We start from the raw sequence: 72,089 nt of genomic DNA, 5'->3' as shown, positions 1-72,089 counted from the left end.
CCCCCCATTCTTAGTTATCTTGGTTGACTTTACTTTCAAATAGGATAGAATTGGAAAATACAAAAGGCTTTTAGGATCTTTAGAGTGAGAAACATTTCCAAGAACAACATTAGACACAATAGTAACATTAATAGGAATAATACCTTTGGTAGGAAAATTTGAAGCTTGAGCATCATTTTGAAGTGGATATGGAGAAGTAGAGAAAGAGAGGATAATTTAATCTTGAGGCATTTCTTTGGATAAAATAGGCATAGAATTTTTCTCATAATTTTCAACAAGATCAATGAAAGTATTGGGAGTAGTGGCTTCATCATACTTTGGAGATGGGTAAGACATAGGATAGGGAAAGGTGATATCTTTAAGGATATGAAAGGGTGCTTGATCTTAAGCTTTCTTGACATTTATAACTTCATCTTTTGGAGAGCCATCTAAATATGGAGCCACTTCTAGGGACAAGCAAGAATGTAAGGTTTGCATGGTAGGATCTTAAAGGGATAGTGAAGGACTAGTTAAAGTTGGCATAGGAAGCATAGGGTCACATGAAGTTTGAGGATCTTTAATCTTAGTAGCATTGAAAATGTTTGCAACCAAATGCAGATTAGTTTGAGATTCTTTCAGAGGCAACCCTTGAGAGCACACATAGTCAATGTAGGATGCATTAGGTTCTTTGATTGATTGTAGTGTATCATCTTAAAATGGAGAAACTTCCATTTTAAGAGCATTGAACCCTTTGAGTAAGTGGTCTAGGGTTCATGTAAAGCACCTTGAATGGGTCTTTGCATGATTCTAGCTATTTTCACCCTATTCTTTATCTTCTTCTTCTTCTTCTTCTTCTGCTTCTTCTGCTCTCTCTCTCTCTCTCTCTCTCTCTCTCTCTCTCTCTCTCTCTCTCTCTCTCTCTCTCTCTCTCTCTCTCTCTCTCTCTCTCTCGCCCACCTATTTATAAAAAAATACTCTATGAAATTGAGGACTTTGGCCTCTGGGTCAAGGACAACCTTCTGGGTCAAGGACAACCTTCTGGGTCAAGGTTGACCTTGACCCTTACCTAGGTCAAGAAAGACCTCGATCCAGACTTAGGATAGGGTCAACCTCATTCCTGACACTACATCCCATTTTTTATTTTTGAAAGTTTTGGGATCGTAGGCTTTTGAAAATTTCTTTTCCCACTTCTAGGTTGGCTATTTTGGGTTTCAAAATGTTACTCTTAAATTACATTTAGCCTAGGTCTATTTCTAGGGGTTAATGTTAAATGGGATTTAATTCTCCTACATTGGCCTTCTCTAGGATTTAGTGCCCTAGATATCTATATAAGGAAGCCTTCTTCCCTCATTTTGACATCTACAATCCATCAACACATATCTACAATCTATCCACACATATCTACAAGTGATCCACTATCTATGAGCAAAGTTATTATCTACTTTTTATGAAGAGCATTTACGATCCACTATCAAGCATCCATTTTCAAGTGAGCAAGCATGTTACCATTCAAGAATTCAAGTTCTCCATTGAAGATCAAGGATTGAAGCATTCAAGCCTTTGAAGGGATTTGGGTTAAGAATTAAAGATTCATCATTCAAACCCTAGATCTAGACATCATGGTGGTGTGATATTCCTTTAAGATCCTTTGCTCATCTTTAAGATCTATTCATTCTTCTATCAAGTTGGATTCTAAGCATATAATCGTGGATGTTTTGATTTATATTTGTTAATGCTATGTTAAAGATTTCATATTAATATACTTGTTTACATTTCAAATACAAATTGTATATCTATTGAGTATCATAGTTTCATTGTTAGATTTACTTCTACTACTTGCTAGCATTCCTTATTTCAATTTAATTATTAAGATTGATTCCAAACTAGGGTTTTACCAAGGAAAAACCCTCATCCAAACAAAAAAAACCATTTTTCATGCAAATATAGGTGTGGAACAATGAATTGAAGAGAAAATTTAGATACCCTTTTTGTCGAACTTGCGAGATCCACAAAGATAAATTTCATCGGAGTAGTGCAGGTCAAGGTCAACCTTTCAGGGTATAATTGTGCCCCAAGGTAAGATTTTTCCCATCTATTAGGGTCAAGGTTGACCTCCCTTCAAAAGGAAAAAATATTTCTAGGTTTCCACCATCTTGACATTTCTAGTTTGAAATAGGTTGCAGAATTACTGAAACTGCACAGAGACATTAGAAACCAACACTTTCTAGATTCAAGGTTAGTATTTGGCTTTTATCTATTTCAATATTTAAGCACATACTCCACCATAATAGAAATATTATATAACCACCTTTCTCCCTATTTTCCATCACTTGATCCATTTCTGCATTATTCACTCTCTTGTGCTTAATCAATTTGGATCATCACATTAAAAATTAGGGTTAAGAAAGGAAACCTTATTTTCTTTGTATTCATTTTGGTGAACCTACTATAGGAAAATCTTTATATTTGGTTTTAAATTTAAATCTTGCACTAGATTTCATTTCACATTATCTTGCATTAAAATTTAGAATTCAGAAAAAAAAAAATCTATATATTCAATAAAATAAAAAAGCATTTATTGCATTTCCTTTACTATGAAGATGATGAAGATTCTTTTTTGTGTGAGTTTAACTGATACTAGTCTTACTACATTTAAAACTTTCATTAAAGATTCATGTGGTAGACTTATTGATATTTTGGTTTATGTGAAGGATTGGGTAGATGATACATCATCTCCTAATATTTCTAATCTGATAACTAGGTCGTTCGAGCTTGGGGCTTGGAGTTAATGAGCATGGTATTCAGTATCCTTTTCATATACCCTCTAAACTAGATTTTTTGGTTGTTCAAAATCTCAGGTTAAGGAAGGTGATGTCAATCATTGTCCTCCTCTTCATAAAATTATCCCTACATCTACCTTGGATAACTTTGATATTCGTCAAGAAGTGGCTAAATAGGTATATGTTGAATTAATGAATTCCAAAAAATAAATCTTTAAACCTATACCAAAAGATTCCTTATCCAAGTAAAAATGTCCTTTTTCATTATTGTAACATGCACTTACTTGCCGATTGTAGATATTTTTAATTATATGTTCATGAATGAGCTACTTTAGGAATTATATCTCATTCTCATTCAATTTTAAAATTCCTTCATAAATTTGATATGGGGAATTATTCTCCTACTAATATACTATAGATATCTTCTCTTCTAGTCTCTGGACTGGGAGGCAAGAGGTGTATTTCATCTAGTCTCTTAGGATCCATTAGGGTTTTATCATATTTTGTGCCTTGAGCTTAATTGATATTCTTTCTATTTTATCTCTCCATGGTTCTGTATTATGTTTGTAATCACCTATAAAATCTATTAAAGTTATCTTTTCTATGACATTTGTTTTGCATATGTATCCCTTGTCTTCCTCCTTGGGGGCAAGGTTCCTTCCTTCTTTCTCTTTGTCTAAGGAATTTCTTTCCTTAGCTTAGTGGTAGTTATTTATATTGTAATACTATTTCTTCATATTGATAGATGTTTTGACTATGAATAATATTTTTATAAGAAGTTGTTTTCCTAGATCATCACCTCTTCTTTATGTTGTAAATTCCGTTCTTTATAAACTCTTACCCTTTTTGTGGTGTTAGAGTTGTTTTACTTATTCCAAAGATTCATTTTCCTCTTTCTTGGAAAGGTCTTGGTGATTGACTCTTTGTTCCCAATTGGTTTATCTTTGAAAGATGTTATTTTATCTAAAAACACTTCTCTACGATGGGCATCTTGTTGATAAGACCTCTTTCTTTGAGGATCCTTTTTCCATAAGTGGCATATCATTTTGATGATTATCTATACTCTTGAATGTAGGGTTCAATATCCCTTGTTAAGAATATGGTGTACATTGTTTTTAATAGGATATCTCCTTGTCTTGTGAAGTAGGTATCATTTTCTTCTTCATTATCACGTGTTGTAGACAACCATGATAAGAAAGGGGGCATATATAGGGTTTCCATTGTACTATAGCTTTTATTTTATATACCAAATCTTGGAAGGTAATGCACATAAGTTGCTAAAGCCTAAAGAGACATTTTTCTTTATGTGTGTGTGTGTGTGTGTGTGTGTGTGTGTGTGTGTGTGCTTATAGAAAATTAGAAAAATGAGTCTCTTTATGATTTAGCAACTTATGTATATATATGCTAAATCCTTAAGAGACATGCATTGCTAAATCTTGGAAGGTAACACACATAATTTTCTTATGTTCTTATTTAAGTGTGATTTTATCTCATTATGAATCCACTTAGATCTCTTCTTTCTTATCTTCCTTTACCAAGAGTTTGCATTAAGTCCATACTCTTGCTAAAGTGGGGAATTAATGTATCATCATAAAATGGAAGCACTTCCATGTTAAGAGAATTTAGTCCTCCAAGTAAGTGGTATGGGGTCATGTTAAGTGCCTTGAATTGGTCTTTTCATGGCTCTAGTTGTTTCCCCCCTACTCTCTCTCTCTCTCTCTCTCTCTCTCTCTCTCTCTCTCTCTCTCTCTCTCTCTCTCTCTCTCTCCCTCTATTTCCAGCTATTTTTGACAAATTATTCTGTGAAATTGGGTCAAGGATGACCTTCTGGGTCAATGTTGACCTTGACCCTTACCTAGGTCAAGTAAGACCTCAACCTTGACCTATGGAAAGGTTGATCTCATCTCTAACCCTAGGTCCCATTTTTAATTTCTAGAAGTTTTGAAATCTTGTGCTTCAAAAAGTTTCTTTTCCTACTTCTGAGTTAGTTGTTTTGGGTTTTGGAATGGTATAATCTTAAATTAAATGTAATCTAGGTCTATTCCTATGGGTTAAGGTTAAATGAGATTTAATGCTCCTATGTTAGCCTTCTCTAGAAGTTAGTGTCCTAGATCTCTATATAAGGAAGCCTTCTTCCCTCATTTTGACATCTACAATCTATCCACACATATCTACAAGTGATCCACTATCAATGAGAAAAGTTATTATCGACCTTTCATGAAGAGAATTTACAATCCATTATCAAGCATCCATTTTCAAGTGAGCAAGCATTCTACCATTCAAGCATTCAAGCCTTTGAAGGGATTTGGTTCAAGAATTCAAGATTCATCATTTAAACCCTAGATCTAGCCAACATGGTGGTGTGATCTTCCTTCAAGATCCTTTGTTCTTCTTCAAGATCTATTCATTCTTCTATCAAGGTGGACTCTAAGCATGCAATCATGGAGGTTTTGATTTACATTTGTTAATGTTATGTTCAAGCTTTCATATTACTATACTTGTTTACATTTCATAAACAAATTGCATCTCTGTTGAGTATCATAGCTTCATTGTTGATTCATTTCTACTATTTGCTAGCATTCCTTATTTCAATTCAATAATTAAGTTTGATTTCAAATTGGGGTTTGACCAAGGAAATTCCCTCATCCAAACAACAAAACTATTTTTCGTGTAGATACAGGTGTGGAAAAAAAAATTGAAGAGAAAATTCAAACACCCTTTTCATCGAACTTGCGAGATTTGTGAACAAAATTTTTGTTAGAGTAGTGTAGGTTGAGGTCAACTTTTCAGGGTACAATTGTGTCACAGAGTAAGATTGTGCCCTGTTATCAAGGTCAAGGTCAACCTCCCTTCATAAAGATAAAATATTTTTTGATTTTCTCTATGTTGACATTTTTAGTCTAGAACAGGTTGTAGAATTCCCAAAAATTGCAACAGACATGGAAAAAACATACTTTCTAGATTCAAGGTTAGTATTTTTCTTTTATCTATTTCAAGATTTAAGAACGTACTTCTCAAAATAGAAAGACCATAGGACCTCTTTTCTCCCTATTCTCCATTACATGATCCATTTCTACATTGGTCACTTTCTTATGCTTAATCAATTTGGATCATTCCTTTTGGAAATTAGGGTTTAGAAGAGAATCTAGTTTCATTCTATTTAGGTAGTGTGTTGGAAAGCTTTGAAATTTAAGGAGCTTCATTAGTGTTGGAAGATTTAGAGGTTATAATGAGACAATCACTAGAAATAGGTTCAAAATTTTGATATTTCTTAAGAGAAGTAGCCTCGTCACATTAGTCCCAACACAAATGTTTCCATTATTAATAAGACCATGGAATTTATGTTTCAGATCCATGCATTCTAAAGTAGTATGATCATTATGTCTATGATAATAAAAATGGATAAAAACAAAAACCTATGTTACCCTTTTGTAAGGGAAAAGACTAGCAAAAGTATAATTATTCACCTTCAATGACATAAAAATGGTATTATTATTTAGATTTTGAAAATGAAGCAAAATAATGTGTAGAAATGGACATATTTTAGGATTATAATTTTTAATAATTATTTGGAATAAGAATTGACATATTTTCCTATTTTTTATAGATCATTTTTTAGTTACTAAAAAAAAACTAAAAATTAGGGGTTTTGTTCTCACCACAAAACTATATTGGAATAAACTTATTTCCATTTGACTCAAACTATGTAATAGATGACATGTATATCTAGAACAATTAAAAAATATAAATTGGCTTTAGACTAATATTTTCTCTTTTATAATGATTCAAATTTCAACTCACTTAAAATTGATAGTTTTCATCTCCAATAATATTTTTCAAAAGAAATCTATTCTTATCAGAAGAAAAAGTATACATTCTAGAAGAGAACTATCTCCTCTAGGCCATCATATAATTTTTAACTTATGTATGTATGTATGTATGTATATACATATATATATACATACACATGTATATACATATATATATATATATATATGTATATATATGTGTATATATACATATATACATATATATATACATACATATATACACATATATACATACATATATATATGTATATATATACATATATATATACATATATATGTATATATATACACATATATATACATATATATATATATATATATGTGTATATATATATACATATATATACGCATATATATATACATATATATACATATATACATATACATATATACATATATATACACACACATATATATATATACATATATATATACATATATATATATGTATATATATATACATATGTATATATATATACACACACACACATATATATATATATAGATATATACATATATATATACATACATATATATATATACATATATATATGTATATATATATATATGTATATATGTATATATATATGTATGTATATATATATATGTATATATATATATATATGATTTTGTTGAGATCTGATTGAAAAGACCATTGTTGTGAGAGATTATTGAAAGAGGGAGATTGTTGAAGAGGATTGTGCATTTCAATTATTGCTTTGTCACTAATGTCAAACTTGCTATTTACTAGTAAGATAACATCTTATAAGATTCAAGTACTATCATTTAGTTGATTGATGAAGAGGATTTGATCAATAAGATGTAACAAAAGCACCTAGAGGAAAGGTTGAGTAATGATTATGTAATGGAATACAAGGATTAGTTAACATAGTGATGAAATGATGTATTGATAATTTACTTAAGGTTACAAATGTTAGCTACACTAAGAAAGTTTAGAAGAACAAGTTATACAAAGTTTTTCTGCCAAGCTTGACCAAGTGGATAGTAGGTGTTGAGCAAAGATAGTGCAAGCCGAGCAAAAAGTTAGTTATAGCCGAGTGAAAGTAAATTCTAGTGGACACTGAGCAAGACAGTTGATGCTGAGTAATGTTTAGTTGATGTCAAGTATCAGTAAACTTTAGTTGATGCCAAGCAATGTAGCATGTGTTAAGCATCAGAAGGTTGATAATGTCAAGTTGTTGCATTATGTTAAAGATCAAAGATTCATCAAATCTAAGCCAACAAGTTTGTTCTTGAAATTTGTGAACTAGGAGTAAGATAAGGTTGATGAGTTGGTGGCATAGAACTTGAGTTAAACTATTTTGAGGTTAATTCAAATGGATTCTAGGAGAAATTTCTAGAAGAGATATGAGATATGGGGTAGATACATTGTATCCAACCTAATCCATCTAAACTCTAAATTGGATGATGGAAAATGAGTAGGAAAATATCCTAATTTCCTATTTATAGGAATGTCTGATCATGAAGCAAAGTTACCATGTACGAGAACCTAAAGAAGAGAAGGAGTCAAGGGTTTTGCTCCATCAAGTGACCTAAGATGAGAATCTACAATGAAATGTTAAGCAAGAATATGTAAAGAGATGAATCTTTGAAGGGTGAACAAGCTATCAGAGCTACAAAGTATGAAGGCCAAGTAAAATTGAGGACTAGATAAAGATCTTTAATCTGCAAGAGAATTTGTAAGTTGTATCAGATCAAAGCTCTACTGTTACTCTCTAACAATTGTATCAGTCTAGGGTAAATCCTTTGGATTAAGGTTGATCTAACAGCCATTTGAAAATCCTTTAATTGGGTGACATTACAAGTGAATGACCTAAAGTCCTCTAACAAGGCTAACTTCTAACAGAGTGATTGAAATCCCTTAATTGGGTCACATTTAACAATGTGTATTGTAACCTTTAACAAGGTTGGCCTTTCATAGGACATCGCTTTAGAAGAGTGAAAAGGAGTAGCATGTTACTGGTGGTTTTTCCCATGTTGAGTTTCAATGTAAATCATTGTGTCAAGTGTGTTGATGAATCTATTATGTTTCATGCTTTACATTTCTGCAAGTTTTTATTTGAGAGTAACATAAGAGTTTTAGTGATTGCATAATCTAGTAGGATGCAAGCATAGGTATGAATATTTTTTGGGTTCACTAAGCTATGAAAATTTTTACTTATACATCTGGACCTTGGATAACTGATTCACCACCCCACCTCCCCCCGTTATTCTAAAGTATTCCAACAATTGGTATCAAAACCATTTGCTTAAGAGGACTCATTTTAAGGTACTAGAAGCACATAGATAAAGATGCCTAAAAGAGAAGTACCCAAGCTCAATAGAGATAACTTTTTTGCATGAAAAAGTTTGATGAAGCTACACCTTGGAGGACTTGAAGATCATGCACAATCTACCATTTTTGTGGAACATGTTGATCTAGTTGGAGTTCTAACTACTGAAGATATGAAGAAGAAAAAAGAACACAATTAGGTGATGTTGGAGATTGCCTCTACCCTAAGCTATGTTGAATTTGATGATACCAAAGCTCTTGACAATGCAAAGAAGATGTGGGATTCCCTAGCCACCATCGATGGAGTACACAAAATTTTTCAAAGAGACAAATTTAAAAGTCTTAGAGGTAAGTTTGATGATATGAGAATGGAAGAAGGTAAAAATATTGATCAATATGTTGCTAGAATAAAAGAAGTTATTAGTACAATAAGAGAAACTACTAGTCATATAGATGATGATACTATGTTAAGCAAAGTCCTAAGAACACTACTACCTATTTATGCTATTAGAGTTTCTACAATTCTAGAATTGAGATGTATTCCAGGAAATGATCTAACCCTTGAAGGTCTAGTAGGTAGACTCATTGCTTTTGAGCTATCTAACTTTGATAATTACAAATCTGAGAGTCTTGAATTTACTTTCAAAGCTAAGTTGTTATTGAAGGACTCTAATGAAGTGAATCAAAAGAAGAAGAGAAAGATAAAATATGTATCTAGTGATAGTGATACAGATGAGGAGGATGTTAAACAATTGGAAGAACTAATAGCAAAAAAAATTCACAGAGGTAAAAGAAAGTTCAAAGGTAAGTTACCCATCATTTGTTTCAATTGCAATGAGTTTGGTCATATTTTTACAAGATGTACACAAAAGAAGAATTAAAAAGGTGGTGACAAGTACAAGATCAGAAGGGAAGAAGTCATGCTAGATTGCTGAAGAAGAAACCAAGGATGATTCTGATGAACATGATGATGAAGTGGTGTGTGTTTCAATGAAGGAAAAATCGGATGAAGATGAGGCAACTACATTTGTGACTTGTGTGAATAAAAATAATAGATGGATCATTGACAGTGGATGCTAACATCAGATGACTAGAGACAAAAGTAAGTTCATTACCTTAAATTTTTATTATGGAAATAGTGTAAGATTTGGTAATGATTCACCATGTTTGATAAAAGAAAAAGGTTCTATCAAACTTATAGATAAAATTTCATGTGAAAATGCTTACTATGTTGAAAGACTAAACTATAACTTGTTGAGTGTGTCACAATTGAATAATTTGGGATGTAAGGTTGAATTTGGAAACAAGATTGCTAAGATATGTGACACAAATGGGGAACTGATTAGAAAAGGTGATCAAACTAGAAGCAATCTATTTTATCTTGATATAGAGGATGCTACTTTTCTTGTTGCAAAGTTTGATGATGTATGGCTTTGGCACAAAAGGTTATGCCATGTTAACTTTGATAAATTGGTTAGTGTTAGAAACATGATGAAAGTTAGAGGTTTTCCTAAGTTGAAGAATCTTGATAATGTAGTGTGCAAATAATGTTAGCTAGGCAAAATGACAAAGTCAAGATTTAAGAGTAAAGCTTATACCTCTTTGGAAATACTAGAAATTGTTCATACCGACTTGTGTAGACCAATTGAGGTGCAAAGCTACAAGGGAGATAAGTACATAATGCTATTTTTTTGATGATTACTCTAGGATGATGATAGTTATGTTTTTGAAATAGAAATCTGAACCTTTTAAAATGTTTATGTGGTGCTTAGCAAGATTTGAGAAAAAAATAGGTAAAAGTTTGAAATGCTTCAGATCTAACAGAGGAGGATAATTCACATCAAATGAGTTTGAGATGTTATATAATGAAAGGAATCAAAAGACAGACATCTGTCCCTAGGAACCCTCCACAAAATGGAATAGCTGAAAGGAGAAACATGTCTATAATGGATTGTGCTAGAACACTCATGATGGAGAAGAATGTTGCTCTCAAATATTGGAGATAAGATGTAAGTACAACTGCGTATACCTTGAACCATGTGAAAATCAAGAAAGGTACTCATTCAAGACCTTTTGAACTATGGTATGGATATTCACCCAATGCAAAATATAAGGTATTTGGAAGTAAGTGTTACATTCTTAAAGATTTTTGGAATCATAAGGTTGATGCAAAAAGTGAAGAAGGCATATTCTTTGGATACTCCATAGGAAGTAAAGCTTATAAGTGGATACTGCTAAAGAAGATGCTTCAAATCAAGCTATAAATCAATAGCAAGTTTTAGTGATTGCCGAGTCACATCCTATGAACACCAAGTTGCATTTAGGAACTAAGCCACATTAATATGCTAAGTTATAGAACAAAGTAGATGCACATTATGATTTTGAGATTAGTACACATGAAAGAGATGCTGAGATAATTGACATAGATGTATATAGTGATTTTGAGGCTGAAAGAAAAATTGAAGAAACAAGAACTCAACCAAGATTGTCTAAGTATGTCAAAAAACATCATCTTGCTACTCAAATCATTGGGCATAAAGATGTTAGAACAATGAAAAGAAATAGATTAAGAAGTGAATCATGTTTGCTAAGCATGAAGGAACCAAAAATAATGAAATATGCTCTCAAAGATGTTGATTGGTGCAAAGCCATGGAAGAAGATATGAACAAATAGAGAAGAACAAAACATGGATTCTAGTTCCTAGACCAAAAGACAAGAATGTGATTGGCAGCAAGTGGGTATTTAGAAAAAAGATAGATGAGAATGGTGAAGTCACAAGAAACAAAGCAATATTTGTTTGCAATAGATATGCACAAGAAGAAGGAATTGACTATGGGGAGACATTTGCCTCTATTGCTAGATTGGAAGGAGTAAGAACCCTACTTGCTTATGCTGCATACAAAGGTTTCAAAGTTTATCAGATGGATGTTAAATCTATATTCCTGAATGACATATTAGAGGAAGAAGTTTACATAAAATAATTAGAAGGTTTTGTTGATGATAAAAATAAGAACATGGTATGTAGACTGCACAAAGCTCTATATGGCTTGAAACAAGCACCTAGAGCATGGTATAAGAGACTTCATAACTATCTTGTGAAGATTGGATTTGAAAGGACTGATGATAAAAATAATTTGTACATAAAGATAGAAAAAGGAAAACATATTTTTTTATTTGAAATATTTGTTGATGATATCATATTTGGAGGTCAAGATGCTTTATGTAAGAATTTTACAAATCATATGAAGCAAGAATTTGAAATGTCTATGTCTAGAGAAATCAATTTTTTTTGGGTTTGCAAGTATATCAGATGAAGTATGGTATATACATTACTGAGTCAAAGTATGTCAAAGAAATATTGTAAACTTTTAGGTTAGAGAATTCCAAACTAGTAAGTACAACTATGGTGATAGGACAAAAGTTGTCAAAGAATGATGACTCTGCTAAGGTGAATTAAACATTATATAGGTCTCTGATTGGAAAATTACAATATATAGTACATAGCAGACTTGATATTGCATTATCTATAGGGATGGTTGGAAGATTCTCTACCAATCCCAGTGAGAAACTTTTAATGGTTGTGAAGAGAATAATGAGATACCTGAAAGGAATATAAGAGTTTGGTCTATACTACAATAAGAATAAATTTTTTGAATTGAGAGCCTATACTAATGTAGATTGGCTTAGAAACATTGATGACATAAAGAGCACCAGTGGAGGGGCATTTTTCTTAGGCAAGAGACTAGTTACATGGACTAGCAAGAAACAAAGTTTTACTTCATAATCTACTACTGAAGTTGAATATATTGCTACTACTGTAAACTACACAAACATTATATAGACCAAATAGCTACTCAAAGGAATGAAGAGATCAGAGAATCAATGATACTTTATTGTGATAATACAAGTGCTATCAATATATCAAAGAATCTAGTGATGCACACAAAGGCAAAGCACATTGCAATCAAGTATTATTACTTAAGAGAGTTTCTTCAAGATAAAGAGGCGAAGATGGAATATATCAACACAAAGGAGCAAATTGCTAATATCTTCACAAAACCATTACCTAAGGATTCTCATGAATATCTAAGAGGTAAACTAGGGTTGATACTTCTATCAAAGGCTATCTAAGTAACAAGGGGAGCGCCCTGCATCAAAAAAGCTAATATTCATATTTTACTCATTGATGTAGAGGATCTTACTTTAGAAGCTGCCTAAAGTAATCACAACATTGAAACTTTGAAATAGTCGCAAGCAAGGTGATAGAGGGAGAAATTGAAGAAACTACAAAAGCTTATATCTATATATTTTAAGATGACAAGTTTTTGGTATATCTCTTTAGCATTGATGTAAAAGAGGGAGATATTATACTAATCAAGAGCCAAAATAGAGAAAGGAGATATTAATCAAGAACTAGAAAAGATAGATCAATGCAATGTATAATCATAGAGGGAGATATTCCTTATAAATGTTGAGAGAGATATCAAGAGATTGTTGTCAAAGAGGTAGAGAGTTCTACTGATCTTCAAGGGAGATCAGATAATTGTTAATGTTGCTGATTAGAAGAGGACACGTGTATGATGAGGGAGATAGAGAAGAATGTAAGAAAGATGGAGAAATCCTAATCTACTTAGTAAGAGGGAGATATAAGAAGAAACTTAGATGGAGTAATAAGAAAGAGTCTTTTAACCTAATCAGAAGATGAAAGTTGCTAATAGAGGGGGAAATTTTGATACAAGTTTTATTTTTTGGTATTGTCTTATTGTTTTAAACTAGTTAGTTTGCTTCAATAAGATGTTCATTATTTGATTGACTTGTTTGATTGGTTTGGTTTACCATCAATGAAAAAGAGAGAGATTGTTGAGATTTGATTGAAAATATCATTGTTGTGAGAGATTATTGAAAGAGGGAGACTATTGAAGAAGAATGTGTGTTTCAATCATTGTTTTGTCACTGATACCAAACCTTCTATTTGCTGGTAAGACAACTACTTAAAAGATTCAAGTACTATCACTTAGTTGATTCATGAAAAGGATTTGATCAATAAGATGTAACAAAAGCACATCAAGGAAAGATTGAATTATGATTATGTACAATGAAGTACAAGAATTAGTTAAGATAGTGATGACATGATGTATTGATAATATACTTAAGGCTATAAATATTGGCTACACCAAGAAAGTTTAGAAGAACAAGTTACACAAAGTTTGTCTTCCTAGCTTGATCGAGTGGATTGTAGGTGCCGAGCAAAGATAGTGCAAGCTAAGAAGAAAGTCAGTTGGAGCTGAGTGAAAGAAAATTCTAGTGGATGTTGAGCATGATAGTTGATGCCAAGTAAAGTTTAGTTGATACTAAGCATCAGTAAACTTTAGTTGATACCGAGTGATTTTACAGTTGGTGCAAAGAAACACAGTATGTGTTGAGCATTAGAAGGTTGATAATGCTAAGCTATTGCATTACGTTAATGATCAAAGATTCACTAAATCTAAGTGGCCAAGTTTGTTTTCATGAAACTTGTGAACCAAGAGGAAGATAAGGTTGATGAGCTAGTATATAAGAATTTTTCTTATGGCAAAATCACCCAAGATCAAGAAGCTCAAGCACTAGCACAATATGGACTAGTAAAGTATGATCAGAATAAAAATATGAAATTGAATTGATGTACATACACACTAGGAGTGTTTTTATATAAAGGTTTCTAGAGTGACTAGGATTTAGCAAAATGATAAGACTCACAACTAAGCACATGTCTACCAAGAGTGGATTATCCTCTATTGAGCATAGAAGTTAGTGTGATGATGAGAGGATAAGTCTACATAGGTGTGTCATGTAAAATGATGTTGTAGACACCATGTGCTTAATTAGAGTGTGAATAACTATGTTGTCTACATGATAACTTAGATAAATATGAAAACTCATGTGTTGTAGACTCCATGTGCTAAATTAGAGTTGCTAACTCTTGTGTTGTCAACAAGACAACTCATATGAGTACATATACTCCTAGGTGTCTAACTAATAAATAACAAAATAATGCATTTAACCTAAGTAAACTTAAGTAAAGTGTGATAATAATTAATTATTTACGCTAACACCCACCCTTAAGTGCAACTTAGGGGAATGCACTTAAGCTTATGAAAGCTATAATGAAAATGCATGATGGGTCTCAGTTACTAGGCCATGTTAGGTACCCATATACAAATGTAATGTAATCTCTCTAAAAATGGAGAAAGAGGGAAAAACTCATGGGAAAAACCCTCCCCTAAAAAGAGAGATGAAAAAACAACATGCATGGATGGATGGAGTAATTAAGACACCCCCATTACAATAAACATCATGTATATACAATAGAGAAGTATGAGAACGACAAAACCCCATAACAGGAAAAGGTCCCCTCGATAAGAGAGAAGAAGGAAGAAGAAAGGAGATAAGGTAGTCCCCCCTCCACCTCAATGTAGAATGTTGATAAGTGATGGCTTCTCCAAGATGAATGTAGAAGTTGATCCATGACTATTGAATAATGTTTCTCTCCTTAGGAAGAAACAGTGTCATAAGTGCATATGAGATGCTTCCCCAATTTGTAGAAAAAATCTTGAAGATGAATAGTGTCTTTAAAAAATACTCAATTGTCCCCATGTTGATTATAAAGATCAATACCCACAAGTTCAAAAAAGTCTCTAAGTCTTGAGTTCACATATTTAGTTTCATTGTCCATACGAAGAACCCTGATGGCTTTACTTGATTGCTTTTCAACATGAATCTTGAAGGATAGAAACTTATCAAACACTTCATTCTTGTGATTAAGAAAGTAAACCCATGTGTAGCATGAAAATTCATCAATGAAACTGAGGACATAGTGGCCCTTGCCAACTGATGTCATTGAAAAAGGGGCTACTAGAACCATGTGAACTAACTCAAGAACAATTGATGCTATCCAAGACTTCCCTTTGTCATACTTTTCTTCTAGATTCATATCCATTGAACAAGTTGAATATTCATCCTCATAAAATTTCATTGTAGGTAGACCTCTAACCATATTTTTGAGCTAAGTTGATGAAGATAGCAGAAGGCAAGATTGTTATAATTTCTTTAGGATAGTTGAGAGGGGGGGGGGGTGTGTGTGAATCAGTTATTAAATGTCCAAATTTTCTATTCAAACTTTTCACTAAATATAGTGAGCCCTTTCAACTATTCATTCATCCAAGCTTTGACTTTTCTAATTAGCAAGTTATTGTAAATCAACATGCAAGCATAACACATAAGAAATCAAGACATAACACAATGATTTACGTGGAAACCCAATTTGGGAAAGACCACCAGTAACATGCTACTCAATTCTCACTCTTTTGAATTGATGCCCTATAAAAGGCCTGCCCTGTTAAAGGCTTACAACACACTATAAAATGTGACCTTGTTAGAGGATTTAACCACCTTGTTAGAAGTGGGCCTAGTTAGACAACTTTAGAAAATTCACTTGGAATGCCACCTTGTTAAAGGATTTACAAATGGCTATTAAACCAATGTGAGTCCATAGGATTTCCATATCTAATACAATTGATAGAGAGTACTAAAAAATCTTGACCTGACTACAACATACAACTTATCTTGTAGATCTCATATCACTTCTCAGCTCATACCCTTGCCCGACCTTCATTCTGTGCAACTCTGATAGCTTGCCCTCCTTTCAAGCTTAGTCCTCTTGAGTCTCCATGCTCAATGTACCAGTGCAATCATCTCTTCATGACCACTTACAAAAGCAGAGCCTGTATGCTCTTCCTTCTCCTAGATGTCTCCTCCTTGACACCCTTCTAACCACTTCACAGATTTGGCTCTTCAACAGCAATAGTATCAGTAGCTCTTTGATTCTTGGTCTATGACCCCTTAAATAGAAGTCTTGGAGTTCCTTTTCCCACTCGATTCTTCCATTCTTTAATTTCAATTTGCATGGATTAACTAGGATTCATGGCATCTAACCCATATTTTATTTCTTCTAGAAACTTCTTGAATAATCCTTTAGAATTCACTCATAAATGATTTACATAGGATTTTGTGCCATAGCTCATCATCCTTATCTTCCAACTTGTTCACAAAATTTAATGTAACCACTATGTCGGCTCAAATTTGAAAAATCTTTGTTATTTGAAATAATGTAGAAACTCAACACTATTGAAATATTGGTACTCAACAGATACTATGTTACTCAGCATCCACAGTGTTTTTCCTTATGCTTGGCACCTAAAGATCACTCGACACCAACTAAGAATTTTCTGATGCTTAGCACCTGATCTTCACTCAGCATTTGAAGATCACTTGACACACACTAGAATTTTCTGTTACTCAGCTCCAACTAAAAATTTTCTTTGTTTCAACTAACTTTGCTCGACATCCACTAATGATCTTAGTTTAAGCTTTACATTCAACCTTGTTACAACTTCTTCATCCAATGTTTCTAAGTGTGACCAACCTCTGTATTCTTGAGTATGCTATCAATACATCATTTAACCATTGTCTTAACTAATCCTTGCACTTCATTATAACATCATAACTCAAACTTTCCCTTAGGTTCTCTTGTTACATCTTATTGATCAAATTCTCTTCATCAATCAACTAAGTGATAGTACTTGGATCTTATAAGAAAATATCTTCTCTACAAATAGTAGATTTGACATCAATGATAAAATAATTATTGAAAACATTCTTTTAACAACAATCTTCATCTTTGATTCTTCAATAATGATCTTTTCAATCAAATTTCCAACAATCTCCCTCTTTGGCATTGATGGAAAACCAAAATGATCAACCATCAGACTAAACTATTTAACTAAATGCTAGCTAGGTTATAATAGTAAGTCAAATGCAAAAAAATAATAAATTGTAACTTCACATTTCCTTTTACTATTCTGATTGCTTCATTTCAGCTTCTCCCTCTTTGCTACTACCTCCTTATTCCTTGTCTTTCTCCCTCTGTATTGCTCATCTTCTGCTGCTTTAATCAACATCTCCTTCTATCTTTGTTTGATCAATATTACCATAGCTTCTCCTTATTTTCTAGATTTTTCATTTTTATTTTCTTTTTATTCTTCATCTTCAATAGTTGTTGATCAATTTTCTGCTATTTCTATCTCTTTAACAACAATGCCAAAGACATATTAGCATCCTAGTATGCAATTGTAGCTTTTATAGGTTCATTCAATTTCCCCCTCTATCACCTTGCTTGTGACTAATTTTTGACTTCAGCACTTTTACTACTTTAGGCATGAATCCCAAAGTAAACATCCTTTGCATCAATGTGTAAAATTTTCAACAATCAACTCATTTAATGTAGGGAATCCTTCCTTTTTCTTTAAGTAGCCTTAGCTAGGGGTATCACCCCTAACTTACCTCTAAGATACTCAAAAACATCTTTAAGTAGTGATTTTATGAAGATATCAACAATCTTTTCCTTTGAGCTAACATATTCCATCTTCACTTGTTTGTCTTCCACCAACTCTCTGACATAGTGATACTTGATTGCAATATGCTTGGTTTTAGCATGCATTACAAAATTCTTTGATATGTTAATGGCGCTTGTATTATCATAATAGAGTATCATAGGCTCAGTTACTACTTCCTTCATACCTTGCAACAAATGTTTGATCCATACAATATTGGTGCAGTTTATAGCAGGTGCCACATATTTAGCTTCAGCAGTGGACTATGAGGTGCAACTTTGTTTTTTCCTGGTCCATGTAATCAACTTCTTTCCTAAGAAAAGTGCTTCTCCACTGGTGCTTTTTCTATCATCTTAAATTCATGCTTCATTTGATCAGAAAAATCTTTGCAAAGAACATCTTTTCCTCCAAATATTATATCATCAACAAAGATTTTTGATATCAAAATGTCTTTACCTTTTTTAGCTTTTATGTATAAGTTGTTGTTGTCATCTATTCTCTCAAATCCTATCTTCACAAGATATTTGTGTAACCTCTCATACCATGCTCTAGGTGCTTTCTTTAATCCATAAAGTGCTTTGTGTAGCTTGTAGAATTTGAAACCTTTGTATGCAGAATATGCAAGTAATGTTCTTACTCCTTCCATTTTTGCAACAAGGGAAAATGTCTCTACATAATCCAATCATCCTTTTTGTGCATAGCATTTACAAACTAGTCTAGCTTTGTTTCTTGTTATCTCACCATTCTCATCATGTTTGTTTCTAAACACCCATTTGGTACCAATAACATTCTTATCAGCTGGTCTAAGAACTAGAGACCATGTTTTGTTCTTCTCAATCTAATCTATCTCTTTTTCCATGGCTTTATACTAGCCATCATCTTGTAGTGCATCATTCACTATTTTTGGTTCAACCTTGCTTAGTAGACATGATTCATTCCTGAGCTTATTCCTTGTCATTAGTCTGACATCCTTGTCACCAATGATTTGATCTATAGGGTGATGTCTTCTCACATACTTGGATAATCTTGGTTCAGTCCTTCTTTCTATGTTTGATCCTTCAGATTCAGAGTCATTTCATTCTTCTTCATCAGGCACTTCATCATTCCTTTCATGTGTATTATTTTCAGAGTTAGAATGTGCATTTTCTACATTTTGTAGATCGGCTTCTAAATGCAGCTCGACATTCATAGGCTGAGACTCGGTAGATACTAAAGTTTGTTGCTAATTCCCAACTTGATTTGCAGCATTGTCTTCAACGGTCATTCTTTGATAGAAGTATACAAAGGATCTATAATCTTCTATTTTCTTTGACTCATCAATCTAAAATTCTACATGCTTGTCAAAATTCACATTTTCACTCCACAATCTTGTTAGTGTTAGTATTCAAACACTTATATACCTTCCTTCTAGTGGAGTATTCAAGGAATATGCCTTCATCACTTTTTGCATCAAACTTTCCATTTTTAGTATCTTTTAGAATATAGAATTTACAACCATATACTTTGCAATGTTTAACATTAGGTGAAAGACCATACCATAATTCAAAAGGTGTTGCATTTTTACCTTTCTTGACTTGAACTCTATTCAATGTGTAGACCACAATTCTTACAACTTCTCTCTAGTACTTTAGTGCAACATTTTTCTCCATCATCAAAGTTCTAGCATAGTCAACCACTGACCTATTCCTCCTTTTAGCAATAAAATTTTGTGGTGGATTTCTTGGTGCTAATGTTTGCCTTTTGATTCCTTTCTCATTGCAAACTATTTCAAATTTCTTTGATGTGAACTCACCTCCTCTATCTGACCTTAGGCAATTCAGGTCCTTTCCTATTTCCTTCTTAACTCTAGCCAAATACCACTTGAACATTTGAAATGCATTAGATTTTTTCTTTAAAAATATATTAGTTGTCATCCTAGAATAGTCATCTACAAATAACATCATGTATCTGTCTCCTAGGTAGCTTTGCACTTCTATTGAGCCACATAAGTATGTATGGACTAACTCTAGTACTTCCTTGGAAGTGTATGTTTTTATTTTGAAACTAGACTTAGTCATCTTCCCTAGTTGACATTGTTTTCACATTGTATTTTTAGGTTTCTTAAACTTGGGCAATCCTCTGACCTTCTTTTTCTTGTTGATGCTAATCAAATTATCAAAATTAACATGACATAGTCTTTTATGCTACAACCACACATCATGAAGTCTAACAACAAGACATGTTGCATCTTCCATATCTAGGAAAAATAGATTACTCCTAGTTTGTTCACCTTTTCCTATCAGCTTTCCATCAATGTCATAGATCTTGGTAGTTTTGTTTCCAAATTCAACTCTACAACCTACATTGTCTAACTATGATACACTCAATAAGTTGTAATTCAATCCTTCAACATAGTATCCATTATCACATGAAATTTTCTCTATGATTTTAATAGAGCCTTTCCCTTTAATTTGATATGGAGCATCATTACCAAATCTAACACTATTTCCATCATATTGAGTAAAGGTAATGAAATTACTTTTATCTTCTATCATGTGATGTGAGCATCCACTGTGTATGATCCACTTGTCATTTTTGTTCGCACAAGTAACTAATGTTGTGCTTCATCTTCATCTGATTCATCCTTCATGGCTACATAGACTACTTCATCATCATTCTCATCAGAATCTTCTTCAACAATGTAGAATCTCTTGCCTTTCTCCTTGTAATCCTTGCTATCATCTTCTCTCATGTTCCTATACTTGTTTCCTTCTTTGTAATTCTTCTTTTGTGTGCATCTTGCAGCAATATGACCTACTTCATTACAATTGAAACATACGATAGGGAGCTTACCTTTGAATTTACCTTTTCCTTTATGGAATCTCCTAGCTAGTAGTGCTTCTAACTGTTCCACATCTTCCTCTTCTACACTACTATCACTGGATTCATTATTTCTTTTTCTTCTCTTCTTGCTTGATGATTCCTCCTCAGTGTCTTTTATTATCATCTTGGCCTTGAAAGAATATTCAAGGTTCTCAGGTCTATAGTTGTCAAAGTTTGACAATTCAAATGTAGTAAGTCTTCCCACTATTCCTTCAAAGGTTAGTGTATTTCCTTGTATACACCTCAGCTCTTGGATGGTTGAAACTCTAATAGCATAGATAGGAAGTAGAGTTCTTAAGTATTTGTTGATGGCTATCTCTTCTTCTAATTGTCCATCTAGACTTCTTATTGCACTTACCACTTGTTTCATTCTTGCAACATTTTCACCTTCCTCCATTTTCATGTCATCAAATTTTCCTCTTAGGCTTTCTCTTTTTACTCTCTTGACATTCTAATCCCCTCCATAGGTTTATGATAAGGTTTTTCACATCTTGAATGCAGTTTCATAGTCTTTGATGTCATCATATTCTGCATAGTTAAGTGTAGAGACAATCTCCAACATTGTTTGATTGTGCTTCTTCTTTTTGTTCAAATCATCTGAAATAAGAGGTCCTGCTAGATTTACATATTCTATTCCAATTGAGGTTTGTGCATAGTCACCTATTGATCCAAGGTGCAATTTCATCAGACTCTGCCATGCAACAAAGTTGTCTTTGTTGAGCTTGGAAACTTCTCTCTTAGACATCTTGATCTTTCTACTTCTAGTACCTTGAAACTAAATTAAGAGATGGCTCTTATACCAATTGCTATAATTGCTTTAGAATAACTGGGGGGGGGGGGCACATGTGAATTGGTTATTCTAGGTCCAAATGTCCTATTCAAACTTTTCAATGAATATAGTGAGCCCTTTCAACTATTCATTCACCCAAGCTTTAACATTTTTAATCAGCAAGTTACTGTAAAATCAACATGCAAGCATAACACATAAGAAATCAACACATAACATGGTGATTTACATGGAAATCCAATTTGGAAAAACTGACCAGTAACATGCTATTCAATTCTCACTCTTTTGAAGTGATGCCCTGTGAAAGACTTGCCTTGTTAAAGGCTTACAACACACTGTCAAATGTGACCTTTTTAAAAGTCGGCTTGGTTAGATGACTTTAGAAAATTCACTTAGAATGCCACCCCATTAAAGGATTTACAAATGGCTATTAAACCAACCTAAGTCCATAGGATTTCCATATCTAATACAATTGATAGAGAGTATTGGAAGATCTTGACCTGACTACAACATACAACTAATCTTGTAGATCTCAGATCACTTCTTAGCTCATACCCTTGCCTGACCTTCAATCTTTGCAACTCTAATAGCTTGCCCTCCTTTCATGCTTAGTCATTTTGAGTCTCCATGCTCAATGTACTAGTGCAATCATCTCTTCATGACCACTTAAAAAAGTAGAGCCTCCTTGATCTTCCTTCTCCTAGATGCCTCCTCCTTGACACCCTTCTAACCACATTTTAAAATTTGGCTCTTCAGTAGCAACAATATCAACAACTCTTTTCTTCTTGGTCTATGACTCCTTAAATAGAAGTTTTGGAGTTTCTTTTCTTGCTTGATTCTTCTATTCTTTAATTTCAATTCGCATGGATTAAGTAGGATTCATTGCATCTAACCCATATTTTATTTCTTCTAGAAACTTCTTGAACGATCCTTTAGAATTCGCTCAAAAATGGTTTACATAGGATTCTGTGCCACTAGCTCATCATTCTTATCTTCCAACTTGTTCACAAAATCCAATGTAACCACTGTGTTGGCTTAGATTTGGAAAATCTTCATTATTTGAAATAATACAACTTGGCATTATTGAAAAATTGGTGCTCGGCACATACTGTGTTACTCAGCATCCACAATGTTTTTCCTGATGCTTGGCACTTGAAGATCACTGGACATAAACTAAGAATTTTTTGATGCTCGGTAGCTGATCTTCACTCAACATCTAAAGATCACTCAGCGCACACTATAATTTCCTATTACTCGGCTCCAACTAAGAATTTTCTCAACTTCAACTAACTTTCCTTGGCATCCACTAATGATCTTAGTTTAAGCTTTGCATTCAAACTTGTTACAACTTCTTCCTCCAATGTTTCTAAGTGTGACCAACCTTTGTATCCTTGAGTATGTTATCAATACATCATTTAACCATTGTCTTAACTAATCCTTGCACTTCATTAAAACATCATAACTCAACCTTTCCGTTAGGTTCTCTTGTTACATCTTGTTGATCAAATCCTCTTCATCAATCAACTAAGTGATAGTATTTGGATCTTATAAGAAAATATCATCCCTACTAATAGTAGGTTTGACATCAATGACAAAAAAATATTGAAAACATTCTTTTAACAACAATCTTCCTCTTTGATTCTTCAACAATGAGCTTTTCAATCAGATTTCCAACAAAGATGTCGATACCACTCTTGCCATAATTTTCTTTGTGAATGTGAATGTGTCAACAAGGCATGTGAAGGAGACTTAGACACAAAGTGGGAGAAAGAATAAAACCTTGTGTCATTATTAACTTTATCGACTGCAACCAATGAATCATCCTTAAGATTTGACACCATTATTGAATTAGGAAATGAACTTTATTGCCACCTCCATAGTGAGTGATTTGGTAAATTCAAAGGATATTAGTGCTAAGGTTAGAAACATAGAGAACATCTTTAAACTCTCCATTTTTTTTATCGCAACTTGTCCTTTCACTTTAAATTCTACTTGTGTATCATTCCCTACAAAGATGTGAGGTACCTTTGACTACTTCAATGGAGAAAAGTGTCCTTTTGAAGAACCCATATGATATGAGGCACTTGAGTCAAGAATCCATTCCCCTAAAGAGCTTGAACTTTCCATAAATACTTTCCCTTTTCCCTTTGAAGTGGATGGATTTGAATCCTTAGAAGCATTTGTCACATTGATTTTATTCTTCCTAAGTAAATTTTTGAACTCATCTATTATCTTAGTCTTGCAATGATGTTCATCATGATTTGGTTTCTTGTAATATGCAAAAAATAGTTTATCCTTATTATTGTTGTTTCTCTTCTTGTTGGAAGAAGAATCGACTTGTTGTGAGGAGGAAGATTGTCATGTCTTTCATTGTGGTTTTGGCTTCAACTACTTTTTTTATTGTTGATAAAACCTTTTCCACCTTGATTTGTTTGGTTCTCATTACTGGCCACCAATGCCATAGACTTGGATGATTTAAGAATTCCCATATCTATCAACTTGGATTGTTCCAACATCAACATTTCTGCAAATGACTCGAATGAAGGCTTAGTAAAGGAACTTCCCATGGTCAACCTGTAAGTGTTCTAGCTTGAAATAAAATATGCATACACTTAAGGTAGCCTCTTCAGGATGTGATGAATCAACCTATCATCCTTCATGGGATCACCGCAATCCTTAAGTAGTGCTCTCAATTCATTGGCTTTGTTGACATTGTCTTGAATTGTGTCAAAATTCTTAGGATCCAATAGAAATAGATCATCCTCAATTTGGAATCCCTTTTCCTCATCCACCTTACCATACAAACCTTCAAGTTTCTCCCACGCACCCTTGGCATCCTTAAAGCTAGAAATGTGGAAGAAGAGGTCTCTATGAACAAAAAGCCTAATGATTCCTAAAGCCTATTTGTCTTTAACTTGCCAATTAACTTGTGTAGAAGTATCAGTGGATTTTACAAGTGTACCATCAACATACAGATTTAAACCTTTTTCTATTAGTATACTCCATACAATATCTTTCCACATAGTATAATTGTGCTAAGTTAAAAGTCAATTTTTAGGTGAACCCATGATGCAAAAGATTAAAAGAACACAAGAGAGAAAGAGAGATATAAGAACACAAGACACAGCCCCCCCCCCCCCCCCCACCCCCCATTCACTCAATCAAAGAAGCCCCCAAAAGTGATGCTTTTGGCACTTTATATACATAGTGCATTTACAATAAGACACTTGTCAAAATGGACAAAAGCGGGCTTCTAATTTGGTTGTTTACAACCTCCTTTCGGAGTTCAAATCTAGTACTTAGCAATGTAGCTCAAATGTACAATAATTTTGAAGTTTTATCAAGGCAATACAATGCAAAAAAGGACCTATTTCTAAAAGTGGTATTTCTGTCCACATAAGCCTATAATCTGATTGCAAATCTAGAAAGTAGACAAAAAATTATTTTCTTTCAAAAATAAAGGAACCTAAATATATGTCCAAATGAGCCTGAACTAAGCCTTTGAAGTTGCAAAATTTGGGATTTGTGATTTACAAAAAAATTAAGGAACATATATCTCAAACATCTTGCACCAATGTGTAGATCACAAAATTCTACCCCAAAACAAAAATACTTGCTTGAAAGAAGGAGTTTGTATGAGGGAGATATCATTGTTTGAAAATCACCTACTACAATTATTTTTCCTAAATTGTCACTATCACATCTCCAAAAACTGGTTGACTCTAGATTTCACCTCAAATGTCTAATTTTGATGAAACAAAAGTCAATTTGAAGTTTTCTTGACCTTCTAAATTTGATGCCAATATCTGATTTGCACCAGCAATCTCTAATCTTGTCTTACAAAAAAAATCTCTACTACTAGCCTAAAAGGCCAATTTTTCATAGAATTTTGAAAATATAATGCAAATCTAAAAAGAAAAAATGCAAAGATGCAAAAATATTCAAATCTAAAAAATTAATTTCATAGATCTAAAGAGATCATACCAATTTCACAAATTGGGCCTTCGGGTTCTAGTTTCCAAAAAAAATTGCCTCAAATTTGTCTATGGACTAGGGTAGGAAAATATATAGTCAAAATTCACCAAATTGATGGTCCAAATGCAATGGTGAGGTCCACTTTGACTCTAGACACTCCTAATAACTGAAGATACTCCAAATCTGAATCATGGTCCTTGGAGTGGTGAAGCAAAACTAGTCTCCAATGGCTATGTGAAGAGAATCTCCCTCATCTTTGATACCATGTAAGAATTTTCCTGAGGGAAAAATCACCCAAGATCAAGAAGCTCAAGAAGTAGCACAATATGGACCAATAGAGTATGATTAGAATAACAATATGAAATTGAATTGATGTACATAAACACTAGGAGTGCCCATATATAAAGGCCTCTAGACATACTAGGAGTTAGTTGAATTATAAGACTCACAACTAAGAACATGCCCACCGAGAGTGGATTATCCTCTATTGAGCACAAAGTTTAGTGTGATGATGAGAGGATAAGCCTACATAGGTGTGTCATGTAAAAAGATGTTGTAGACACCATGTGCTTAATTAGAGTGTGAAAAACTATGTTGTCTACAAGACAACTTAGATAAATATGAAAACTCTTATGTTATAGACACCATGTGCTAAATTAAAGTTGCTAAATCTTGTGTTGTCAACAAGGAAACTCATATGAGTAAGTATACTCCTAGGTGTCTAACTAATAAATTATAAAATAATGCATTTAACCTAAGTAAATGTAAGTAAAGTATAATAATAATTAATTATTTACACTAACATGGTGGCATAGAACTTGAGGTCAACCATTTTGAGGAAAATTCAAATGGACTCTAGGAGAAATTTATAGAAGAGATATGAAATATGGGGTAGATATATTGTATCCTACCTAATTCATCTGAACCCTAAATTGGATGATGGAGAATGAGTGGAAAAATATCCTAATTTCCTATTTATAGGAATGTCTGGTCATGAAGAAGTTGTCATGTGCGAGAACCTAAGGAAGAGAAGGAGTCAAGAGTTTTGCTTCATCAAGTGACCTAAGAGGATAATCTACAATGGCACGTTAAGCAAGAAGGCTTAAGAAGATGAATGCTTGAAGGGTGAAAAAGCTATCAGAGCTACAAAGTACGAAGGCCAAGAAGAATTGAAGACTAAATAGAGATTTGTAATCTACAAGAGAAGTTGTTAGTTGTATCAGATCAAAGCTCTACTGTTACTCTCTAACAATTGTATTAGTCTAGGGTAAATCCTTTGGATTAAGGTTGACTAATAGTCATTTTAAAATCCTTTAACCAGGTGGCATTCCAAGTTATAAGAATTTGGTTTAGCTCTAATATCATGTAAGAATTTTTCTTAGGGAAAAATTCACCAAGGAATGAAGAACTCAAACACAAGCACAATTGTGGACCAAAAAATGATATGATCAATTAATCGAAGTATTTCCTAATACATTGCTCTATTTAGTATATGATGTGCAAACACACTAGGAGTGCCTATATATAAAGGCTTCTCAAGAAGCACCTAGAATGTCTCTAGAAGGAACCAAGAGATAACATAAGAATCATGACAACTAATCACATGCCTTATCCATGGTTTTAGATGAGTGGATAAGAATGACAAGGTTGTAGACACCATGTGCTTAATTAGTGTGCTAACTCCTTTGTTGTAGACACCATGTGCATAAAAGAGGTGTGAACTCCTGTGTTGTCAACATGACAACTCACAAGAGTGCACATACTCCTAGGTGACTAATAAATAAATAATAAAAATATGCATTAACCTAAGTAAACTTAAGTAAGTGGAAATAGTAAATAGGTATTTACACCAACACCCCCCCCCCCCCCCTCAAGTGCAACTTAGAGAAATTCCCTTAAGCTTATGAAAAATAGGATGGAATGCATAATGGGTCCTAGCTACTAGGACATTTTAGGTACTATACACATAATGAAGATGTAGTCTCTCATAAAGCATAGAAAGAGGGAAAACCTTGTGGGAAAAACCCTCCCTCAAAAAGAGATTAAAAAGGGATGCATGGATGGATTGAGTAATCAAGATCCCCCCATTACAAAATACATCTAGTATATACAAGAGAAAAATGGAGGACAAAACCCCCTAAGAGGAAAATGTCCCCCACAAAAGGAAGAAGAAGGAGATGAGGTAATCCCCCCCATAAAAGTAGTGTGTCGATCAATGAGAAATGCTCCAACATAGAAGTTGATCCATGTCCTTTGAATGATGTTCCTCCCCTTTGGAAGAAACAAATGTAAGGGTACAAAGAAGATGCATCCCCTATATGGAGAAGGAATCTCTAAGATGAACGATGTCTTTGAAACTTGTTCAAGTGTCCCTATGTTGATGCTAATGATGGCTTCCTCCAAAACTACTAAGAAGAAGTGCAAATTGAACAAGGAGTGATGTAGAACCTATTTCAAAAAACTAGTAGTCTTCTTAAATAACAAAGAAACCTCTCACAATTGCTGTACATAAGTAGGCACAATCACATCAACCCAGAAAGACTAATCATGTAGAGAATGGACATGAGGGTTAGAGTGGGCCCTTGCAACAACTATAGAAGGATTATCCTCAGCAAAGAGAAGTGGTAGATCATCAAAGAAGTCTTTCAAATTGGCTATGTGTAACTCCAAGAATAGAGCTAAAATTTTGGATAAGAAGTCATCACCTGGAAGACAAAGTGTACCCTATTGTGCTGAAGTACGCAAATATGTCATTGCAACAAAAGAATTCACCTCAAAAAGAAGATGAGTATCATCAAGGGTGTCTCACACATCTTCAATGTGAGACTCCACGAATAGGCCTGGAAGGGTAGGAAGGAAGTCATTGCATGAAGGTAGAGTAGGAAGACATAAAGGGTCCTACTGCACTAAATCTAAAGAATCTATGGCTGGAACATGATTAGTAGGAGCAACAGGAGCTAGAGGTGTGATCTCATCTAAAGAGAGTCAGCTACAAGTGGAGGTATGAGATCTTCTAGGAATGGAGGAATGTGTGGATCTCCATACAGCTCCCAAACATAGATCCAAAGATCATATGGATACCATAACTTGGCAACCACCTTATAAAATTCAAAAGAAGAGACTAGAACAAATGATAACCAAAAGTCTATGAATAGGTGGTTGTTCTTTAGTGTCAAAGGTCAATTCGTTGGAACATAAATAAGGAAATACTTCCTTATGCTCTCTTCTTAGATGATAAAGGAGTGTATCACTCCATTTGTGATAGTTTATTTTTGTCAACCTGGGTCAAATTCTGTGTCAACATGTGAAACAAAACTCCTCCATGAGATAAATCAATGAACCCCCTAAATGGAAAAGAGAATCAAAGAAACCTTCAAAGAATCAAAGAACCCCCTAAAAAAGATGCTTTGGCACTTTATAAGAAGTGTGTGTACAATGACCACTTGTCAAAATGAAAAAGTGAACTTTCTGATTTTGCTTTTACAACTACCTTTTGAGGCCTAAATGTGGAACTTAGCACTATGGCTCAAAGATACAACAATTTAGAGAAGAAATGAAAGCACTACAATGCAAAAAGGCCCCTAGTTTTGAAAGTGAGATTTTTTCCCACACAACTTTAGAATCTTATTGCAAATTTGGAAAGTAGATGAAAAGATACACACCTTCATAAAAAATGGAAACTATTTTCGAGTCTAGATGAGCCTGTATAGAGCATTTGAAGTTGTAAAATGTAGGATTATGCAGGTACCAAAAGATGCAATTTCTAAAAAATCCTTTCACCAAAACTAGAAAAGAACACCACCACTAGAGAGTCCAAGAAATTCTACCTAATTTAAAAAAAAATTACACTTGAATCAAAGTTAGGATGATCAATTTATGGGTTCACAAAGTCAGAGTGGAAAATCAAAAAGTAATCTAGAGAGGAGTCTAGAAGGAAATCAACTTGATTAAATTTGATGGTCATATAGCCATCAAATTTACCCAGTGAATTGCTAACATCAACAAAAAAAGACCAACTAGGTGATGTGGTAGGGTGACTAGGCATCCATACTGTACAGATGTTGATGTGGAATGTACGACTGGGTCTACGTGGCTATATAGAAAAGCTAAGGTGGTGGATGATGCTCCACATGTGTAGGTATAGTTGGAGCTGATGTGGGTAGATGTGGCACAATTTAATTGGCCACTAATGTGTTTTAAGGTCTATACGTGTGGTGTTGGAGGTGGTAAGTTGCCATGTGGAGCCATCTAGAACATTTGGCTAGCTAAACTAGCATCTCCATGGCTACCAAGTGGCACTGAATGGGATTTGAATGCTACCACTACAAAAAGAAATACCCATTGGAAACCTTCTCTCATGCCCAAAAATTTCAAACATCGTTGGAAGGTTTAACACTGTGTGCCATAAACCTTAGTGCAGGGGTCACAGATTTTATATTTGGCGGGAGATAGAATAAAATGTATGGTGGCCAAAAAAATGCATGCTGAAGCTAAAAAATTGGCCACATATTTAGTTTTAAATGGCCAGAATATACTCTATCGTAGCTTTTTATCAATTCCTGTAAACTTCAAATGTTTGGTGGTGGGACTAGCAATAGTCCCACATTGATTACAAATGCACAAAGACTTGCAATTATATACACAAGGCCGTAGATGTAAAACAAAGGCGAGTTGGTCGATGGTTGAAGCTCTTTGCCAAAATGTGGTGGGTTATTGTCCAGAGAATATAGAGACTGTTGGTCGATGCTAGATTTGTGGCTGGTGAATATGGTACGGCTGTCGACTGTGATGATGCTGCTGCAACTAGGAAAATAATGCCTATCAATTAGATAATAAATTCCTTGTAGGGTCAAGATCTGATGGCCTATTTCTATAAAAGAAATTTTCTCTACTGAGGAATTTATTTTGAAAAAATGCAAAGAAAAAATAAATGATAGATCCAAAAATTAATTAAAGATATCTACAAATGATGATACCTGAACTGAAAATTGGGGCCTCTGAGTGTTGATTTACAAACAAAATTTGCCTCATGATTGACTTTGGGCTGAGGTAGCTAAATTTAAAGTCAATTTTCACTAAATCAATGTTTTGGATGCAATGGCAAGTTCAAATCTGGCTCTAGATGCTCTCACTTTCTATAGTAATCTGGATTCAGGTTGAGGTGTTGAAGAAACAGTGGTCTCAAACAACTATGTGATGAGAAAATCTCTAAGCTCTGATACCATGTAAGAATTTGGTATAGCTCTGATACCATGTAAGAATTTTCCTTAGGGAAAAATTCACCTAGGAACTAAGAACTCAAACACAAGCACAACTGTAGACCAAAAAAGAATATGATCAATTAATTAGAATATGTCCTAATACATTGCTTTGTTTAGTACATGATGTGCAAACACACTAGGAGTGCCATTATATAAAGGCCTCTCAGGAAGCACCTAGAATGTCTCTAAAAGGAACCAAGAGATAAGATAAGCATCTTGACAACTAAGCACATGCCTTATCCATAATTCTAGATGAGTGGATAAGAATGACAAGGTTTTAGACACCATGTGCATAAAAGAGGTGCAAACTCCTGTGTTGTCAACATGACAACTCACAAGAGTGCACATACTCCTAGGTTACTAATAAATAAATAATAAAAATATGCATTAACCTAAGTAAACTTAAGTAAGTGTAAATAGTAAATATGTATTTACACCAACAAAAGTGAATGACCTAAAGTCCTCTAAAAATGTTCACTTCTAACAAAGTGATTTTAATCCCTTAACTGGGTAACATTTAACAGTGTGTATTGTAACCTTTAATAGGGTTGACCTTTCACAGGGAATCACTTCAAAAGAGTGAAAAGGAGTAGCATGTTACTAGTGGTTTTTTCTAAATTGGGTTTCTACATAAATCATTGCATCAAGTGTGTTGATAAATCTATTATATTTCATGCTTTACATTTTTGCAAGTTGATTTGATAGTAATATACATGTTTTAATGATTGCATAATCCAATAGGATGCAAGAATGGGTATGAATGTTTTGTGGGTTCACTAAGTTATGAAAAGTTTTATTTATACATCTGGACCTTGGATAACTAATTCACCCCCCACCCCCCTGTTATTCTAAAGTATTCCAACATATTTAATATTTTTTTCTTTCTCAAAATTGACATATTTTCAAGTGTTAAAATACATGCTTGTAGAATTTTTTAATTACAATATACTATATCTAATTAAAACACTACAAACTCTATATGTGAATATTATTGAATTTAAGCTCTATAAAATGGTTTATATGTTACTTAAAAAATATCATAAAAAATAGTGAGAGTTATTGAAACATTAGTTTTCTAAAATAATTTTATTTCTTTAGGAATTGGATATAAACTGGTATAAAACATGTATTTAATATACATTTCCAATTGAAAAAGTGTGAGACCATATAGAACTTAGCTAGAATGAATTTATCTAAATCATATATTTGAACAAAATTGAGTTTTAGATAGAAATACTCAAATTTAGTTGTTCTAATAGGTTAGCATGAAAGGTGACACAACTTTATACTTTTACCCTAATACATATCCTAGAATTGGTTTTTTCATGAGCTATACATAGGTGTTGTGATAATCTTAGCATCAAGAATTGTTTGAAAATACTAATAGTTACAGTATGTGAGATACTTAAGTCCTACGGTGAAAAGCTTAATAGTTCAAAGTAAATACATGGATGATGAAGAAATAAGGTTTAACATTTTCTATAGAAAATGTTTCTACATGGTGTGATAGGATTGAGATATATACTAGAGAAATGGGGCCACAATACTAGACACATGTTGTGTTGGAATATATTGTTCACCAATATAACTAAGAGGGGCAGGAGGGGGAACCTAGTGATTCTAGATGGAACCAAGTTTGAGCTAGTAGAGAAAAGAAGTAGAAAAGGAGAAAGCACAGGACAAGATACAAGTAAGAACTCATATTCCTCTTCTCGTTTTCTTACACCTAATTCCGAAATGAATAAGGCAATTGAGAATGTGATATGTAGACTCAAAGGTACGACTATATTCCTCAATGTACAAGACACTAAGAAAGCTCATACAAGATCTTTTCTTAATGAATGGCTCTATAATAACTCGAAAGAAACTAGGGTATCACTTCTCTTACCTTTGAATGAGAATTCGTAACTCAAAATTTAGGGCAATCCCATGGTCCTCAAATACCATAATTGCAAATATTTTGGATGTGTCCTCTACTAGATGGAACACCATCAACAATCTCCTCCCATTCCTTAGTAATCTCATCCCATAAGTTTTTGAGCCTTTTGGAAATGTTATTAGGATTGAAAAATCATCTACCCTTCTCCCTCATACTAATGTGAGAATGTTCATTGTGATTGACCCTAGTAAAGACATCCCCAATGAAGTTGCATTCCTTATTAAGGGTCAAAACCATGTTTTCCCTATAACATTCCTAGGTGGACTTAATGTGTGATTCCTATGTAGGAATGAATGCCATCTCAAAAAGATCTGTCATTTAATCAATAAGTGATTTGCATCCCTTACATAGAAAGATCAATTACATCCTAAGAATTAGGATAAAAAGCCTAGTAAATAGGGATAGATAGGTAATAGCATCCCTCATTCTAGAGATCTCTCCCTTAATTTGGAACCTCCTCTCATTTTAGAAGACCTTTTTGTAGAAATAAATGATCAAAATATTTCCTTCAAGGAACCATTTGCAAACCCTAAGAACCATTTTAAAGATGATCCTCTTGGTATCAATTTTCCTAACCCAAATTATGATACCCTAGGGTTACAACCACCCAAGCCTAAGAATAGAAAAATGAATGCATAATAGATTGTGCTGGACAAAATAAAGAATATTTCAGGTCAAAATTTTTAAAGAAGAAACCAATTATGCTCCCTTCTTCACTCTCTTGAGGAAGTTGACATCATTCTACAAGGTGCTAGGAAGCCCCTCTTGAAAAATAGTACCTCAAGTATTATGGAACCAAATTTTAGCAACACTCATTTCTCTCCTTCTCCCAATCCTTTCCCCAATAAGGAAAAAAGTAGTGAAGGCCTTGATGCTATCAAGAGCTCTTATGTTGCTAGGGATTATTTGAATAATTTGAGTTGGTAATTATCCAAACCTCATCCCCTTTGTCTTCTTTACCCATCTCTAGTGCCACTTTTTCACCCAAGAGGCTAGTATCTACCATAAATATCCTTGAAGTTGAGGAGTGTGGTGAAGGGTACTTAGGGATCCCTAGAGGAGAGGAATTTGTCACCCCAAGGGTATGCAACAAAGAAGAAGAGCAAGATACTTTTGTATTCAATGCCAAAATGGTAAGTAGAAATCCTATGCAAGGTTATATGGGGAGTAAGGAAGATTTTAAGAAATAAAAAGAAGTTAAGGATAATAAGGAGAAGGTTACTTGAAGGAAGAGAGGTAGACCTTCCAGTTTTATCTCCTTCTTCAAAACTAGTAAGGTGTAGAAGAGTTAACTGCCAAAGCACTTTAAGAGTTTTGAAACACCAATGGATATTGAAACTACCCTAAGTTAAGATGATGAAAAATATATATTTCTTGGAATCTAAGAGGTGTAGAGATGCCAGATAGAAATTATATCACCAAACGACTCTTAAGAAATCACTCCAACTTAGACTTTTTTTGTTGCCATCTCGATCAAAGCGTCTAGTTTTCAACTAGATGTAGAACTTAGGTGTATTTGGAAGATGTAATTTCCTTCTATAAAAATCATACAAGAGGTAAGGGTGGAGCAATAGTACTAATCAGCCCAAAATAAAATAAATAAAGGTAGACTAGTGAACTTGACTGTGTAACATGATTATTTTGTTTTCCTCACTATTCAGGATCAAGAAATTAGGTTTTTTGAATTTATGCCCCCAGTGACTACAATTGAAGAACCTCAATTTGAAGTTGGATGAGTAAGAATAAAGATGTACCATAGGTCTTAGTTATAGACTTCAATATGGTAGAAAGGAAACAAGAAGAATTAGGAGGATATAGAATTGAGTGGAAAGGTGAGGATAAGTTATTCTCATCTAATATAATCATTAAATTTAAACTATTTGATCCTCTAGCTATAAATAAGAATAACCATAAGGGTAAATGGTTTACATAGGTCACAACTCTCAAAAAAATCCTAGAATATTATACAATAGATTGGACAGTTTTTATGTTAAAAAAGATACATTCACCATCAAGAAATTTAAGGAGGGAGATAGTGTCCAATTTTACCCATTCACTCTCTCAAACTACCACCCTATTATTGCCATTATCTTCTTTTTGAAGCATCTTGAGAGAGTGGAAACTGAATCCTTAGATATTTCCATTAACACATCATTCCTACAAGATGATGATACGAAACCACCACCATAATCAAATGGTGTAAATGTAATACTAAAAATCACCCAAGTGTGACAAAAAAATGGGAATTGATGATGGATGGTGAGGAAGATGTTTCAAACTATAGGAATAAAGAGAGATAAAGATGCTAGAAGAGTAGAAGTTTCACTATAGAAGGCCTTGGTAGAAGTTGAATTAGTAATGCAAGAAAACCCTTCTAATTAGATTTCTCATTACACCCTAATCAATGGTAGAGACTTGTTGAGAATAATGTAGAATCAAAATATTAGATGTGTAAACTAGAGCCTAAATAAACTAGTTGGACAATGGTGACAAAGGATCTAAGTACTTCTTTCAAGTACTTAAGAGTTAAAGAAGCTAGAGATAAGATTGAACTCATTAAAGATGAATCAATGACTATATTTGATCAAGAAGATATTATAACTCCTTTTCTAAATTATATGCCAACCTCTCTACCTCTAAAGAAAATGGATCTATGATAGAAGAAGAGAGAAGGAGAGTTAGAAGGCTCATGCATGGTAAATTATCTATAGGAGATAAGGAAAGGTTTGGTCTATTAATTGAAAATGAGGAGCTAGTCATGACAATTTGATAAATGAGAAATTATAAATCCCTAGACCTTTATGACATATCATTTTAGTTATATAGGAAACATGTGGAATGGAGTAGGGCCTCTTATGGTTGTATGAAGAAGTAGGATCAAGAAAAAAACCATAGTATCAGGAAAAAATTTAGCACTAGTTTAGCTTATCCCTAGGGTTGGTGATAAAACTTTGATCAAGAATTGGAGACATATTACTGTCCTTATTGTGCCATACAAAATATTGACTGAAATATTAGCTCTCAAGATATCCTATGACCATTTCAACCCATTCAATCATGTTATATATGTCCCTAGGGGTCCTCAGACCCATAGGAGCATATGTTGTCGCGGAATGGGTTTAAAATTGTTATAGGATACCCTATGACCCCTTTCAACCCATTTGAATTTTTAGGGTACCCTATGAAAACTTTCAACCCATTGAAACAAATGAGATATGTCCCTATGGGTCCTAGGACCCCTCGGGATGTATGTTATAATGGAATGGGTCAAATGGACTATTGTGATACCCTATGACCCCCTTTTTGATTCATTTGAACAAACGATATATGTCCCTAGGTATCATAGGACCCCTAGGGACATATGTTTCATCGAATGGGTTGAAAGGGGTCATTAAATACCCTATGATCCCTTTCAATCCATTCAAACAAATTAGATATGTCCTTATATAATTATTATAAGATATACTATATATTTTCTATAGTATAATTATAATTACTGAGTTATAATTACTATAATATGTACTATATAATTTAATATTATAATTAGACTATAATTAAATATATATAGTATAAATTAAACTTTTACTATATAATTATTATATATACTACAATGTATGTTGTACACAATAATATATAATATATTATATCCTATATATACTATATACTATAATATAACATACTAATAGATCATATAGAATATATGCTAATTATGAATATATGCAATAATTTGTTGATATATCTCTCTCTATAACAATTAGAAATGTATAAAGTTGAACAATTGATTTTTTTATCACATGGATTAAGGAGGAGAGAATCTCAACCTCTCACTAATTCTAAATCCAAATCCTCCAATTTTTATTGTCACCTATTCCTCTAACTAAATATGGGTGACAAAGGATCAAGCATCCAATATATTGGTATCAAATTTTATGGCTTGACAATAATGGCATACCCTATGCCTTCTTCTTCCTTCATGATGTTTAGGAACTCTTTCTCACCTACCATTATTCCATCGAGTTCCCATAATGGTGTGTCTTCTCCCTCTAACAAAGAATGAATGGTATAACACTCTTCCCCTTTCTTGAATTTGTAGATATTTGTCCTGCCATCACATTTTACTTCTCTATTATATTGCCATGGCCTCCCTAAAAGGAGATGGCATACGTCCATGAGAAGTATATCACATAAAAATCTATCCTTATGCCTACCAATTTTGAAGTCCACCCATGCTTTTTCCTTCACCTCTACATGCTAACTCTTATTTAGACATGTGACTCTATAAGGACTATTATGAAGAATCTTTTTAAGTTTCAACTTATGTAATGCTTCTTCTGACACTATGTTATGAGTAGAAATAGACTAACACTATGCTATGAGTAGAAATAGACTATGTGATAACCTTACATACCTTGTTTTGAACCTTTCATTTAACCCTATACAAAGCTCTCCTTTGGCTTGGATCCTCCTTCATGGTCTCCCTTATGGGTGTTCTTATAAACCTTAGATTCTCCCCCCCTTCTGAATCAAGTGGGATATCAACTGACTTCTTTTTACCACCATTCTCTTGTGCATAAACCAAATTTCTTTCCCTCAAGGCAGAAATATTCTTTGGACAAATATAAGAGGGATGCCCTAGTTGGATAAGATTGCAACATTTCATGGTGGAAAAGTATGATGGTCCTCTACCTTGACTACTATATCTATGCGTAAAGCTTCTATTGGCTTTGTCTCTTTGGTTAAATCCTCCTCTTGGATTTCTTGAACCACTCTACTCACTTGGCTTACTATCCCCTTAGGGTTTCGTTACTTGGATTCTTCCATCACAAAAGTTACCTCTCTGATTGCTTTTCTCTCTAACTTTACCCTTACTTCTATTGCTGAAGTCTTGCTTCTTTTTCAACTTTTCCTCAACCTTAAGTGCTAATTAATAAAACTTCTGCACTGTGTTAGGAGTCCACAATTGAATCTCTTTTTGAATGTTCCACCTCAAGCCATTAACATACCTTGCTATCTTGATGCTTTTAGCTTCTTGCACCTTGGATCTTAGGCATAGCTTTTGGAACTCTTTAGTATAATTTGCCACAACATTATCCCTTTATTTCAGATTCTACCATTTGGTATACATCTATACTTCAAAGTCTTCTAGAGGATAGGTATGTTGTATTTGGCTCACCATACTCTTCCAATCTAAGTAGGGTTTCTTTCCCTCTTTCAATCTTTCATCTTAAATGAACTCCCACCATGTGAGAGTTTGTCTTGTCATCCTTGCCTTTGCAACCTTTACCTTTTGCGCTTCAGCCACATTTTCACTTTCAAATTAAATTTATCATGCCTTCCAACCATTCTAGGACATGGTTTGCATCCAACTTTTTACTTAAAAGTGGCACTCCTTCCAAGGTTTTCTAATTAATTTCTTTTATTTCTCTAAGAAATGATTCTTATTCTATCTTAGTATTAGGTGTGACCTCCTCCTCTTCATCAAACACCTATTGCTTCTTCTTGCTATGTTCCTCCTACTGATTGACCTTATTTGTCACTGCTTCAATCTTGAGAACTCCTCTCTCAAGTGTTCTCTTCAAGGATTTTATCTTAGCCTTCAACTCCAAGTTCTCCTCATCTTTCTCCTAAAAATTCTTAGCCAACTCTACATTTTTCACCTTGGTGGATCCTATAGAGGTTTCTCCTTCACTACTAGACATACACTAATATTTTCCAAAATCATATTTTCTCTTATACCTATTTGATAGGAGTAGTCTAAGTTATTGTAGATAGTTGATAACCCTTCCTAGGTATCCCCTAGTACATGAGTTAACCCTAATCACCTAGAGACAAAATTTCCCTTACGCGATCCTATCTCTTCAGGCTTGCACGCTAACTAAAAAATTCATTTTAGGCCTCCTTAATGACTTATTGGTTCTTTCAAGGGTTGGAGACTCTTCCTAGATTTTCTTAGACTTGTTACCATCCATTTATCAAAATCCATTCATTATATTTCTATATGTTTCCTTAAAACTCATGAAAATCTCCTATTAGGGTAAGTAGCCCTCAATCAACCCTCCTAATAGACTAATTTGGGATTTGTGAAAAAAATTCCTTGAGAAGACTCCAAATAAACTTCATATTTTGATACCCTTTTCCAAGACCCTTAAGAATCTTGAGGTTTTAGGTTCTCACCACCTACCACATGCCCTAACTATATTTTAAAGGGTTTGGTAGGGTTAATCAATAGTTGCAACCAAACAAGAGAAAATTTTCTCTTTCTCACTCCCTAAAAATCTTCGAAGCTTCTCCCTACAAAAAAGGTTTCTTCACTCTATCTTGTATCCTTCCATTACACCCATACTAACCAATTCACTTCTCCCTTGCAAGAAATCTTCTCTCCTTGGCTCAATTTCTAGCCAAGCACAACACTATCTCACCTAGGACTTCCATGAAAATGGCTTGGTCATTATTTCCTATCTCAATCCTTCCTAATACATAGTATAAAAGGTGTCCACTAAAATTCTTCAAAGTTTCATGAAGTCTCAACCATGAGAAATGCTAGTAGACACCATTATTCAATGTCTTCCCCAGTACCAACTAGCAAATAGGTAATCTAGAAAAAAAAATTATTGTGAACAAATATATATTACTAAATGCTCCTAAGAAAAACACAAAGAAGGTATTTAAATTTTAGAAGCCAGATTCAAAAGTAAAAGTACATATTCAATCCCATTCCAATCAAAAACTCCAACTCTCCATTCAATTGGGATGAATTTCATTAACTACTGTACACAATTGTACAATGCCAAAACTCTCAACTATAAAAAAATGACTTGGAAGGATTTATATCCCATTTCACAATTAATTGAACCAAAATTTTCTCATTGGTAACCTCCTAGTAACTTTTAACTAACTTTTCAACTTTTGACAAGAAAATTTGTAGCTTTTGCAAAATTGACAATTTTTGCAGTTTTACATCTTGGACTTGGTAGGACTATAAATTATGACTCCAAATCATCCATGGAAAGTATTTAGGCCATACATAAGCCATTTCCATTTCTACCTACCCTTCTATGCTTATTTATCCCTCTAAATCAATTTTTTGCACCGGTTGCTCCTTATTGGCAATAAATGCAACATTACACCTAATTGCTTATCATGCATTACATTAGTTCTTCCAATGCATGCATCCTTGTTCATACTAGGTCTTATCAAAACTCTCACTCCTTCTAAATGACCTATCCTATCCTATGTGCTCCTACACCAAAGTCTCTAAGTGTGGATGCAGTCAAGACCGTTTCTGATGATCCCTTGAGGTTTAGGTCTAGTCCCATAGGGTTTGTCCTTTATTTATCATTATAATTCATGTAGTTAAAATACCACTAATATTTTTATTTATTTTATCGAATCTAAGGTTTTTTCCTTGTTTTTGAGACTTGTGTAAAGTAATGGGTGTTGAACATAGTGATCATAATACAAAAGAAAGCAATATTTAGATATGTAAAAATAATCTTTTATAAACTAGGCATGCCAAATAGAATAAGAATCTTAACCTTATTATATCCTATGATAGTAATCAAATGTGACCTTAACATGTTGATTAATTTAGTATAATGTTATTTTTTAATGAAGTTAGTGTGATATATAGTAACCATGCCATGAGAACATTTGAGAAAGTTAGATTCACCAAAATACTTCTATTTTGATCATGTTAATTTTACATAAGTTAGATTTATTCAAAGATCATATTGCAATATATGTATGCCTTATTTTTTACCAAAATTTTTTTTTGTATAAAATCAATTTCAAGCTAGTTTACTTCCCAATGGATTCTTAGGTTAGGCATTACATATTTGATGTAGGAACATCTTGTGTCAATGAGCAATCTTGCATCAACCAAAAATATTTCTTTATTTTTTGTACTAGTTTGTTTTTTGAGAAGTAGCCATTGCTTCTTATGGTCTTAAGTTTTGCATAGTTGGCATCTTATTATGGACCCATTGGTGATCCTTACTATAAGTGCATGGAATCCAATATCTATTGTGCTTGGAGTTACATGCATCTTTCTCCACTCACTTGTCATTATATGGTTCATGTAACACATTGTGGAATATCTTCTTGTGCAGTTTCTTATGATGACCTAACATTTTGCACAATTAAATAACATCTATTGAATCACTTGTGGACCTATTTCTAAGAGAGATGATTCTATTTTGATCACTTGATATTTCTTTTCTTTTCTCCTCCCAGGAGTGACCTATTTTTAATTAAATACATGAAAAGATAACTTCTAGCCTTGTTGGCTATACAAGAAGTTGGATTAAATCTAGAGAATTATCATGGAGGAATCAAGAAATAGGTAGTAATAGTATAGAAGATAGATTAAAGATGAAAAAGATGAGGTTTTAGCTCTCTAATTATAATCTCTTTTTACTAGCTGCAACCTGCAAGGCCTCACAACTGGGCATGTTGTATGTTTTACAAGTATATTTTATCATGCTAATTGTCTATCAAATCAATAAATTTCTTGATTCTTGCTGCTCGGTTTTTGTTTTCTTCTATGTGTACTCTTGGCAAGGTGTTAGGATATTGGACTTGGTAACAAAGAAAAGTTTCTTTTCTTGTGAAGATTGGGATCATGGATAACCTTAATTGGATTGGTTGTAAGGTGGAAGATCAAAAATCTGACCTATAACTTGTAAAAGTTTCCAATCTTATAGGAACTATTGTCAAGATAGTCCAAGGTAGAAGAAATACATATATTTCCATTATGGATATTTTGAGCAAGATTCTACTGAGACTTGAAGATGTTGAGACAACCCATAGAAGAGGTTTACATCTTGAGGATGTTAGTGATGATAAAGAAGTCGCCCCTAATCTGAATCCTAAACCTAATGTGGAATAAGATGAGGAAAGGTTTATGAGATTTTTGTCTAAGGTGAACTCAAGAACTTCTATTAAAGTTTCTTTCTATAATGGAAGACTTGAAACTAATGTAGTATTGGATTGGATCTCTAAAATGGACAATTTCTTTGAGTATGAAAGTACCTTTCATAATAAGAGGGTAAGGATAGTAGTCACCAAGATGAAGCACCATGCTTCACTTTGGTGGGATCATATGCAGACTGAAAGGCATAGAAGAGGATTGAAAAGATCAAAACATGTGAAAAAATGATTATAAAAATGAAGAAGTTCCTTCATGTACATTATCAAGTTAATATGTTAAGAGGAATACAAAATTTGAGACAAAATGAAATGACTATGAAAGAATATACCAAGGAATTCTATAAATTGGATATCCAATCTAGACATGTGGATGGTGATGTTGAGAAAGTGATGAGAAACTTGAATGGTTTGAGGACATTAATTAAAGATTAGATTAGTTACATTAACTTGGATAGCATGGAATAAGCATTTATTAGTATGCCTTGAAGGCTAAGGACAAGTTGCTAAAGAAACATGATGAAAGACAAAGAGGAAGAGGTGAAAAATTTCAAAGAGGTAGAGGTAAAACCTATGGAGAAAGTATAAGTTCTAATAGTACAATGCAAGATAAGTTTAAGACAAAATGGAAAGAGGAACCTACTATTAAGAGAGGTAATTACTTTAGAGGTAGATATATATAGGTTACTCTAGGAATAGTAGTAACAATGGGAAGAGATAAGAAAGATCTTTGTTGAAGAGCAATCATTTTAAGTGTGGCGAAGAAGGACATAGAGCCTTTGAATGTACTAATTTTGGAAACAATATTGGAGGTAGTAGCATAAAAGCTTTGTCTTGTGACGAAGTTGCAAGTTCACCTAATGAACCTTAGCATGGTGAGAACTAGATGTTCCAAAGAATCCTATGGAATGAGGAAACTAATGAAGAACCTATTCAAAGCAAGATCTTATTCAAGACAAGATGTAATGTCACTACAAAATGTTGCAAAGTAATCATTGATTGTGGAAGTTCAGACAATATGGTGTCATATGAGTTTTTTAAAAAATTATAGTTGTAGAGATTGAGACATCCTAATCCTTATCATGTTGCATAGATCCTAAAGAAGCATAAGATACTAGTAAGTGAACAATTCCTTGTCAAATTCAAGATTGGAAATTATTATGATTAATTTTTGTGTGATATTATGCCTATGGGTTTTTGTCATACTCTATTGGGTAGACCTTGGAAGTATGATAGACAAGCTTCGCATGATCTAATGAGATACAAAGAGGGTTTAGAGGTGGCCATGGTTGTTGATGGGGGACATTGAGTGGGGATTTTTGTGGTTGTCCCATAGTCAATTGAGGGTTTTGTGCTCATGCATTTAAAGTATTCACAGGGGTTTATTGTGTTATTTGTGAAAGAAGTGGTCTTTCATCTCTATGTCATTTTCTTGGATTCATTGATGCATCTAATATTAAAAATTCAATTTAAAAAAAAAAAAAAAAAGCATATTACATACCGTAATTTAATAATAAATAGAAACATAAATGAAGAAAACTTGACAAAATACCTTGGTATGGGGCTTCATCCTTGCAAATGCTAAAAATGTCACTAATTAAGCTCAATTGGTTTTGTGCTTCAAATTTTCTCTTTTGATGTTTCTTTGCATCTTTGAGGCATTATAAATGCCCTTGGCCATGGGAAAAAATAGAGAAATAGTGGTAAGAGAAAACCGATTGGGTTTCTAAGACTAAACTTAGTTTTAATAGCTTGATTGAGTTATATAAATTGACCAGGTTATGATTTTTATTATTTTGGTCAGGCTTGGTTACCAAGCCTAGCTGCATTTTCAAATTTCAAATAAATCAATTAATTTTTTGACATTTTATTCTTTTTAAATTTTTGGTGTTGACTAAATTTTGCACCATCTTGGTACACACACCCTAATAAAATTATACAATTCCTAGAAAGTTGTCCAATGTTGTTGTATGTAAAACACCTTATTCTTGGGTTTACAATCCTTTGACTTAGTTGACATTATCTTAGTTTGCATTGATTTTTCAATGTCCAAAGTTATTGCATTTGTAGTAGGTTATGAACCTTCAATCAATATAATTATTTACATCAAATGTACACCCACTTGTCCTATGTCCATAAGTGAATCATTTATATAAATTTTCTAACAAAAACATAGCAACATTGTTTCAAAATTAACTTTCTTTATGAGTAAATTTATTGCATTAAAAGTATCTTCCATTGAAGATAGATCTTCTCCTTGGTTCCCTTAATAGATCATTCATCACTATGTCATTTTGTCCCAATCTTGAGTTTTCTTCTTCCATGAATCCAAGACCATATGCATTTCTTATCTGATTATTATTTTTCTAATTTTCCATAAATATTTTCTTAAATTTCTATAATTTTTTTTAATTCCATAGTGATAAACTCACTTTTCAAAGTCTTCAATCTACTTTCAAAGTCTTTCTTCAATTTGGCTGGACATTTGAATGAGACTTCCTCTATTAATTGACTCATTTTGATTTCAATTTCATGATCTAATTTAGAATATATGTTTCTAAAAAAACTTCTATAATGTTCTTTCTTACTTTAATTTCATGGCCTAACTTTATCACAATGGATTCCATCTCATGTTTCATGACTTCTAACTTTTTGCATTCTTCATTTGGAGATTGTGAGTCATTTTTCTTCTTTGATTTCTCAAATATCTCTTCCTTTATCAATAAGTATTCATCTAGTTGATCCTTTACTTTATGAATACATCTTTTAACATGCTTGAGTTTCCCTTCAAACTGATGATTTCATCTCTTCTTGTATTAAGATATTCAAGGGTAAAAGCACAAACATCTACAACATTTTATAAAGAAAAAGGACCTCAGAATGCAACTATTCAACTTTAATGACATCAAAAATTGTATTTGTGTTTAGAATTTGAAGATGATGTAAATTGATGAAATGTGTAGAATTGGATGAATTTTATGCCTCTAATTCTTATAGTTTTTTTGAGAGAATTTATTCAATTTAAATTTTTTTGAAGTCTCTTTTTTAACTATAAAAAATATAGGGTGTAGTTCTTGTCAAACAAGTATACACAAATCATCTTTTTTGTTCTAATTTAAAAATATCTTATAGATGACATGTATAGTTAGGAAAAAAAAAGGAATAATTATTTTTTATGTATATTTTCTTTTTTATATAAGTACTCAAGGTCAACCTTATCAGAATCCAATAGTTTTTTTCTCCCATTAAAGATTCCCTATCAAATCTACACCTTTTTAAAAATAAATTATATGTTCATGAAGAGGATTCTCTCCTCTAAAGATACAATATATTTTTTTTATTTTTCAATATGATATATTATTTTATTTTCCTTTTTAAGGGAGCATCTTCAAAAATGTTAAAATATCAACTTATAATGTTTTGATATTATAACATATTATAACTAATTAAAACACTTTGAAATTTATAGTTTTTGAAAAAAAAAAAGAGTTTTGATGACAAATGGAATTTGAAAAAATAGGTTTTGGTATCCTAAAAGATGATGCAAATCTATGCTTTTACCCTCAAGTATAATTTATAGTTTTTCAATATTTCCTCCATTGAATAATCTATAAGTATCTTCCTCAAACAATTAGTACTCAAGGTCAACAAAATTAGGGAGAGTCTATTCATTTCCTATTCCAAGAGTGCATAAGTTTTTTTTTTGAGGTCCCACTAAAACATACATACTAGTATATCATGTTTACCAATTTTGTATGAGCTTTCATATGCTAATGCTAATATAGCTAAGATGAATATAATAAAAAATTATATACACTTGACCTTGGGTTAGAAGTTGTTCTTTATTTTATCAATGCATCTAATGTCTTAGAACTTTTTTGTATGGAAAATTTATTTTATATTATTTAGTTTTTCTCCTTTAATATATTAGCTAATCATTTAACTTGATCTATTTAGTGTAGGATTTATTCTTATGTGACATTAATAAATTATTATCACTTAGATCATTCAATCTTCAAAATTATAAAATCATTCAAAATTGAATAAAAGACTAAATTATTTGTTTGACCTAATTGAAAATTAGACCTAGGATGTCTCATTATATAGTCTAATATAACCCTTACAATCTAAAATTGACCTTGTCACAAAAGAAATTAAAAAATTATTAAACCTTAAGATTGTATCCATTGTTAATAGAGTATAGTGAATTAATTAGTTTGATTTATATGGACAATTGGGTTGTTCTACTTAAATATCATTTATCGTCATTAATAATTTTAATTTCTATTAAAAAATTGCAAATATTGAAAAATTTTCCAAAGAGAATGCCATTTGCTCGAAAATGAAGTCTTTATTAATGTAAAGTATGAAAGAATAGAATACAATAATATGCTATTAAATCCTTGCTGTGGCCATTGACTCTAAACTAGTTAATATTGAAGGCTGGAAGGGGGTAGGATTATAGCTCCACTGCCAACTTTACTCGCTTGTGCATTATTACACAAAAATTGTGCCACTTCTTTTCAACCACTGTAGCTCAAGTTTATAGATGTTGGAATATTTAATGTGGTGGTTGTCTTACCCCTGGAGCCAAACACCCACCTACCACCCAACGACTAGCAGAATAGCCAGAAAAATTAATACATGTAGGTGAGATTTTAAAATTTGGAAATGAGAGGGGAAAACATTTTAGGTTAGAAGACAAAAGGAATGTTATTATTCATTCATTCTGAGAGTTCAAAGAGATCAAGCATATCAGTAGTTGTAGAGGAGAGCAGAAGAAGGAAGAAGAAAATAAGTTTGTTCTTGCAGTTGCATGTGTTTCCCCTGTTCTCTTTGTAAGTTTGTTATTGTTGAACTTGTCCTGTTGAAGCAGTGATTGCTCTAGGCACCATTTTATGTAGCCATTAGAGTTGCAGGTTTAAAGTTTTTTGAAGTATTACCAGTTTAGGGTTGTTTTAGGTTTTTTGGTTGAAGTCAAATGCTCTCAGATTTTGTAATAGTTTAAATCTCAATTGAATAAAAAAGCAAGAAAGCATACTTGAATCTATCTTCCTCTTCTATTCATTGCATTTGACAAGTTCATTTGAAAGATTAAAGCTTTGGCTTTCTGATTGTAATGGTGAAAGCATTCATGTTGAATTTCTCTAAGTTACATTTTTTTAGTTTGGAATAGAACACTCGACATCCTTTTCTTTGTTGTGGGTGCCAAGCATTTCTTTTGTGTGTCGAGTGTACTTGTCACCTGTTGCCTGTCACTCGACACCATTAAGTGCCAATCAATTTGTGACTCGACATCTTCTTGTGCCGAGCAAGTGCCAAGCAATCTATGACTTGACACCTTCTTATGTTGAGCAAGTGCCGAGCAAAACTGGCACTCAGCACCTTCATGTGTCGAGCAATTTTTAAGTGCCCAAAAAAGTTTTTAGGTTTAGAGTTATGAGTATTGATTTTAATTTTATATTTCTCACATGGTATCAAAGCTTTGAGGCCCCACATTCAAAGTGAGTTAGAAATTTTTTTTCTGGGATATTTATCATGGCAGGAGATGCAGGAAAGATATGGCAGTAACCACCACCATTCAATGGACAAAATTATGATACATGGGCAAAGAAGATGAAAACCATAATGGTTGTAAATGATTTATGGGATTTTTTGGTTAATGGATTCAATGATGTGATTGATCCAACTCAGTATGCTACACTCACAAATGCACAAAAGACTCATTTGAAAGAGTCAAGGAGGAAGGATGCTAAGGCATTAAGTTTGATTGAAGCAACAATGACAGAGACAATATTTTCCAAGATTGCAGCAGAAAATTATGCAAAGGAAGCATGGGATATCCTTGAGATGAAATTCAAGGGGACTGATAAAGTCCGTACAGTAAAGCTACAGAATATAAGGAGGGAGTTTGAGAACCTTCAGATGAAGGAAAATGAATTAGTTGCATATTTTAGTTCAAGGACCTCCAATGTGATTAATCAACTAAAATCAAATGGAGAAGACTATCAAGAGCAAAGGATAGTGGAAAAGATATTGAGGAGTTTACCTCATAAATATGATAATTTGTTCATGACCATAAAAGAGGCAAAAGACCTCACTGTTTTGACAATGGATGAGTTGATGGGTACTCTTCAAACCCATGAGCATAGGATCAATAGATCTACATCTTCTTCTTTCCAAGAGCAAGCATTCAAGGCTCAGTCAAATCCAATAGGAAGGGGGAGAGGAAGAAATGGCTCAAACAGAAACTCCAAAGGTAGAGGCCGAGGCAATGGAGGACAAAGGAATGTTGCAATAGAAAGCTCAAGAAGAGAAAATGGAGCAAGTAGCTCACAAAATACTTCAAGAGGAAGTAAGAAAAGCTATAACTCAAATAAGAGTAATGTTGAATACTACTACTATCATAAATATGGGCATTATGTAAATGAATGTTGGAAGAAGCAGAAAGATCAGTCAGGACAAGCAAATGTGGCTGACTTAAATATGAGAAGTGAAAACACTACCTTCATCATGTGTAATATTGGTAAAGAAGGAAGCCTTGAGGTTTGGTACCTCGATAGTGGCTATAGAAACCACATGAGTGGCAATGAAATCTTATTTTTATTTATTGACAAGAGTTTCAAATTTGAGATTAAGATGGGTAACAATGGAACCCTACCAGTTGTGGGCAAAGGATCTATTATGGTCCGCACCAAGAAAGGTGAGAAGAAGGAAATACAAAATGTGTATTTTTCCCCTTGTATGAAGCACAATTTGATGAGCATTGGTCAGCTCATTCAAAATGGATACAAAGTGCTAATGGAGAACGACAGGTGTGTCATTCAAGAAAAGGATGGGAGCAAGAACTTACTTGTAGTAGTTCAAATGACAAAGAATATAATGTTTCCCTTGATGATAGAGACATGTTTCTCATCTCAAGTTGGTGTTGCACCTCCTACACAATCAGCTTTAAGGAGTATGATTGAAGACCCCTCATGGTTATGGCACCTCAAGTATGGTCATCTTGGCTATGCTGGTTTAAATTTGTTGTCAAAAAAAAGAATGGTAGATGGTTTTCCATGTGTAGAAAATTCTTGTGACAAGTGTGAGGCTTGTATTTTGGGTAAGAAATATAGGCTTTCCTTTAATACTAAAAATTCTAGGAGGGCTAGATATCCATTAGAGTTAGTGCATACTGACCTAGTCGATCCTATGCAAGTTACTTCCATTGGGGGGAGTACTTATTTTATGACATTCATGGATGATTTTAGTTGTAGGACATGGGTGTATTTCTTAATGAATAAATATGAAGCATTTGATAAATTTGTAAAATTTAAAGCCCAGGCTGAAAGAGAATGTGGACATTATATCAAGGTCCTAAGATCAGATAGAGGAGAGGAGTATACCTCCAACTTTTTTGTAAACTTTTGCAGGAAACATGGTATAAAGAAAGAGCTCATAGTCAGCTATACACCACATCAGAATGGAGTGGCTGAAAGAAAGAACAGGACCATTATTAAAATGGCAAGAAGCATGATGAAAGAGAAAGGTATCTCAACTGAATTTTGGGGAGAGGCTGTAGCAATAGCAGTTTACCTAATTAATAGGTGTCCTACAAAGGCAGTCCATGAAATAATTCCAATGGAAGATGGTCATGAGGAAGATGGTCAATTGAACAACTAAGGGTGTTTGGATGTGTTGCATATGCACATGTACCTAAAGAGAAAAGGCAAAAATTGGATGACAAAGGTGTGAAGTGCATCTTCATAAGGTACAACTCAGAATCAAAGGCATATAGATTGTATGACCCATTGAACAACAAGATGATTCTCTCAAGAGATGTGGAATTTCTTGAAAATCAATCTTGGTATGGTTCAATTGATGAGTCACCGAGCACTTCAAGTAAAGTGCCAATTATGAGTGAAGATGAGACTGATGAACAACAAAAAGAAGGAGCAGATAGTAGAAAAGGCAAGTAGATTTAGACATTGCCGAGCTCCTCTAGGCATGATTGAGTGGCAGTGCCAAGTACCAGTGAAGATCGAGCTAGTTAGCAATGTAGTAGTAGTGAAGATTCTGATCCCACACTCTCCTCCCTATTACCAAGAAAGACTAAGAGTCTTAGGGAGTTATACCAAGATGAAAGGTATGAAGATTATGATGAGAGTTTTAATTTTGCATTATTTTCTCATAGTGATCCAATATATTTTGAAGAAGCAATCAAAGAGAAGAAATAGTGTAAAGCCATGAATGAGGAGATAGATGCTATAGAAAGGAATGAGACATGGGAGCTAACTGAATTGCCTCCCAAGAAGTAAGTGATTGGAGTGAAATGGGTCTATAAGAACAAATGCAATGGTTAAGGCAAGATTGATATGCATAAGGCAAGATTGATATGCATAAGGCAAGGCTGGTAGTCAAGGGCTACAAACAGCAGTATGGAAGAGATTATGATGAGACATATGCCCCAATTGCAAGAATGGAAACCATGCGTGCTGTCATAGCAATTATAGCTTAGCACAAATGGAAGGTATACAAAATGAATGTGAAGTCCGCCTTCTTAAATGGTGTATTAAAAGAAAAAATATATGTGGAGCAACCACCTGGTTATGAAGTTGTAGGTGAAGAGAACAAAGTATATAGACTAAAAAGAGCTATTTATGGGCTCAAGCAAGCTCCAAGGGCATAGTACAATAGGATTGACTCATATTTGATGAGCAATGGCTTTAGCAAAAGCAATGGTGAGCCCACTCTTTACATCAAGGTAGCAGATGGTAATGTATTGATTGTTGTCTTGTATGTAGATGACTTAATTTTTACTGAAAATGACAAGGCTCTAATTGGTGAGTTTAAAGAGGCCATGGAAAGTATATAGACTGAAAAGAGCTATTTATGGGCTCAAGCAAGCTCCAAGGGCATAGTACAATAGGATTGACTCATATTTGATGAGCAATGGCTTTAGCAAAAGCAATGGTGAGCCCACTCTTTACATCAAGGTAGCAGATGGTAATGTATTGATTGTTGTCTTGTATGTAGATGACTTAATTTTTACTGAAAATGACAAGGCTCTAATTGGTGAGTTTAAAGAGGCCATGGAAAGTGAATTTGAAATAACAGAGCTAGGTCTCTTGAAATATTTTCTAGGCATAGAAGTAAAACAAAAGCATGATGGCATCTTTATCTCTCAAGAAAAATATGTAGGGAAGATCTTGGAGAGATTCAAAATGTAGAACAGTAAGGCAGCCCCCACACCAACAATAGTAGGTCTGAAGTTGAGCAAGGAAGACTCTAGCAAGAGAGTGGATCCAACACTATACAAGAGTATGGTTGAAAGTTTAATATATTTGACTGCAACTCAACCAGATCTAACGGATGTAGTAAGTCTAATTTTTAGATTTATGGAAACACCAAAGGATTCCCATTGGAAAGTGGAAAAAAGGATCCTAAGGTATGTGAAAGGTACCAAGTGATTTGAAATTTTGTATACTGAAAATGATGATTTCAAGTTGGTTGGTTATATAGATAGTGATTGAGCTGAAAGTTTAGATGATAGGAAGAGCACTTCTGGATACATGTTTCATATGGGATCGGGTGCAATTTCATGGGCATCCAAGAAGCAACCTATTATTTCTCAATCTACAACAGAGGCTGAATACATAGCAGAAAATGAAACAACATGTCAAGCAATTTGGCTAAGGAGGATCTTGATAGATTTGAATGAAAGGCAAGAGGATGGAACCACAATTTATTGTGACAACATCTCATCAATTGCATTGTCCAAGAATCTTGTGTTCCATGGTAGAAGCAAGCATATTGAGATCTAATATCACTTCATTAGAGAGTTGGTGGAGAATGGGGATATCAAGATGGATTTTTGTAAGTCTGAGCAGCATCTAGTAGACATTTTCACAAAGCCATTAGGCATAGGAACTTTTGTACACCTAAGAGAGTGTCTTGGTGTAGTTGATGTGGATTAGTAATGATCCTTGCTTGTTTGTCTTGGGAGAAAGAGGGAGTGTTGGAATATGTAATGCGGTGGTTGTCTTGCCCTTAGAGCCAAATGCCCACCTACCACCTGACGACCAGCAGAACAGCTAGAAAAATTAATATGGGTAGGTGAGATTTTCAAATTTGGAAATGAGAGGAAAAAACGTTTTAGCTCAGAAGACAAAAGGAATGTTATTATTCATTCATTTTGAGAGTTCAAAGAGATCAAGCAGATCAGTAGTTGCAGAGGAGAGTAGAAGAAGGAAGAAGAAAAGAAGTTTGTGCCTACAATTGCACGTGTTTCCCTTGTTCTCTCTATAAGTTTTTTATTGTTGAACTTATCCTGTTGAAGCAGTGATTGCTCTAGGCACCATTATATGTAGTCATTACAGTTGCAGGTTTAAAGTTTTTTGAAGTATTACCAGTTTAGGGTTGTTTTAGGTTTTTTGGTTGAAGCCGAATGCTCCCAAATTTTGTAATAGTTTAAATCTCAGTTGAATAGAAAAACAAGAAAGCATACTTGAATCTATCTTCTTCTTCTATTCATTGCATTTGACAAGTTCATTTGAAAGGTTAAAGTTTTGGTTTTCTGATTTTAATGGTGAAAGCATTCACATTGAATTTCTCTAAGTTACATTTTTTCAGTTTGGAACAAAACACTCGACATCATTTTCTTTGTTGTGGGTGCCGAGCATTTCTTTTGTGTGCCAAGCTTACTCGACACCTGCTGCCTATCACTCGACACCATTAAGTGCCAAGCAATCTGTGACTCAGCACCTTCTTGTGCTGAGAAAAATTGGCACTTGGCACCTTCATGTGCCGAGCAGTTTTTAAGTGCCGAGTAAAGTTTTTAGGTTTAGAGTTGTGAGTATTGATTTTAATTTTATATTTCTCACAATAGAATCTACATTGATTCCTTGACAAGGAACTCTTTGGCTGCATTCTAAAGCAACTGCAGCATTTGTAGTCGATGTTCTAGTTATGTTCTTGTATAACACATTACTGATCTTCACACCAGAGTTTCCCTACAATTATGTAATAAACGACATACATAATTAAATCACTGCCATGTCATTAACTACAAATATTAAAGCTTATGTTTAACATGATATAATATATATACTTGTCTAAGAATTCCATCTGGAGAATAATATTGGTCAATTATGATGGGATTTTGTACGTTGTCCATTTTTACATTTTGGAATGTTATGTCAGTTGCAAAACTATTCCCTCCCTGCCAGGTTTTGATCCTTACTCCATTCTGTGTGTTACTGAAAGAAACCCCACTTACTATAATGTTCTTTACACTAGCAACTGAACTATCTTCATCAAGGCTTCCAATGCTTCATTACCAACAACAAAAATTCTTTTTAGTACCTAACATTTTTTCTCCAATTTATGAAAAACAAACTTATAGTTATTAGTGCTACTTTTTTATCACCTAATTCCATGCCTTGGTCCATAGGTAACTCCTTCGACGGCAACATTGTTGGATCCTGGCCTGATAGAAATACAGTCATCTCCTGAAAATAAATACATAATTAGGAGTCTCTTCAGAAAATAAATATTTGATTAAAGCCAATTTCATTCATCGACAATAATCTATGCTAAAGAAATGTCCATCATATGAGTTGAAAAAAGTCACCTGTTCCTACTATGCTGTTTCTAATCTTAACATTTGAAGTCTATCCCATATGAATTCCATCAGTATTGGGACTATCACCCGGAGCCTCAATAGTTTAGATGAAACTATTTGTTGTTGATCGAAGTGATCTTTCTTACTATGGTATTTTTGGTCCCTGTAAATCTCAATGTCTATTTACCAATGAAAAAAGATCCCTTAGATGCTAGGAATTCTTATAATTTCAATGTTTCCAAATGAGTTGTTGTAGATTTGATAAAAAATCACTGGTATAGAAGAGGTAAAAGTGTTAATTATTGTTAGTTGGACAGCTGTTATTTCTGACCTAGAAATAGCAGCACTATTTATGGGTAGCTTGGACAGTTGTTCGTCCTTATCTATGAATAGCGGTTGTATTTATGGGTGGTTTGGACAGCTGTTTGTCCACTTGCCAAAAATTAGTAAATGGTTATTATTTACTAATTTTAGAGATTCCCTTTTGGACACCTTGCAACCAATTCTATTATTGGCTGTTGAGTTGTCTTAATCTCAGCCGTTGGTTTGTTTTAATCTCGATCGTTGGTTTACCAACGAGAGTAGTATAAAAAGGGGTCTAGGGGGCATTTGGAGAGGAAGCCAGGAAGCTTTTGGAAAAGCAGTTTGCAATGTTAGCAAACAGTCTTGCATTATTAGCAAGGAAGCTTTTGGAGAAGCAGTTTGCAGTGTTAGCAAACAGTCTTGCAGTGTTAGCAAGGAAGCTTTTGGAGAAGCAGTTTGCAGTGTTAGCAAATAGTCTTGCAGTGTTAGCAAGGAAGCTTTTGGAGAAGCAGTTTGCAGTGTTAGCAAGGAAGCTTTTGGAGAAGCAGTTTGCAGTGTTAGCAAACAGTGTTGCAGTGTTAGCAAGGGCGCAGTGTTAGCGCAGGGATAGCAGTGAGAAATATCAGTGAGAGAAATTAGGAGGTTGTCGGAGTTCTGCCAGTGTGAGGCAAGGAATTTTGTATCTCTTGATTTGCTGAAGTTTAATATAATTTCTCATCTGTAGAACTGGTTTTCCCTTAGGGGTTTTTCCAGGGACAATTTGTCCGAAAATATTGTGTTGATTCTGTTGCGCATTTCTTTCTGTATTTTAAGTGAAGTTGCAGTTGTGTTATTTTTCGATATTAGCTGGGAATTTATTTTCAGCAGTTTAATAATCATTTGTGATAGGAGATTAATAATCAGTGACTGCAATAGTTTGATTTTTCACATGGTATCAGAGCATTGTTAAGGGTAGAAGAGTTTTGCCCTAGGAAAGAAATTTTGATCTCTTTAGATTTATTATTGCTTTAAACCCTTGAGATGGCTTCAGCTGGTTTGAGAGATCAGGATAGATTGGATGGTGCCTCAAATTTTGGTGTCTGGAAGGCCAGAATTTCTTTATTGTTGGAAGAGAATGGTATCAAGGATTATGCTACCAGTGGTGTACCTGTACCAACGGATGCAACATAGCTTACAGCATATAGGAAGGACGATGCCAAAGCGAGGAGAATTATCCTTGATGGTGTCAAGGATCATATTGTTCCACATATCTCAGAGCTAGATACAACAAAGAAGATGTGGGACGCCATTCTAAATCTGTACCAGAATGCTACCACTAACAGGAAGTTGATCCTCAGAGAGAAGCTAAAGAATACCCGGATGAATCAGGGAGAAGACGTCACAAGTTACCTCACCAGGCTCAGACTTGTCAAGGATGAGTTAGCAGCTGTTGGAGATAGCCCTAGTGATGATGAGCTAGTGAGAATAGCCCTAAATGGGTTTACTAAACAATGGAGTGTCTTTGTTCAAGTTGTCAGTGGACGAGATACTTTACCGAGTTGGGATCGACTATGGACTGATTTCACTCAGGAGGAGTTTAGACTAAGTCTTGTCAATGGGGCCAACAAGAGTCAGAAAAATGAGGTGGAACAAGAGAACGTTGCCCTAGCTGGTAAAGGGAAAGCAAAGAAGGGATCTAGCAAAGGATCAAATTCACAAAGTGAAAAGAAGAAGAAGGACCTTTCTAAGGTCAAGTGCTTTGGATGTCACGAGTTTGGCCACTATGTCAGTGATTGCCCAAAGAGGAAAAAGGGTAAGAAGCAGGTGGCAGCTTCAGCAAGTGCAGAAGAACTCTCCAGCAGAATGGAAGATGAGTTTGCACTTATAGCTTGTATGGTTAGCTCAACCTCACAGTGTGTTTGGTATATAGATAGTGGGGCGTCATTTCATATGACAGGAGTTAGAGAGTACTTCTCCAGTTACAAGGAGGAGGACACCAACATCTAGATTTCTATGGGAAACTTGTCCAAACTCAACCCTGTTGGGAAAGGGACTGTTCAGTTTCAGAGGGAGAATGGAAAGATAATTCCTCTTCATGATGTGTTATATGTGTCGGGATTAGGTATGAATTTGATTTCTGTATCTGTTCTTCAGGATAGGGGGTATAATGTACTCTTTAGAGGGACACATGTGTTGATTAAGCACAAGGATTGGAAATCACCCATAACTATTGGAGTTAGGAGTGGTCGCCTTTATAGATTGCAGTTTGATACTCCTAAGGCACTTATGAGCAACAATAATCCTAGAGATCTTGGAGAGCTATGGCATAGGAGGTTGGGCCATATTCATCATGGAGCACTTAGATTGCTTCGTGAGATAGTGACAGGTGTTCCGGATGTGAGCACAGAGCATGACGATACATCTAAGGAGAAAGATGTAGATCCCACTTTATATAGACAGTTGATTGGTTCGCTTATGTATTTGGTCAACACTAGACCAGATATAGCATTTGTAGTAAACTCTCTTAGTCAGTTCATGGTTGAACCAAAGAGAATGCATTGGAGAGCAGCTAAGCATGTGCTACGTTACTTGTGTGGTACAGTCGAGTATGGGATCAGATATGTTCGAGGTGAAGGTATCAGGTTGATAGGCTATACTGACGCAGATTGGGCAGGAAGTACAACAAACAAAAGGAGCACTTTAGGGTGTTGTTTCAGCTTGGGATCAGGAGTTGTATCTTGGTTCAGCAGGAAGCAGAAGTCTGTGGCTCTAAGTTCAGCAGAAGCAGAATACATAGCAGCTAGCATGGCGACATGTGAAGCTATATGGCTTCGGAAGTTGTTAGTAGCCTTGTTTGGTCAAAAGGTTGAGACTACTGTGATACATTGTGACAATCAGAGTTGCATCAAGTTGTCTGAAAATCCAGTGTTTCATGATAGGTCTAAACATATAGATATCAGATATCACTTCATCAGAGATTGTGCACAAAGGGATACTCAGGAGTTTGTGGGAGCTCCTAGGAAGAGTACTAGACAGCGAAGACAACCAGCCAAGTTCAATGACTATGTTAGTCAGTTGGTAGATAGTGAGCCTTCTAGCTATCAGGAAGCTGCAGAACATCAGGTATGGCGAGATGCTATGGTTGAGGAATATTCTTCAATAATGCAGAATGATGTGTGGGAGGTAGTACCTAGACCAATAGATAGGGCTGTAGTTGGATCACGCTGGATTTATAAGATAAAGCACGGTGCAGATGGTAGCATCGAGAAATACAAGGCTAGGTTTGTGGCAAAGGGGTTCTCTCAGAAGGAGGGAATAGACTATGAGGAGACATTTGCTCCATTTGCCAGGTATACTTCTATACGAGCTGTAATCTCACTTGCAGCACAGATGGGATGGCAGATCCATCAAATGGATGTCAAGACAGCATTCTTCAATGGTGAGTTGAAGGAGGAGGTATACATAGAACAACTAGAAGGCTTTGTAGCACACAGCAAAGAGACCCACGTGTGCAGATTGAAGAAAGTTGTTCGACTACAATACATACCTACAGATGAGCAGGTAGCAGACATTCTGACGAAGGCTTTGGGAAAGGCCAAATTTATCTTCTTCAGAGATAAGATGGGTGTCATGCAGAACAGCTTCCTCGCTAAGAGGGAGTGTTAATTATTGTTAGTTGGACAGTTGTTATTTCTGACCCGGAAATAGCAGCACTATTTATGGGTAGCTTGGACAGCTGTTCGTCCTTATCTATGAATAGCGGTTGTATTTATGGGTGGTTTGGACAGCTGTTTGTCCACTTGCCAAAAATTAGTAAATGGTTATTATTTACTAATTTTAGAGATTCCCTTTTGGACACCTTGCAACCAATTCTATTATTGGCTGTTGAGTTGTCTTAATCTCAGTTGTTGGTTTGTTTTAATCTCGGTCATTGGTTTACCAACGAGAGTAGTATAAAAAGGGGTCTAGGGAGCATTTGGAGAGGAAGGCAGGAAGCTTTTGGAGAAGCAGTTTGCAGTGTTAGCAAACAGTCTTGCAGTATTAGCAAGGAAGCTTTTGGAGAAGCAGTTTGCAATGTTAGCAAACAGTCTTGCAGTGTTAGCAAGGAAGCTTTTGGAGAAGCAGTTTGCAGTGTTAGCAAATAGTCTTGCAGTGTTAGCAAGGAAGCTTTTGGAGAAGCAGTTTGCAGTGTTAGCAAGGGCGCAGTGTTAGCGCAGGGATAGCAGTGAGAAATATCAGCGGGAGAAATTAGGAGGTTGTCGGAGTTCTGCCAGTGTGAGGCAAGGAATTTTGTATCTCTTGATTTGCTGAAGTTTAATATAATTTCTCATCTGTAGAACTGGTTTTCCCTTAGGGGTTTTTCTAGGGACAATTTGTCCGAAAATATTGTGTTGATTCTTTTGTGCATTTCTTTCCGTATTTTAAGTGAAGTTGCAGTTGTGTTATTTTTCGATATTAGCTGGAAATTTATTTTCAGCAGTTTAATAATCATTTGTGATAGGAGATTAATAATCAGTGACTGCAATAGTTTGATTTTTCACAAAAAGTACTACCGTGGGTCCATTATGATTTGGCTTCTGCTCACGGAAAATATATAAAATCTTAGTTAGTTGAAGATAATGAAATATTGAAGATCGATTTTAAAAGTTATGACATTTTGAAGATCAATAGTAAAAGCTATGACAAAGCAAAAACACTTGCGCAACTAAAATGACACATAATAGAGCTTTCTCTTTTATCAATTTAGAATAGTTTTCTAAAGTGGGCGATATATTTGGGTTGCCATTCACAGATATTTTATATCATTACATGTATTTCAATAAAGAGACTTTCTTCATATGATATGAAAAAACAAATGCATATAGAATTAATTAAATTAAAGAGTATGTTGCACTTCAGTTGATACCTTTGCATTTGTCTCTGCCCACCACAAAGCCCCTCGTCCATCTAAAACTCCTCTTCCCTCAACTATTAAGCCAATCACGTTCCTGAAATGCAGCCAATAATCTATGTTGTTTTCACTCCACAATCTATTATCTGTTGGAGCAATAAGCTTTCCAGTTACATGCTCAGAACAAGAACACATCAGGAATCATATGTACCATTTTCTAACTAAACAAACACCAACAAAGTTGCAAAGATTTTTGGGTTAATGTTTTTTCATTCATTTTGAAAAGTAAATAGAAATCATGTATGAATTTCTTCAAAGCTAGATACTTCACCTGCACTGTCATATGGTTATTTTGGCATGGCCCCTCAAAGGAGACTGGATTGATCAAAAATGTCATCTTTGGGACATATACAACTGGCGATCTAGTTGAAGAACAAGTAGCATTCTACGCTGCTAGAAATGCCCATATTCCACAAAACACAGATTATTAGCAGAAGAAAAGGAGTGACGAAAATGGAAAATCTTTATCCATTCTCGATAAACATTATCCGTTTGAAACATTCCATCATACCGTGCTATCATCTGTTTGTCTGTTAGCTTTTGCACCATAGCCAAGAACGTTAAATATTTTATGTTTACTAATATTAGGGCTACCCAAGAGTCTGACAGCATATACGCCAGGCGTACCGGATGATAACAAAACAAAAATAAACACAAAGATGAACATGTAGAGCGTCATGTTTTTCACTATAATATGTAGCAAAGCTTGAAAGCACTATACTTTGAAAGACTACGTTATGAAGATGGAGGTGTTGACGACGACTTGATCGGTATCCTAGTTATATAGATGTGAGAGATACATCATACAATATAAACCAATGAAATTGTTGTCGTTAAGCTGCTGTTTGAATACAGGGAAATTAATTTCAACAAAGTCTGTGGCCGCCACAATTAACAGAAGGGAAGAGTTGCTTCAGAAAGAAGTACACGTACAGATTATGATTATCTGACAGTCCATCGTTATATTCCAAAACATATCTTATGTAAACGCCTCTTCAATAATTGAAGGAAAAATCATGTTTTTAAGAAAGTTGATAGCTTTTGATTTCCATTTCGTAAGCAGTAAAAAATGACACTTCATTCACAAGTAAGGGAAATCCAGGCATGTGTTTCACTGGAGACTCTATTATTTTAAGGTTGAATCCATGGGATTGCAAATGTATCTATACAAAACAATGAATTTAGTCCAATTAATACAAATGTTTAATCACACGGGAAATATAGAGAAGGAAGCAAGATTTGAGGGTCAGTCTGTACGTAGCAAAATATTATTGAGGATATGTATAGAGTTAATATATTCTCGACTGGGAGAGAATAAGATATCACTTAGCCGTCAAGTACATTCTAATTAGCCAAATAAAACCTGGCAACGAAGATCGTGAGGATAAGAATGAGCAATGCAAAGTGAGTGACATGATTCATTTGAATTCCTGTACAGCCCATTGGAATCTCATTTTTTAATTCCTGTACAGCGAAATGGAATCTCATTAGATGCTTCTGCTGTTTGAAAATTATACCGTACGAGTTTCAGGCCTCCATTTCCTTATAAAATCATTTATATGGTGAAACTTGCACTTCATGTTCCCACTATGTAGAAATTGTTATGTAATTACCAGTCGGAGAAAAAGTGGACCCTCTTTTAAAAAAAATTTAATGAATTTATTTTTCCTCTCTTTTCTAGTTCAAGTTTATTTGACGTTCCTAATTTATGTTGCAATATTGGATTGTTTCTAATATTGAACTAATTCTTTCCTAAACTATTCTTTCCTAAATTGATTCTTTCCTTTCCTATAATTGTTTCCTTTCCTGTAGCTTTATGGGTTTGGTACACAACTATATATGTACCTGTACAGTTTTATGTAAATACATGAATGAAAAACATTCTTCTTGATTTCTGATTTTCAAGTTGATATCAGAGCTCTTAAGCTTGAATCATTTGTATCCCTTCATTGAACCATGACCAATTTAGATTCAGAAGTATTTGAGAGCAAATCTGCTTCCATTATTATTCAATCCAAAGGTTCATCGTTCAAGGTAGGGATTACACTCGATGAAGCAAACTATGATTTGTGGTCTCAAATCATGGAGATGCATATTGCTGAGAAGGAGAGACTCTCTTTCATTCGTGGTAATTCACAGCCACCTACTGAGAAGGATGATGGATATGAGAAGTGGTATGCAGACAATCAAAAGGTCAAAAGTTGGTTGTTGATATCTATGTACCTAGAAATTATGAAGCGATACATTCACTTAACCACTACTCAAGATATTTGGAAAGCTCTTTCAAAGGCTTTTTATGATGGAGCAGATGAATTGCAGGTGTTTGTCTTGAATCAAAGGGCTTTCTCTACCAAACAAAATGGTAGAACACTCTCTATGTATTATGGAGAATTAACCGATATTTTTGGTGAGTTGGATCATTGTGATAAAGTGATCATGGAAAGTGAGAACAATGTTGAATCTTACTAAAAATCAGTTCAGCAACAAAGGGTGCATATTTTTCTTGTTGGATTAGATGGTGACTTCAAACAAGTTCGCGGTGAAATTTTGAGAAAGGATCTTATTCCCGAATTATAAGCATGTTATGCATTGGTCTGCCATGAATCTGCTTGATGCACAACAATGATTGGAGAGCTAGAAAAGATTGAAGCTTCAACTATGGTGACTCGAAACTGATCTAATCAAAATGGGTCTCCTCAAAACCCACCTATGATCACTAATGGTGCTGATAAATCCACCTACAAATGTACCCATTGCAATCAAACTAGTCATACCAAAAGTCATTGCGTTGAACTTGTTGGGTATCCAAAATAGTGGGATTGTAGCTGTAATTCATGGAAGAAGAATTCCAAGAAGACCTCCAGTGCAACGTTTGTTAAAACAACGATAGAGGATAATGTTGTTGGACAGATCTTGGCATTAGCAACAGCGACAGGTAATGGTGGTAAGTGTTTAAATATGTCTACATTTTTTTCTAATAATGCATGGATAATTGATTTTGGTGCTACGGATCATATGACATTTGATTCTAGATAGGTCTCATCCCTTAAATCGTCCTCACAAAAAAAATGTTTCCATTGCCAATGGCTCTTCGACCCTAGTTATTAGAGAAGGATCCTTACCTCTCACTGATACTTTGACTCTAGATTCTATTTTAGTGGTTCCATCTTTGGATTACAATTTGTTGTCAGTTTCCCAAATCACCACTACTTTACTTTGTGTTGTAATGTTTTGGTCTGATTTCTGTGTGTTTAAGGACATCCAAATGAGGCAAATGATTGGTTGTGGTGTTAGGCGAGGGAAGTTGTATTACTTGGACTCAGTGTCAAAGAGTTTGAACAAGCTGTGTCAAGCTCTAGTGATGGATGGCTCTGAGGGGTACAAGAAAAATTTGAAATCTGGTTATGGAATTGACATTTGGGACATGCTTCCTTTGGTTACCTGAAGAAATTATTTCCTACTTTATTTGCAAAATTTGATGTTTCTAGCTTTCAGTGTGAAGTTTGTGAGCTTGCAAAAAGCCATCGTTCTTTTTTTCCATTAACTTTGAATAAAAGTCCAGTTCCATTTATGATCATACATTCTGATGTTTGAAGTCTTTCCAAAGTTACTACCTTGGGTGGATCATGTTGGTTTGTTACTTTTATTGATTATTGTACTAGGATGACTTGGGTATGCTTAATGAAGTCTAAAAGTGATGTGAACTTATTATTTCAAAAGTTTTATAACATGATTTGTACTCAGCACAATGCACAAGTTCAAGTTCTTCGTAGTGACAATGGAGGCAAATATTTGAGTTCTGAACTTCAGTAGTATCTTGAAGCACACAAAACTATTCATCAAACTACTTGTTCCAATACACCTTAGCAGAATGGGGTAGCCGATAGAAAAAATTGTCACTTGTTGGAGGTTGTTCATGCTTCTCTAATAGAAGCCCATATGCCATTATCCTATTGGAGCAAACCACTTACCTCTACAACATATTTGATCAACCAAGTACTCTCCAACACTATTGATTTCCAGACACCATCCTAGGCTCTTGCTGAGGTGGTTGTTGCTCCAACTATCCAAAGTTTACCTCCTTATTTCTTTGGTTGTGTAGCTTTTGTACACCTCCATAAGCGTCAGCGCAACAAGTTATCTCCTTAAGCACATCAATGTGTCTTTCTAAGATGTCTTGCTTATCAAAAGGGGTATTGATGCTATCATCCTCCAACCCAATGAATCTAATTTTTCATGAAGACTTCATGTATTTTTCATTTGAGCCTGAACTTCAAGGGGAGTACTAGAAGGAAATTCAGACTCTAGACTACGATGATCACATTTCTAAAGATGTTGATGTTCACATCTCTAAAGATGTAGGTAGCTTGGATATCTCTGAAGATGTGGATAACACCTCTGAAGCTGTGGATGTTCACATCCCTAAAGATTTGGGTAGATTGGACATCTCTAAAGAAGGGGAACTCTCTGAAACTGTTAATCAAGAAGTAGGTGAAACTTTCGATGAAAGTAGTGATGAACACCTAGAAATTGAAGTTGTGGGTCCACCTCTATTTGAGTCCCTCACACCACACCAATCACTTACCAAGGATGTTGTTGAACCATCTAGAAAAAAGCTACCTTAGCATCTCACCAGAGGTATCCCTAAATACACATATGAACTTGAGCTTTGTAGTAAAGTTAAATATCCTATGAGTCATTATGTGTCTTACCATTGTTTGTTAGAATCAAATCAGTTATTTGTAAATCAATTATCTACTGTATCTATTCCTAACAATGTGCAAGAAGCCTTAGCATATCCAAGGTGGAAATCTACTATGAATGAGGAGATGAAATCATTACAAGAAAATAATACTTTGGAACTTATTGACCATCCACTAGGAAAGAAACCAATTGGATGTCGGTGGGTTTATACTATTAAGTACAAAGAAGATGGTACAATTGAACACTTTAAGGCAAGGCTGGTAGCAAAAAGCCACACCCAAACCTATGGGATCAATTATATAGAGACATTTGCACCTATAGCTAAAATTAATATAGTACGAATCTTGTTGTCTCTAGCTATGAACTTGGGTTGGCCATTACAATAGTTTGATGTGAAGAATGCCTTTCTATATGGAGAGTTGTTCGAAGAAGTCTACATAGAACTCCCACCCGACTGCATGATACCAAAAATACATAGTATGAAGGTGTGAAAATTAAAGAAGTCATTATATGGGTTGAAATAATCTCCGAAGGCATGGTTTAGAAGATTCACAAAGTCAATGAAAGCCTTTGGTTACTATCAGAGCAATTCAGACCATACTTTATTCATAAAGAATTAGCAAGGTAAAATCACTACACTTATTGTGTATGTGGATGACATGATAGTTATAGGAAATGATCTTGAAGAAAGGAGGGCTCTACAAGATTACATTTTTAGAGAATTTGAAATGAAAGACCTTAGTCCCTTGAAATATTTCCTTGGGATTGAAGTGTCTCGATCTGATAAATGGATTTTTCTGTCTCAAAGAAAGTATGCCTTAGACTTGTTATGGGAAACCAGTATGTTAGCATGTCAACCTATTGATACACCCATGGAAGAAGGATTAAAGTTGTGTATTGAGTCTAATCAGGTACCAGTTGATAAAGGAAGATTCCAGAGACTCGTAGGAAGATTGATGTGCTTAGCACACACAAGGCCAGACCTTGCCTATGCATTAAGTATTGTTAGCTAGTTTATGCATAATCTTGGAGAGCAACATATGAATGTAGTTATGTGCATTTTAAGGTATCTAAAGTCTGCTCCTAGAAAAGGAATTTTATTCACTAAAAATGGGGATTATCAAAGTGTGGATGCATATACTAATCCTAACTAGGATGGAGCAGTAGATGATAGGTGCTCTACTTCAGGTTATTTCACCTTTGTCGGAGGTAATCTCATTACATGGAGAAGCGAAAAATAGAATTTTGTTGCACGATCAAGTGTCGAGGCAAAATTTAGAAGTATGGCACTTGGAGTATGTGGAGTGTTGTGGCTAAGACTTCTCCCAAGAGATTTGGACTATCCGCCTAGGTGACCAATTCAACTATATTGTGACAATAAAGCAACATGTGATATTGCTCATAATCTAGTTCAACATGATTGTACAAAGCATGTGGAGGTAGATAGATTTTTTATTAAGGAGAAGTTGGATGAGAAGATTGTAGAGCTGCCTAAGATTCGATCAAAAGATCAACTAACTGATATTCTTACCAAAGCAATTTCAAGTCAAGTGTTCTCAAAGTTTTTGGGCAAGTTGGGCATGTGGGATATCTATGCACCAACTTGAGGGGGAGTGTTGCAATATTGGATTGTTTTTAATATTAAACTGATTCCTTCCTAAATTGATTCTTTCCTTTCTTGTAGCTATTTCCTTTCCTGTAGCTTTATGGGTTTGGCACACAATTATATATGTACCTATACAATTTTATGTAAATACATGAATGAAAAACATTCTTCTTGATTTCTAATTTTCAAGTATTTATTTCTTGCCATGGTTAATATTGATTGTATCAAATAATAAAATTTTGTAAATATATGTTAATAAATATTATAATTTATTAAAAAAATAAAATTTAACATGCATTTGAAATCAATTAGACATTTATGACAATACTTAAAAATTTTACTCTATGTTGATATCTAAATGATAAGTTACTTATAAAAGTTGACAAATTATTAAACCAATACTTTTCAAATTTTACATTCAACAATTATTGATTTGTAAAATCCTAAACATTTTAATGCATATAAAAACAAAAGAATCTCTTAGATTGCCTTGAAATGTTGTGAGAAAAGAAAAAAAAATTGTAATGAGATCTTCACATTTCTTATCATAATTTTTTTTTTACAATTTAGAATCATATTTAACTAGATAAAATACTTACATTCTATCTTCTCCTTAACATGAAATATATTTGGTCGCTAAAATGCTCATGCAAGCATGGCTTTGTAGCACCTATATTGTAATAGAATTTGTGCAATTTTTATATTAAAGTCAAATGTATTTTTGACATTGCATGTGTTTCTTTTTGGTAGTGAAATACAACATCTTATTTAGGGAAGGAAAAATATGTTTATGTTAACATGTATATGTTTTGGGTGCCTAAACTTTAGTGTTTCTATTTTGGCCTCTACTAGAGTGTTAGGAAACTATTTCTTTTTCTTCTTCTTTTTGTGTCTGTGTTCAAGAGATAGAGAGATAGAGAACAATTTTTGTATGTTCTATTGGAGTATTTATAAAATACTTGTATAAGCTATCTTATCTCACTTATAGATCACTCATAGTATTTATATGTTCAACTGTTTTTTTAATGACTCAAAGCCGAGTAGGAAGAGATGAGAGTATTTATGAGTTTCTTCTACCATAACTACACTTGAGTGTACTACACAATGAGTACTTCTCCCAATAACACCAATTAGATCAGCACAATAGCTGATATTACTTGCAACAACTCATTTTGTACACATATCTATTTCATCTTCAACACTCCAAAGAATTTAGAAAACACCAAAAAATTAATCTCAAGCTTAGCTCTAATACCATATTGAAGAATAGAGAAGCAATACTCAAGAAGAAAATAGACAGGAGAAGAAGAACTATCAACTTGATATTATTGAATAATGGAAGCCTATATATACAGCTGAATGAATGATGGGGACACAACCCAAGAACAAAATGGAAACAACAGAAAAAGGAAATTATATTAACTAAGAAAATAAGCTAGTACAAATAGTACAGGAAAATAAACTTCAAAACATGCCCTAAGGGCTTACAATAGCATAAATCTGGAGATAATTTCTCCTTATGGTACCTCCTCTCAAACTCCACCCGGAACTGCCTTTTACAATGCCAAAAATCACCTTAAATAGACCCCGGAGGGTTAAGGACTAGGAGTACATTCTAGAAAGTGCTATTAGGCATCTGCCAACCAAATAGAAGGTTCCAGAAGCATCGTTAGAAGTCGGTGCAAATCTAGGAGAATCCAGAAACGGTAACCGAACTTTCGGGAGGCATAACTTTTGAACCGTAGCTCTGATTGACGAACTGTTTACATTTTCAAAAAGCTCTCGAAGCACTCTATAGCCCTAAGGAGGATCTTAGCTCGTCCCCCATTTTTCGGCCCTTTTCAAGGTCATTTAATACCCCTAACCTGACTTTGAAGCATTCTTAGGAGGTCTCCAAAACTCGAAAAACTACAATAACTTTCAAACCATGGGGCCTTTTGACCTGATTCTTTTTCTAGAATGCTCTAAATCACAATTACATTCATTTGGCCAATTCACACCTTCTAGGTCACCAAAATGATGGCCAAATTACATGCTCCTATTTTTTCAAGATTTTCAAACATACTGATAGTGGAACTGTGAGAGTTGGAACCTTTATTTGACCCAAATGGGTATCCAAAAATGTAAAGACATGAAACAGAAACTAAGTCTAAGTACATTTTTTTGGGTGACACAGGATTGCCCTTATACCTCTGGATGCTCCTACATCAAACACCCAGGGTAGATTGAAAAGTGACCCTGTCACTTTATGGATGGTAGAGGAAATCCCAAATGGGAAACCTCAGCTGCTGAAATCCAAGTTGAGTCCTCGATTGTCCGTCCTTTCCATTTGACCAAATACTCTTCATACTGACTGTTTCTAGTACTCCTACCCACACGATGATTAGAATGTCTTCTATCTCCTCCTTCTTAGAAGTAGGAATTGGACATGGCTCTAACACTAGCTCCTCATCTGCACCATCATCATGATACTCTGTTAAATATGCAATGTTGAAAATGGGAGAAATCTGAATACCATCTGGCAGCTCCACTTCATATGCATTTCCTGAGTCATGTTTCTTCAAAATTTTGCAGGGGCCAAATTTCTTCATTTTCAGCTTGTTGTAAGTACCGGCTGGAAATCTTTCTTTTTGTAAGTGTACCATGACTAAATCTCCTACTTGGAATTCCTTATGTCTTCTCCTTTGATCAGCCCTAGCTTTATACTCTTGATTCATCTTGGTTATGTGTGCCTAAACCTCCTCATGTAGACGCTTGATATGTTCAGCAAATTCCTCAGCTTCAGCACTTGTCCTCTCCCCTTGTTCTATCTTCCTCAGCTCTGGTGCAGTCCTTGGGCTATTCCCATATACAATTTGGAATGGTGATTTTCTAGTACTCCTATTTATAGAGTTATTATAAGAAATTTTTTCCTGTGGTAGAATCAAATCCCATCCCTTGGGCTTATCCCCAACTAAACATCTCAGCAAATTTCCTAGACTTCTGTTTGGCCATTAGTCTGCGGGTGATGCGTGGAACTGAATTTCAAGTCTGTTCTCAACTTTTTCCACAATGTCCTCCAAAAATACCCCACAAATTTAGTGTCTGTGTCAAAAACTATACTCCTTGGAAGATCATGTAGTCTTACCGCCTCTTTGAAAAACAAGTCTGCAATATGGACAACATCATGAGTTTTGTGGCATGGAATGAAATGTGCCATTTTGGAGAACGTATCAACCACCACGAATACTGAGTCATTACCCCTTTGTGTCCTTGGCAATCCAAGAACAAAATCCATACTTATGTCCTCCCATGGCCTTGATGGAATAGGCAACGACTGATATAGACCAGTATTGTGACTAAACCCCTTGGCAACTTGACAAACCTGGCAACTTTGTATGAACTTCTTCACATCTTGTGAAATTTGAGGCCAAAAATAATGTTCTCTAAGAATGGAAATGGTCTTATCTCGACCAAAATGTCTTTCCATCCCTCCACTGTGTTTCTCCTTAATCAGATTTGCCCTCATGGAACTCCTTGGAATGCACAATTGACTACCTTTGAACAACATGCCATCCTAAATCAAATAGTCTAACTACTTGGTTCTATCTATAGCAACAGGCTCTTTACAAGCTTTCCATGCTTCAGAAAAATTAGGATCCTCGGGGTACAAATTCTTGAGTTCATCAAACCCAACTACTTCAACCTGCATTACTGTAAGTAGTGACTGTCTCCTACTTAGTGCATCTGCAACCCTGTTAGATTTTCCACTTCTATGCTTCAACACAAATGTATAACTCTGCAAGAATTCTACCCACTTCATATGCCTCTAATTCAATTTACCTTGGCTATTTAGGTACTGTAATGCCTGATGATCAGTATACAAAACAAATTCCTTTGGCAATAAATAGTGCCTCCATTTCTTTAAGGCTTGAACTATTGCATAGAACTCTTGATCATAAACATAATACTTCTTCTTTGCATCATTCAATTTTTCACTAAAATATGCAATAGGCTTACCTTCTTGGCTTAATACAGCCCCAATAGTGCTGCCACTAGCCTCACAATCCACCTGGAACACTTTTCTAAAATTTGGAAGTGCCAACACAGGCTGTTCTGTCACCTTCTTCTTCAGCAATTCAAAACTTCTCGCAGCTACTGCAGTCCATTTGAACTCTTTTCTATCCCCTCTTATTGTATCAGTTAGGGGTGCACATATGCCATTGAAATTCTTAATAAACTTCTTGTAAAAACTAACCAGACCATGAAATGATCTTACCTCAGTAGCAGACCTTGAAGTAGGCCATTCTAAGATGGCTTTTACCTTCTTTGGATCCATTTTGAGACCTTCAGGTGATATAACAAACCCCAAATAGACTAATTGCCTTTTTGCAAAGACACACTTCTTTAGATTAATTAACAGTTTCTCTTCCCTTAGCCTTTCAAGGACACTACGAATATGTAGTAAATGTTCTTCCAAAGTCTTGCTGAAATTAAAATATCATCCAAATAGACAATAACAAATTTTCCCAAGAACTTCTTAATTACTTCATTCATGAGCCGCATGAAGGTGCTTGGGGCATTCGTCAATCCAAAGGGCATGACTAACCACTCATAAAGACCCTCCTTGGTCTTGAAGGCTATTTTCCACTCATCTCCTTCTCGAATCCATATCTGATGATAGCCACTCTTCAGATCTGTCTTTGTGAAGTACTGAGCTCCACTCAAGCAGTCCATAAGATCATCCATCCTTAGCAAAGGAAACCAGTACTTGATGGTTATCCTATTTATAGCTCAAGAATCTGTACACATCCTCCACTCTCCATCCTTCTTTGATGCGAGTACTACAGGTACTGCACATGGACTCAGGCTCTCTCGAATCAAGCCCTTCCTCAACAGCTCCTGAACCTGTCTATTTAGCTCCTCTGTTTCAGTAGGAGTCATCCTGTGAGCAACCTTGTTAGGAAAACTAGCTCCTGGAATCAGATCTATCTGATGACTGATTTTCCTTACTGGTGGCAATCCATCTAGAACATTATCAGAGATAATATCTCCAAATTCCCCTAGTAAATTTGAAACTTCAAATGGTATTCCACTACTACCTTCTTTATCTTTCCTAGGAATCAAAGCATAGAACATATGCTGATGTTTCATGCCATCTAAAAACTTCCTTCCATCAACAAGACAAATCCTAGCACTGCTACATACCTTTTCACCTTCCTTTTTTATGGGCTTCAATTTGTGGTGAACTCCATCCTTTGTCAGAGAGTATGTGTTTGCATGTCCATTATGTATTGCATGTCTATCAAACTACCATGGTCTACCCAACAATAGATGACAAACATCCATCGAAATAACGTCATAGAGAACTTCATCATAGTAACTCCCAATTTTGAATTTTACTAAACATTGTTCACTTACCAAGACCTTATGATCATCTTTTACCCAAGAAATCCGATAGGGCTGGGGATGTTTCTCCCTCTTGAGCTTCAGCTTAGAGACCATCTCTTCTGATACCAAGTTATTAGTGCTACCACCATCAATGATCACATCACAACATTTATCCTCAAACTTGCATCTAGTATGGAACAAACTCCTCCATTGTCCTGGTTCATTCTCACCACTTAGTAGGACTCTTTCATTTACCAAGGTCTCTCCTCTTTCTGCATCCTCTAAATGTGATGATTGTGCACCCTCATCCACATGAGCAACCCTAGCTTGGCCCTCAGGTCTCCTATCTGTCCTTCCTTGTTGTTGAGGGCATTCAAAGGCACGATGACCTTCTTCATTGCAATGGAAATAGGTACCATGGAAGCCTCCTCTTCCTTGTCCACGTCCTCTACCTCTTCCTCTCTGATTTCCAAAGTCTTGGTCATGGAAGCAGTTGAAACCCTCATTCCTCTGGTTCCTGCTAGTACCCTTATCTTCATTTTTCTTTTGGGTTTCATTGCAGCCTCCAGATGATCTACCGCTTCCCCTTCCTCCTTGACCACACCCTCTTTGTCTTCCTTCAAACCTTTTATTCAGCTTCTCTTCAACTCATAGGGCAAACTGGTATGCCTCTTCAATGCTGGTCATTCTTACTAGAGTTAATTCCTCCTGGATGCTTGGTCGCAACCCACTGATATAATGAGAAACCTTCTCCTTATTTGCTTTTGCATGCCCTACTCTAATTAAGAGTCGATAAAAATCCTCTGTATATTCTTGGACTAATCTTCCTGCTTGCTTTAACACATGCATCTTCTTAAATAGATCCAGCTCGTAGTCTACAGGAATGAACTGCTTCTTCAATTTGTCCACCATGCGATCCCATCTTGTGATCTTCTCCTTTCCTCTTCTATTTCTTTACAATTGAACCTCTTGCCATCAGATTTTGGCATGGCCTTTCAGTTTGGCCTTTGTAAACTTAACCCTATCTGGGTCCCTGATATCCTCATACTCAAAGTATTCTTCCAGTTCATTGATCCAATCGATCAACTCATCTGATTTCAAATTTCTTGAAAATACACCCACTTCAATTGTAGGTCTTTTCCAAAACTTAGTAATGGCCCTAAAAAGCCTTTCCTCTACAGGATTTAGAACTTCCCCATCAACTTCCTCTTCTAGTCCCATTACTTCTTCTTCATTGTCATCCTCACTATTTTCACCTATGGCAATATTTGCTCCTCTACGAAGCTCCTCTTGCAATGCCTACACCTGCCTTTGGAGGGCTCTAACCTCCTCAAGATTAATAGCTCTGGCCCTTCCACCACACTCTCTTCATGGAGGCATCTTCTAACTCGAACCGAAAACCACACAGTCCTAGTGCAAACTGCCCCACAGTCGGCACTCTGTCTACACACGCAGGAAAATCAGCTCTGATACCACTTGATGGGGACACAACCCAAGAACAGAATGGAAAC

At 34.6% G+C, this 72,089-nt stretch overlaps 1 pseudogene; it reads right to left on the bottom strand.

Annotated features, from left to right (window-relative positions):
* Positions 1-46,490: 46,490 nt before the first annotated feature.
* On the bottom strand, positions 46,491-59,577 carry LOC149537205 (polygalacturonase-like; annotated as a pseudogene).
* Positions 59,578-72,089: the final 12,512 nt, after the last annotated feature.

Source organism: Cupressus sempervirens, chromosome 10 (genome assembly GCF_028749045.1).
Source record: "Cupressus sempervirens isolate cs-2001-9-10 chromosome 10, ASM2874904v1, whole genome shotgun sequence".
Taxonomy (NCBI): Eukaryota; Viridiplantae; Streptophyta; class Pinopsida; order Cupressales; family Cupressaceae; genus Cupressus; species Cupressus sempervirens.
The sequence above is the reverse complement of the archived record's forward strand: the minus strand, read 5'-3'. Positions and strand labels throughout refer to the sequence as shown.